Genomic DNA, 72,089 nt, shown 5'->3' on the forward strand with positions numbered 1-72,089 from the left:
TTATTTCTGAAACAGGTAAATAAAACTACTAATTATGAATGCATGGAAAAAACATTCCAAATCCCAGGGAGAACATAATACAGTGAACATAAAAGCAGTATCCTGGTAGCTTTAAACATCTTTCAAGAGTGAAATTCCTGCATTCCCCTTTTTAGACCAATACAGATTAAGTTTCTGTAAAACTGTGATCATGATTTGGTACACAGTGCAACAGTAAATGCAACACTATGTAAAAAAAGAAAAAAAAGTGGCCAAATATTTAAATATCCCAATGCCTAAAAAGTTCAACTTAATAAAAATCAAAATTTCAAGTATAACTCAAGAAGCTGAAATACAAAAAAGGCTTTTATACACTGTTTTGTGTGGCCCTCTGTTTTATATAGCTTGTTACCACTAGGAAGGATTGATGGTTAATTTAAAGTATGTAACTGTAAGAGGTTGAATTACAAAAGTGTATTTTAAAAGTAAAACAGAAAAACATCTGTAAAATAATTTATTCATCAAAGATGAAAACAGAAAAACCTGAAATAACAATCCTACGACCAGACTAGATCCAAAAATGTTATCAGATGAATAAATACTTAATCAAATACTAACTCAATCACACACCATCAGTTCTTATATTAGAAACAGAAGTAGGCTTTTAAAATTAATTGGCCCAGATCAATCATTTCTGCTAAAATATGCAAAAAATGGGAGGGTGGCAATCAGGGTTCTTATAGTACCCAAACATAAAGCATCATTTTATGTCCAGTAATTCTTAAGAACACAAACTGGCATCCAGACAAAAATGAAGTACAACAGGTAAGTGTCAATCTTTACCAATTTATTTTATACAAAACAGTAGCAATGTAGAATATGGAATATCTTCCGCTGCCACACACATAAGTTGTGAACATTCCAAGCCAATGTATACAGTTGGAGGGGAAGGCTAACGATAGCATCAACCATGCTACTGAACATAGGAATTTTTTTATTTAAAAAGATTAAAAATTAGATAGCAATGTCTTCTTAATATTGCTCTCATCATTGAAGACCGAAGAAAAATAAAAAGTGACTTTTTAAGATTAAAAAAAGAGGGAAAGGGAGAAACAAAGAGGCTGCTACAACACTGCCATACTGTCAAACCATCATACTTCAATATTTGCATACTTGATAGCAGCATTATTTTTACTGAACCGTGTGCAACTACATTTAGAAACACATCAAAGCAAAATATCATGGCAGTCATCAATCAAGATCCAAAAGAAAACAAACAAAAAATAACTCTAGGATGAACACACTATAAGTAGATGAACATTTATGGAGAATGAATCAATATCTACATTCTTGGACTGTTCCATTCTGCTCCTTTAATAAAAGTGTCAACTCAAATTGTCAACTGTGCATTTTTGGAGGATTTGAGTTTTTCCAGTTCGTATTATACTGCATGCTTGGAACAAAAAGGGATATAATAAACCCTTCTACACAATGAACTTTAAGTAGACCGCTGAAAATAAATTTACTACTTGTAAACACACACAAAAAAAAAAAAATACAAGATTTTCTTTATCTTTAAACAATCAGTGCTTCCAAAAGCGCATTATCTTCTATATCGACCTCTCTCCCCTCGGTCTCTGTCCCGGTCACACAATCGCTCTCTTTCTCTCTCTCTATCACGTCCTCTATCTCGTTCTCTGTCTCTTCTGTTATCTCTAGGGCGGTCTCGCTCCCGCTCCCGATCTCTTTCACGGGGTCTACTTCTCCGACCACTGACAACAGCTTGTGTGCGACGAAGGAAATCATCCACTCTCATGTCATAATCATGCTAGAAAATAAGAAATGGATTAGGTATGTCAAAAATCAAACGGAACTTATGAGTCCCCATACTGTAATTACTGTATAGTATGGAGAAACAATTTACAGAAATGTACTAATGCATTAATTCACAGAATGTAATTTTGACACTGCTTAGAAAAAGATTGTGACACCTAACTAGTCACCCACAACAGTGATTATTCAAACCTTGTTGCAACAACTCACTTCAGGAAGTTTCTTATACAACTCTAATGACTTTTCTAGCCAATTCTTTTTACTAAGATTTAAGCCAAAATAATCACCTAGTGATGACGATCAACTATCATGGATGCAAGCCTGATGCCAACTATGCTAAATATCATCCATGTTTTTCTCCAACAGGTGAACCCTACTTTTTTTCCTCCTTTGACTCTACAACCTGAACCAAGTCTGCCCTCTTATGGTAAAACTAGGAGTTGTTACATTCCAGATTTTCTTTCAAACTAAACCATTGTTAATGACAAGCAAGTTTCGAAATTTGATAGACTTTTAAGAGAAGAGGGACATCTGGGTGGCTCAGTTGGTTAAGCATCCGACTCCTGATTTCAGCTCAGGTCATGATCTCACTGTTGTGGGATCGAGCGCCACATCGGGCTCCATGCTGGGTATGGAGTCCTCTGCCCCTCTCCGGCCAGCTCTCTCTCAAAAAATACAAAAAAATTTTTATTTAAAAAAATTAGAATTTTAAGAAAGTATGTACTTTAGTAAGATTGTGAGGTGTACTCCACATAGATCTAAATATACATGAAAGGCTGGGGAGAACAAGAGAGGGTAAGATGAGCAACTGTCTAAGTGAGGCGCAAGGTGTCATTGTGACTACTTCTAAGCTTAATCCCTGCTCTAGCTTTCTACTCTTAGTTCTCAACTCACCTTTACTTACTGAACTTGGTCTTTTTCCAAAAGTCAGCTTAAATATTCAGATTATTGTGTTCAAAAACACAATTCCACCCTCACATACCTTGAATACATGAATATTATACTAGCATAAAATATATACACTAACCAAAAAATTACAAACAGATGCATAAAACTTAAAAGGACAATAATACCTTTTCGTAAAAGAATCTTAGAAAGAACTCCTATTTTGAAAATTATGTAATCATTTATAAAAAGTACCACAAACCATCTAGCCAACTAAGTTTTCATCATACATAAGCCATATATTTCTTCCTGTATTACTGAAAAAAAAAACTACTAACATCTATTAGTCAGTTAGGATTCTCAGATTGTTTCACTGAATATTAAAGATCCTAATAGGATTTGATTTTGAAAAGTTACTGTCTTTATGAGAATAAGAAAATAAATAACAGACAAAAAGTTATCTCAAAAACAGGCTAGGCCACTACTGCTCTGACTGGCCCTCTCAAATATGCATGCTCTTCATCTAAGTGGGAAGATAATGTTTATTTGGCTCAGCCAAAAGACTCATCACCTCAAATTGGTTGGGGGGGGGGGGGGGGGATGACAGAGGGTTGAAGAAGGTGTCCAAACTGTACATCTTACTTTAACAACCTAACTACGTAAGACTACCAAACTTATATACAAAGGAATTATGCTAACAAGTGCCAGGAGACAATTTCAGTTTAAAAAATGAAAGTATTATTAGGGAAAGGAAGAAAAAAAAAAAAAAAGGAATATCAACCATTTAATAAACAAACTCAACCCAACTAGTATAATGGAAAAAAAATCCCATAAATCTCAAACTAGAACTGTCTTTCATTCACTGTTTTGAAGAGATCAAAAAATGCTTTTCATATCAACCATATCAAATTATTAGAACCAGTAATTACTAAAGGAAAATTATCCATCTGCCTTTCTTAACATCTGTTGGTTATTTGTTAGCATTCTCTTAAGAGTCAGACAGAAGAGGTGAATTGACAAAATTTATCAGAGAAACAACTAAATAAGACCAGAGACGATCGGTTAACTAACTTAATACATACCATCCGATCTATGAAAATTGAGTCAGAATATACAGAAAGCTTAAAAATACCTATTTACAATAAAAATTACACAATTATTTATAACTGAAGACCCCAGTACAGAAAGAAAATCTAATTCACCATATCCCTAGGACACTATTACCTAAGAGTTATATGTAGAAGTTGCCTCCACTTGAGCAGTTTGTTTGATCAGTGAAAGAAATATGTCTATTTAAATAATCCAAAGGAATTAGCCATTCTTAATAAAAACAAGTTGTGAATTACTCCAAAACAGTATGGAGTAAGAATATCCCCACATTTAAATTATCTACAGAATTGAAGGTAGTTCCTTCACACTTTTGCCTTCTCGTGCACTTACTACTCGTTTATCTCTGTATCTTGCTTCATGTGGTACTGGGTGATGTCCTGAGTAAGGGGGATGAGCTTGAGGAGGTGGAGCATGGTGCTGATAGTAAGGATGGTGTGGAGGTTGTTCCATTCCAGGATAAGGAGCCTAAGAAAAGAAACCACTTCCATAAGCATCTACCAAATATCCGTGTAAATAAACCATTTTTAGAATTCCACTATCCAAACAAATAATTTAATAATCTGTACTACCCATTTACTTCCACAGAATTAGGGTTTGTCAGAATACCCTCTTGTTGTGCTTGTTGGAAATATGTGCATAACAAACTAATTACACATCCTTGAAGATTTAACATGTTTGGGGCTCCTGGATGGCTCAGTCGGTTAATCGTCTGACTCTTCATTTCCACTCAGGTCATGATCTCCCGGTCTGTCAGTGCAAGCCCTGCCTCAGGGTTCCATGCTCACAGTGTGGTGCCTGCTTGTGATTCTCTCTCCCCCTCCCCTGCTGGTGCACGCACCATGCACCCACCGTGCACTCTTCTCTCCCTCTCTCTCAAAATAAATACACCAACTTAAAAAAAGAAGATTTAATATGTTTACACTTTCATGTCGTGTCATTTAAATACTAATAGAACACAGTAAACCCTTAATCAGTGCTTACAATGAGCCAGGCACTGTCCTAAGCACTGAGGGAGGCACCAACAACTGGTTAAGTAACTTAAGATCACACTGCTAGTAAAAAGGTGGAGCTGGACACCATAATCAGGCATCCTGGATCTAGAATCAATCATCTTAATCTTAACATCTACCCTTAAAAAAAAAAAAAAACAAAAACAAAAACAAAATCTCCAGAACCTAAGGAACTTTTAAATGCCATTATAAAATGTGTAAGAGCAAATCAAAGGTTACTTTCCTAGTTAGTGCCAAGAGACTATTTTGACATTTAAAAATTTTCACAGAATCTAAGAAAAGCAATCTTATTAATCCATCTATCTTGTACACAGTACCTTAAGTGCAACAAGTCAGATGAAGAAGCCACATTACAGGCAGCATTAAAAAAAAAAAAAAAAAAAAGATAAGAACTATTTAAACTTCTAAGTTTTTTATTTCTTGGGAATTAATTCTTCAGCTATCCTCAATACCTTAAAAGATACTCTTAAGAAGAATATTCAGCTTTCTTACAGGAAAAAGAATTTAACAGTTATGAACAGCATTTAATTAACCTTATTTTACAGAAAAAAAATTAATGAGTGTTGGGATCAAGCACTTTACTAAACTTCACATGTATTTTATAAATTATTTGACAATCCCATAGAGTAAACACTGATATTCATTAAATTTCAAGCCACAAAAGGACAGGCACAATGTCGATTTCATTCACCAACCAAGCCTAACGCAGAGTGCCTTGCACAGAATGAGTACATTAATTTGATGAGCCAAAGAATGGACAAATACCCTCTGAGTTTTACCGATAAAGAAAACTAACAAAGAAACCTATTATGAAACTTGCCCAAGATCACAGAGTTAAGAAGGGAAGGTATCTGAACCCAGGCAGTTTGCAGTACTAGCTACTACAAAAATAAACTATAACACTTACTAATTAAACTTGTACTACTAACACAAATCAAATTACTCACTAGTTTTTAGTTGTAAAAATAGATTCCAACAATTTATTTAATGGGTAACTGTAACAGTCATCTTCCAAATAAGCATTCAAAATATATGAAACTGCAAATGAAGTGAAATAATTTGCAAAAAAAAAAAAAAAAAAATACAAACCATTCCTTGCCAAGGTGGTGGTGGTCCCATGTTATGAAATTCCCTCACATAATCATTGTAGGACTAAAATGAAAAATAACAATGTCAATAATAATAAAAATCAAACCCAGAACTATAAAATAAATCAGATCCTGGTTTTATGAACATTAAATGTATAAAATGAAATGCTTACCCCATTTAAAAACACATCTCGGCGAACTCCTGAAAATCGTCTGTTGGGAATAAGATTTGTGAAACTAAATTCAGGTAATTCATAAACTAGTTCTAAGAATGTAATTTGAAACTAAGCAAGAGTGAACCCAACTTACCTGTCTACTTCCTGGTATCGTGGATCCTTTAAATACCCTGTTCAAACATCAAGCATTTTAGTAAATCAAATTTATATTTTTTATTACGGCATTATAATTAAACCTTCCTTACCACTCATTTCAATTCTTTCCATGAAATATAGTGATGCTATTAAGTGATGCTATTATTGTATTATTCCATTTTCAGATTTTCTTCTTAGATTACAAGATAATCTAGAAAGTAACTAATAACTTACTGATACCACAGAATTATAAACTGCTAGAGAGGTTTTCATATGAATCTTCTAAATCCACACCCCAATTCTCGCTAGATAGAAAATTTCTTCATTCTGCTCCATAAGAAAAGTAAGGGCAGAGGAATTATCTTGAGGACACTGTAATAGGACTTCCTTAAAAACAAACGTTTACTTTCCACCTTAGGTATTCACAAGCTCTGCTAAGTCAACCACAGACAGTTTTTAAAAATGCAAACTTAAGGGGGAGAAAAACAAGTCCCAAAAATGAAGATGTATACATTTTAAGTGAAAGAACCATGACAAAAAAAGAAATATTCTTTCTCCCCATCTTAAAAGATGGAAGGACTCAGCAAATTAAAATGTAAAAACATTTGAGTGCTCATGTTTCTGAGGAAAAACTAATTTCACTCTCAGGAACATCCATTTTGGAGAAGAATGAGGTTTATCAAGCCAAAAAATGCTGTAATGTTCACTAATACCAACTTCCAAATTGCCTAATTTTTGTAAGTGTATTATAAGTACCATCTCTTAAACTCTGCCTTTTTAAATTCTGATAAGACTAGCTGAAAGCTGCCTTCTAGATTATAAACCAAATATTTCTCATTCCTCTCTAAAAACATGTGAAAGATTTTTATTTAAAAAAAACATAGCATAACTTCAGTTTCCAAATAAAGCTATATACCACATGAAATACTAAGTATTATAGAAAATGAAAAACATAATAAAGTGTAAGATGGCTGCTTTCCCTAATCATCTTTAATCTTAAAACACATGTGCAGTTTCCATTTGTGAAATAATTGTAAATTAGCAACATCAGGTAATTAACAGATGATGAGTCACACTAAAATAGATAACCTTCACGAAGTAGAATTTAAGTGACAACTATTGATAATTTCCTATGATTTAAGCAGTCATGTCCTAAGGTTTTCTCACTTTTAGAACTACAGGATTACAATAAATGTTTTTGTGTCGTTGTTGTTGTTTTTGTTGTTGTTTCATAATTTTAAGTCAAATATCTGCAGGATTATAAAATATTAACCTGGTCTCTGGTGAAACTCAGGGGCATAGTCAATCCTTGGTTTCTTTCTGCTGTTATGAATATCATAATCTTCTGGTCGACGCCTACACAAATTAGACACATTAGAAATTAAACCAAAAACTGCTGGGAGAACAAACAGCAATGCAAGAGTTTCTGACAGAAATAAGTACAAAGAATAGCCCATTATTTCCTTTAAAATAACATCCTAATTTCTGGTGAGCAAATCTTAAAATTTCTAAATTTTAATTCCTCTAATTACTATATAAATCAATCCTTGAATGTATTGCTGGAAGTAGATATGCTCTATAATCTCATGCTATTATGAAAAACTTGGAAAGAGCGGTCTGCTCAAAATATGTAAATCACATTTTAGTATTCTAAACAAAAGTAAATGAGCTGCTCTCAAACTAACGTAAACATCCAATTTAACACTTTCCCAAATAAAGTCTCCATTCACGTGAAAAAACAAAGAAAAAAAAAAACTATCACCATTACACAATAGGTAACTCTAAAATCTATATATTCAAACTTATTAATACCATCTTAGAAGACGTCTACACAGAATTAATTATTTCTTGCTTCTTTTGCTTTGCACAAAATTATGCTTTTCACATGATCATACAGAAAATTTGATACTTATTCCAAGTGACTTTACAGGAAAGTTTTGATAATCTTAATACTTGGAAAAACTAATTTCTATAGTTAATAACATTTAAAAACTAAGGGAATTTTTTCCAGAGACAATGCCTTAAAATAAAACTGGAAAGTAATGGAGCAATTTAACAGAGTTCATAAAACGAGTTCAAAGTATATATTCTTTAGAAAGTGAAATTTTACTGTCTGCAGAGGGCTGCTCTTTATGGTCTCCCATAAATCTCAATGGCTAATGTAATACATCATTAAGTACACTTCACTTTATTTAGCATTTAATAAAGAGCTACACAAAATAAAAACAAGAATTCCAAGTTTTTTTGGCAATAAATGTATCTTTTTACCCTTACTGTCAAATAAAAAGTCTATATAATAACCTGGCATCACTAGTTTTCCAGCTGTTTCTTTGAGTTATCAACTGCTTTCATTAACTTTTCCAAGACAAGTTCACTCAAACTGCAAAGTGCAATTACCCCAAGCCCCCGCCCTCCCCAACAAAATAAAAACAGTTGCATCTACAATAAATAAGACTAAGAAAATTAAAAGCTGGTTTAAAAAATAAACATACCGCTTTCTTGTAGTTTGGGGAGTGCATTTACGACCGGTATAAAACATGATAGAAACAGTTCATATAGTAGTCCAACTACTGACTTTAAGCTGTAAGCCATACATATATGGAGGCCCTGGCAGGCTTGAGAGAAGGTGTAGTGGTGTAATAAGTATAGTTTGCAGTCCATTGCAAAACTGAGGTAAAAACTTCACTTGTATATATTGTATTGCACTGGAAACCTCTTAGCTTAAACTTCAAAAGACATCTTGGTGTTCAGTCCTTTAAGGCCAAAAGTAAGGGGGCTCTGCCAGGTGTCCTCCTACCTACTTGACAGTGTCCTTTTTAAGCTCAAAGAAATGGGGACTCTTGTTGGATTATCTGTACCTACCACAGGATGTTTCCACCAAAAGGAAACTTAACCAAAGGTTTCATCCCATCAACCATACATCCAACAGTCTTTAGCAGAATATTTTAGATTTAGCTGTATGCAAATCTACACAGGGGAAGGTGTTGGGTAGAAGGGCTTAAATCAGTCCTTTGCAAAGACTTCTCCAATTCTGTAACAAGTTAAACCCCCTTTTCCTGGAAAATGCTGCTTAGTTCATAAAGTAGTGATCAATAACCATGACGATCCTCTAAAAAACATTTTAAGTCCACAGGTACTGCCAGCATCTGGAAAAGTTGTAAACAGACACAGCAACAGCCCTTCTTTTCGGTTTGTTGCCGGGTCTCCCAGGGCCACTTGATCCCCTTTGGAAAGAACCTATTGTTTTCAGAAGCTCAGCAAGATGTGTGAATTCACTGGGTACATGTTAGAGAATATTTGGCAATGGGGTTAACACATCACGGTGATAAAATTTGAAACAGTCCCAATAATGCTCCTCTTGAATATCAAAATAACTTAAAATATTTTATCCTCTAAATGAGGCGTCATCTTCTGAAAAAACATTAGTGATCCTTTATAAAAGTCCCATATCTGATAAGGCTTATCCAGAGACACACCTGAAAGAAAAGGCTTTTTACAAAATATTAACAATTTTTGCAAATAAAGACTTCCTTCTCTCTTCCTCCTTTCTAGCCTGTTCTGAGCAACAAAGGCCTACCTCATTGCAATTGTATACATTGTATTATCAGAAAACTATCTAATTTAAACTGGTAATCACTCTTTAGCAAATAATTTTTTTCTGCATAAGGAAAGATCCCCATTTTCCTCTTGAAAAATGACTGAGACCAAGGTGACCATGTGAAATCCTCAATGAAGCCACAAACTAGTCCATGCAGCTTGATTTGAGGATTTTCTCTTTCTTCTTTACCGCAGGACAAACTTTTGACGAATCACATTCCTCCATCATGTTATTCTGATACATGTGCCTATTATCAGTCCAAAGAACGTTTCTAACCTTCCCACATCCCGGACTGGTTCTCGACGGGATGGACGTCCTCTTGATCGGGGCTGAGAATGCATTCTTCTCTTGTGACGCATTTTATGAATGACCTGATACAAGTCAATACTTTCATCGGGGGGAAATAGAAGACAAAGCTGGGTTCCACATTCAAGTTCAATTTCCTAGAACAGGAAAGTAGTAATTTACAAGACGAAAACAGGAGAAATTTTCAATAGACTTCTTGTATTTTCCTGAAGTACAAGAACAAAAACCGACTTGAAGACTTCCTTCTCAAAGCTGATGATCATACAGGATTCCAATAAACTTCCTTGAAAGGTTTTAAAAAACCTTTCAAAAGTGTTTTTTATATACAGGTAAAAACTAAAAGTATATAATCTGCAAAGTTAAATACACAAATGCAGTTGCTTAAAACTCTATGACAATCATCCTCTGCAAACAAAGGAATGTTTCTTTGTGCAAAATACAAAAATATCAGAACAAGGTTATCTACCTTAACTCAGCGGAGGAAAAACATGTTAGTGTGCCAAAATACATTACAAAACTACATTACAAAAACTACATTACAAAAACTACAAAGGGAGACTAATGTATGGCTTTTTAAAATGAAGATTTATTTTCAACCACCAGCAATTTCATTTATGAGTAATGAAAGCACACCGCTTCTGGTTCAAAGTTACATGTAGAAGATTCGGGTTTAAATCACTACACTTATAATTTCATTTGCAGACTTGAAAACCTGGGTACATATACTTTTCATATAGCTTCCTTCTGATTAGAAAACTTCAGCAAAGATGTTAAATGGCATTTCTAAAATTATACAAAGTGCAGTAAATAACATAATGAAAAACAATTTAAAATCAGGACCAGAATTTCTCATCAAAAACTTTTCTTTCAATTGTACTAAGTACCATATAAAGCTACCTATCTTTCAACATTTATGGAGGTCTTACTAATTGGTCAAAACCACAGTGATTGTGAATTCCAAATAAGAATATTTTCCCTTAATCTTTCACACGAATTCTTTCAAAAATGGCTTAAAAATGTCCTTCAATAAAATTCTCTAGAAGGAATGATTAAATGTATGTGTTTTAAATAATGAAGTAAGACAACAAACCTGTCCATCACGTCCAATCTTTACTGGCTTATGTTCATTCCAAGGATTGGTGAGATGAGCTGACTTAGTGAAGGGTAATTCACGCCTAAATACAAAGTAATACCAATTATATTCTTTTGCAGAATCCTTTAGGGACCTTATATTACTTCAGCAGTTAATCCTGAGTTAAACGTGACTAAAATTTAAAGAATTACTTAGGCTAGAAGCATTCATTTCCCAGAGAGGGAGCACCTTTAAGAGAAGGGTTCTTTCCACATTCTCCAGTGTTCTCAAAAATAAGCTAAATAATACAGTGTGTAAGAACATGAGCTTGGAAACCAAGACAGTTTGGGTTTAAACCCCAGCGCGTGCTCGCTCGTTCTCACGCGCTCGCTCTCTCCCTCCTCTGAGCCTGAGCTGAATTCTTCAGCTTATAAACAACAGTATCACCACCTACACTTCATACCTGTTTTTAATAGTGTGCAAATGGAACGACATATAACATGTTTAGTTAGCTCGTTTCTGTGTAAACAAACCGCATTTTTTATTAACTAATCAACAAAGAGCTGAACCTTCATCAGATAGTTAATACCAAATGAAAGTAAGTGTCCCCTATCCTTCGTTCAGAACTGCTCTCCTAGATTCCAATGTCCTCTCCTTTTCAGGAAGACAATAGTTCCCTATCACCCATGGAATGGCTCTTGACAATACAAATGTTTATATGTACAAATTCGTATGTCTGCACATATGAATTATGCCCTCCACTTAGGTGAGTACTTATATAACTTAAAGAAACTCAGGCTCTAAACTCTGAGCCACAGGGCAAAATGGTCTCACCAACTTAAAAGAGACAGCCTGTATTTTTATATTCTTTATCAACCTAGCATAATGCTAAATGCAATTCATTCCTATTAACTGTCAAGGAATAATCAAGTTAACAGCACTTAACAAGGCTTTATCTATGTGTGTGCAAAGTAATGCCAAATTAAATAAATGCGTTAATTATTTATTGTATCTACAATACACATGAAACTGCTCAGCCCAAAGACATACAAAGATGAGTAAGATAAAGAGCTGCTTGCATTCGTAAATTTCTTCCACAGCTATCAAAGAAGAATAAACGAGCACATGAAAGTTTTGCTGGTCACATCTATTTTGGAGAGAAAGAAAATAATCAAAAAATGCTTCCTGGAAGAAGTAGCATATGGAATATGCCTGAAAGAAAAGTGACCCAGGAAAAGCCAAATGTAAAGAGCTAAGGAAGGGTTACGTTTGAAGCAATGAGAGAGCTTGAGCAAAGGTATAATGGAGAAGAAAAAACACAAACAACCTGGTCTAGTGGATAAGCTATATAGGCATTTGTTCTACTCTTACACCAATTTTCTTAAAGATGAATATAGGATGCTGAAATTTTATAACTTCTTTAAACTTTGGGGAAGAGTAAAGTGTATCTAAAGTTAACACAGTGGCATGCTCTGTGGTGGTGATCATGTGAATATATGGGGGAAGTGGGCTATGAATGATGGGAATACCCACTAGGTATTACCAAAAAGCTTGAATTCTTAGTGTAATAATATACATCTTACTTCACACACCAAAAGTGGCTCAAGAATGTATACCTATATGTATACAAAATATATATACACACTTTTTTTTTTTTTTTTAACTTTTCAGCTCTCAGAAGTTAAAAGAAACAAGTCTATACCAAAGCCTAGGGTATCCAGGAGGAAATCTCTAGTAACAATTCTTTGTACTTTAATACTTTCTTAGATTTTCCCTCTAAATTGCCAGTTAAAAAACAGTTACAGGAGAGGAATAAATAACCTATAAGCCACCAAAATATAGGAAGTTACAAATTGTTCCTGCAGAAAGTTACCACTGTTATTTAAATATTAGCAATGAAATACTGAAGGACCAACATAAAACCACACACTGAGTTGGGTTGAGTCACTTGGGATTAAGCTTCTCGATGACATTGGTTCTAACTAGATTCTACAGATATTTTTTTGTGTGTGTTGACAAATACATACCTACCAGAGTATCACCAAGAACTATGAGGCCCTAAGCAAAACAGGACTCAGAATGTATTTAGAGAAACTACAGGACCACAGTCATCGTAGTTATAGAATAAACATCCTAAAAGTTACCTTTTAAACTGACGTGTAATGAAGACAACTACAGATGACCAGCTTATTGTGAGTAATCCAAAGAACATGGAAGTAACTCGCTGATTTAAGGGGTTTGGTTAAGTGGGACAAATTTAACAAAAGAACATACAACTGTACAAAGGCTCTTATGTACTATATAGAGGTTTGGCTACTAAAGTTAAAAGAAATAATGGAGAAATTCTAAAAGAAAAGAGAAAATGGGCTAATTGGAATGAACATGGAAGGGGTGAGTATAAAATAGCATCAGTAGATGCTAATTTAATTCTGGACAAATGACATTTTATAGAGTATAGCCTTATTTAGAGGTAATTCCCAGTGATAACTTAAGTCACTTTTTATGGCTCCTCTCCTATCTGCTAACACGCACCATGTGATCTTAAACTTCAGTGTGCCTACAAAATACATGAGCCATCAGAAATTCAAGAGGTTCGAGGTGTGTCTTAAGATTCTGCATTTTGGGGCGCCTGGGTGGCGCAGTCGGTTAAGCGTCCGACTTCAGCCAGGTCACGATCTCGCGGTCCGTGAGTTCGAGCCCCGCATCAGGCTCTGGGCTGATGGCTCGGAGCCTGGAGCCTGTTTCCGATTCTGTGTTTCCCTCTCTCTCTGCCCCTCGCCCGTTCATGCTCTGTCTCTCTCTGTCCCAAAAATAAATAAAAAAAAAAAAGTTGAAAAAAAAAAAAGAAAAAAAAAATTTAAAAAAAAAAAAAAAGATTCTGCATTTTAACGATCAGATACTACTGACACAAGTGGTCGAGAGACCACACCTAAATAAACTTAAGTCTAGTTATTATTAAATCCAAAGGGTGCTTAAATAAGTCTATCAAAACTATCATATCTGAAAAGAAAAAATATTGATAACAATTACTATTACTGATAGAAAGCCTTCAGCATTTATATTTAAAGTTTGATCCTCTTAACTGAACCAAATGTAATTCTCATTTTATACACAAAACTTAAGAATACAATAGACTTACCCAAGGAAATACCAACATAATATTACATGCCCCTCAGAATTCTTCATTATAAAACTACTCTTGAACTAAGTGATGAGTATTTTAAAAATTAAAGTTGTAGTTTTTCTTTAAGAATATTCTTGAGGATACAGGAGTACTGATGCATAGGGGCACTTATACCCCAATGTTTATAGCAGCACTCTCAACAATAGCCAAATTATGGAAAGAGCCTAAATGTCCATCAACTGATGAATGGATAAAGAAATTGTGGTTTATATACACAATGGAGTACTACGTGACAATGAGAAAGAATGAAATATGGCCTTTTGTAGCAATGTGGTTGGAACTGGAGAGGGTTATGCTAAGTGAAATAAATCATATAGAGAAAGACAGATACCATATGTTTTCACTTTTATGTGGATCCTGAGAAACTTAACAAGAACCCATGGGGGAGGGGAAGGGAAAAAAAAAAAAAAGAGAGAGGTTAGAGTGGGAGAGAGCCAAAGCATAAGAGACTCTTAAAAAATGAGAACAAACTGAGGGCTGATGGGGGGTGGATGATGGGTATTGAAGAGGGCATCTTTTGGGATGAGCACTGGGTGTTGTATGGAAACCAATTTGAGGATAAATTTCATATATTTAAATAAATAAATAAGTAAATAAATAAATCCTCAATAAAGAGAAAAAAAAAGAATATTCTTGAGGTACATTCTTGAGGTACGTGGGTGGTTTAGTCAGTTAAGTGTCTGACTCTTGAATCCAGCTCAGGTCATGCATGATCTCATGGTTTGTGGGAATGAGCCCTGCATCAGCATCTGCGTTGGCATGGAGCCTGCTTAAGAGTCTCTCTCTCCCTTTCCCTTTGCCCCTCTCCCACTGGTGCACACTCGCTCGCTTTCTCCCTCTCTCTCAATAAATAAACATGAAAAAAAAAAAAGAAAAGAATATTCTTGGGGCACCTGGGTGGCTCAGGCAGTTAAGTATGCAACTCTTGATTTTGGCTCAGGTCATAATCTCACTGTCATGAGATCAAGCCCCACATGGGGCTCTGTGCTGGGCATGGTGTCTGCTTAAGATTCTCTCTCTCACTCTCCCTCTGCCCCTCCTGCACACATGCTCTCAAAAAGAAAAAGAGAAATAGAAAAAGAAAAAGAGAAAAGAGAAAAGAAAAGGAAAAAGAAAAAAGAAAAAGAAAATTCTTTCCAGGTCAACATAAACTTAAGTACAATAAAGAAACTTTACTACCCAAAATTCTGTACAAAACGTTAGTATTTTGGGTTTGTACCTCTTGTTAGTGAACACATATCAAACAAGTTGGTAAAATAGCCAATAAGTCAGTGAGGAAGGCAATACGTGAATAAATTAAGCTCACCTTCTGAAATTAAAAAACAAATTTCCTTATCAAGAATTGGGAAATGAAGGTTAATAGAACAAGTAACATTCAAAACAAAATTAGCTGCAACCAATTTAAAATGGGTAATTATTTTGTCTACTAATCCTAAGACAACATTATCTCCAAATACTTTCCAGTAACACCAATAATGTTTCTAGTCATAAAACCACAGACTAACAAACTTCTTTGGTTTTTATACAGTTATAGACATCCAAATAAATAAGTCTATCTCTGCTAAGAAATAGCAAGCACCTTGTTTTCCCAAAAAACTGCCACCAGATCTTTAAATTTTATAATCTTAATTTGATTATAATAGAAGTATAACTTAATTATAACCTTAATTTCTAAAGAGCCATAAATTTTTATTTAAAAATCCTGGGTATAATGGAGTAGGGGAATTATCACCGACACCCTCACCAACCTAACACTGCATTCCAACATTATAATTATGCAATTTTTCATTTGTTTTTTCCATGTTGTCACATGGATAATTACTTCTGTGTATTACATTTAAGCGACAAACCATAATTCACTTAACCAGTTTCCTATATGGAAGAATTTAGATTGCTTCCAATTTTTCCCTATAGAAAGTAATGATGGGATGAGAAGTAATGATGATATATTTTTATGCAGTTTTGCTACTCTATCAACAATCAACCTAATATACTATTTTCACTGTATTATTGCTTATGTATGTTCACAGTTCTTCACTTTCCCATACATAAAAGTTTAACTCCTTTGGCTGGCCCACATTACTGTTCATCTCTAGCTTTTATCATCTGTTTCATTAAAAAAAAAAAAAAAAAAAAGGACTCCCTACCCCACTCACATACCTTCCCCTCCCCACCCCCACCGCTTTACCATCTCCTAAGCCCCATGGCTTCTGCTTGTGTTTCCATGCTCTTCCTAGTCTGCCTTCCAGACCGGTATGAATAGCATTTTTCATTCTTATCCAATTCTTCCATCCTCATCAAAATCTGACACCTACGCTAATTTCAACTTATAAAAAATACATATGGTCTGTTTCAAGTAATATTTTTTTACTGAAATTAATTTTATAGGCAATAGATGTGTACATACCATATAAAGTTCACTCAAATACTTAGTTTTTTATGTTAAAATAACTTTCTAGGCCCAAGATGTAGCCACTCCTGCTGGATGTGTCATGTCAGCAAACAGAAGCTTAGGTCTAACTTTTGTGTCCCTGTAGGTGCTCAGCTTGACCAGAAATGCAGTATATCCAATCAGCCAATCCCCAAACACCAAGCCACCTTGAGTCTGGGCTTTCTCACCCCAAATGAGGTTGACAACGTAGCCCTAGCTAGTAAGACATTTTCTATTTGTCTCTCTCTTGTTCTTTATCCTATAAAAGCTTTCTGGGATGCCTGGGTGGCTCAGTTAAGTGTCCCACTTTGGCTCAAGTCATGCATGATCTCAAGATTCTTCAGTTTGAGCTCTGCATGGGGCTCTCTGCTGACAGCTCAGAGCCTGGAGCCTGCTTCAGATTCTATATTTCTCCCTCTCTCTGCCCCTCCTCTGCTTGCACTCTGCCTCCCTCTCAAAAATAAACATTAAAAAAAATTAAAAGCTTTCTGCCTTCTGCCCCATTTTGCAGCTCTCCACAGGAAAGTGTCCATTTCATGAAGTGTTAAAGTTTGCATCACCTAAATTTACTTCTTTTATCACTTTCTAACAATGCATATTCAGTAAGAACATAACAATAGTTGTAATAACTCAGTTATTTCTAATAAACCTATTTAAATCTTAATTACCATTTTCAAAATATAATACCAACTAAACATGTTTTGCTATTTCCTTAAGAAAAAGTACTTGTTCACAACTAAATTAGTTACCTCCAAAATATGAGCCAAGTTAAACAGTGGCTATTTTCCTATACCAGTTACTAAATAACACGTTAAATCACTAAAATCACATAGATCTATCCAGGTAACATTCCAAGCAATTGTCTAATTCATGACAAACTTACTGCTATATTACTAATACAGAGTACAAATAAACTACATAAAACTCCTGACTACATAAACCTTTGCCTTTACATCCTATAGGAGATATAAAGACAGTGAACAAGATAAGCAAAACGTATTGATGTTTAACTTTAACACTGTTAATTTTTTTGGATCCAAATCAGCCTAGGAATGAGTCCGAAAAGAGTGTAATCATCAGAGAAAATAAATTAAAGCTAAAAAACTGTGGAGTTTTAACATTAGTCCCAATTGGCAGCCATTTAGTGCAGATTTAATTATCTACACTAGAATGTATAATTTACCTGCAAATCCAGTCAATTTTAAAAACTCCTCCCAACATTTTAGCGTTCATTCCTGCTGGAAGCACCCAATGTATAGGAGATCCTCCATGATGTGACTCTGAAGAAAGTCTTGCAAATCCTAAGGGGATCAAATCACAATAAATAGGTGCCTAATATAAATGATGTTTTTATATATCCAAATTATTTTTATCCTTACCTTGAAATTTTCCACTCTCTCTGACAGAAAATATTAAGATAACACTCCTTGCAGATCTGAATGCAGCATTTAATTTCTTCTCATTTACTGGCAGCGTGGACCAAACACCCTACACAAATAACATAAAGATCACAGACTGAAATTAATGCAAATCTTTCACCACTGCAATTGTATCTGCAAAAGACCAAGGCTACTGATACTGCTGTATTTTAAATTTAAGTAAGCTATAATTAAGAAAGGTCTTACTTATCAGCTGTCAAAATAATGTGCTAATTTATTAAAAACTCAAGAAAAATATGGAGAAAATTCCCAACCTTAACAAAATCATTAAAGATTTTGGGGGAAGGATGTCAAATCTTATGAGATAGAATTCTACAAAATAGAAACAATCACCTAGAATTATTTTAATTATCACAATGATTTACTGTGGGTAAAAACATGTTTGAAGGTGAATCACAGCATGTACATTTTTCTCCTTAAACTGCTTAATCAAAATAATTAAAAATACTATATTGGTAAATTATAAGTGGAAAATTTCTGTCTGGTTTCTAGCATTTCTCATTTTTCCTATTTAAGTTCAAATTTTTAGACATTAATAGTTTGACTAAAAAAAGCCTCCGTTGTACACAGAGCAAGAACAAAGCTACTAATTTCTAAAGCATTGTAATCTATTACTTGTTCGTGAAAAGATCAAAAGAAATAGCATGGTAAGGTAAGGCAGAAGCTCTAATTCAGTCAGTCTAGTCTTACAAACTAGATCTCATTCACACTAAGTGCTTAATTACTTCTGCCTAAATTCACTCTAGCAGAGAAACAGAATAAACTTCCACGGGATAGCTATTTGGTATATTATTCCATCTAGTTTGATGAATAATGACAAATATAAGACAGTAATACTGACAAAATATGGTTTGAAAAATTATTAATTTTCTAAAAATCAGTAGAGGCTATAATGATTCATTTTAAATCAAGAAAAGGAAAATTTTGTAACAGTGTAACAAATATAGGTATTTTAAAAGAAAATTCATATCTTACAACATCCTAACAGCAACTGGACATATCCTTTTTATAAAGCCTTGCTTGGGTGGGCCTTTTAGCTAACTCTTTCTCTTTTCTTCTAAATCCAAGTGATATAAAATAAATAAATAAAATAAGTCCAAGTGATGTCACTTCTAAAAATAAAAGAAACTCCCCATAAAAGAATGATTTCTTTTCAACGACATCAAGGTGTAAAACCAGCATCAATATAAAACAAAAAATGGTTGTAGAAACTTTTAAAACGTTACTTCAGTAAGTTAGCATTTGAAAACAGAAACACAAAAATCCAAAAAAATACTCTTTTACAGTACGAAGTATAAAACATACAAATTCTTCAATATCAAATATTCTGACTTCTAAAATCACCTTCAAGACTGAAAAGAAAACTCAAATTACTATTAGGTCGCTTACATGGCCACAAAGCAGACCTTAAGTGGCAAGTGGGCTGTGGATCTTTAAAGCTCTAATGAAAATCACAGTATACCACTCAAGATACTCAAGTCTACCTTCACACTTAAAATTTTCAAGACTGGGATAGTTTCAACAGAACTGATGCTAATACCTTAGCTTTGGCAAGAGAGACATTCTCATGGTTGTTACTCTTTATGAGAAAAAATCTTGCATCCTGTAGGACATATTTGAGTTTACTGGTTTGATCTGAAAAAAAGAAACCCAAACTGATTAACCAGAAGCCATTATCACAGACGTGTAAGCTGTACTAACTGAAATTAGCCCTCTACAACCCAGCTAAACTTTTAAAATTCATAATCACCCATTCAACCTGGAAAGCTAAGCCACAACACATAATAGAGCAAAGCTAAGAAAAGACACCAGCATTCTGCAAGAAGTTAAACCTAATCTAGTGATGTTCCGATATATCAGATTCATATTTAAGTATGAAAATGGCTACAAATTTTATAGATTTCTTTTCCAAAATCATTCATTTAAATAGACGATTATGCTATTAAAAACATATATACTATCCACGGTGTCCAAAACCATAAAATATCCTGAGATTTTTGTTACTGTTCTAAAAGGTATGCAGTAAGAAGTAAATGTGGAGCTGTCTCTATGTAAAACTACATCATTAATTTTTTCTTTAATGCAATATATCAGAACATTACTACATTAAAACCAACTATTAATGGAGAACTAATAAGGCAAAATAATGACTTTATGCAGCATGCAATGAAAACAATTTCAAATTTAAATGATACCTTTTCGGACAGCACGAACGGAAGATGATAATTTCTCATGCTTCTTTTCTGAACCTGTATTTAGCCAAAGTACATTTGTTCAGATTGAGCTTTAATAGAGATAAGACAAAATTTCTACAGTCTTGTCACATAAAGTTCTCATTCAAGACAAATTATTCTTCCTGGCGCACCCACACACACAAAAAAATACTTCTCAATGTGTACGAGTGTTTTGTTTTTTGGGTTGTTTGGATTTTTTAAAAATAATGTATATTTGAACAGTTTCCCACTCAGAAAACTAGTCACTGAATCATCATCTTCCAAGAAAAAAAAAAAGTGAAATTCCACTTAAGCAGTAACAGAACAGGATTAAAATAATAAGAAAAAGCTTAGTTTTCTCTAGAATTATTACACTGAACATGCCAAAAATCAATACTAATGAACATCAACAAGTTCACACTAAACTACAGCCTCCACACTTTCTACAGCAAATTACATCAGAATCAGTCAGATATGACCACAAATGAAAGTAAAATGAGGATACCTGCATAGGACTCTGATGCAGAGCTTCCACTTCTATCAAAAACAATTGGAGAGATGCCTCTAGCTCTCTTCCTTTCCTTCTTTTTCTCATCTAAAAAGAATTCAAATGAGATTTTTAAAAACATTACAAGACAGGTACTCAAACAAGAACGTATCACGTGCCTGGTTTCTGCACAATCTCTAATAGTCATTGCTAATCTCTCCCCTGATCCCTCAATTTCCTCAGAAAGTGTTCCATTTCAAAGGTATTGTTCAAACACAGAAACATGTTTCTCCCACGAACTTAAATTAAAAAACACATGGCCATAACTGAGAATGACTTATCCTATATATAAAGGTAGTCCTTTGAATAAAGTTTTCCAAGAGGGGGGGGAAATCTGCAAATACAACTTTTGTTTCAGTAAAATATACTGTTTCTTTCTACATATCAGGTACCACTGTTCCAAGTCTCTCTCTAAAAAGTATACTATCATTCTTCATTACAATTCCAACTCTGATTCTTAGGTGTCTGATGAGCCCTAGAACCCAAAGGTTTTCAATGTAAAAAAAAAATTAATAATAATACACTAGAGTAAGTTGGTGATTGCTTTTCTGGTTGCCACTGCTTGCTCATGTGTCTTCGAGTTCATTCTTCTTGTCCACTTCCTTCTTGGATTACTGGTCTTTTCTTCAAATTCAATTTAAAGTTTATTCCTAAAATCTTACTGATAGCCTATGTATTTCTACTAAAAAGCTAGGAATCTTCAGTGGATCCAAAAAGTTTACATTACCGGTCAGTTAAGAACCATTTTAATTTGGAACTTCATTAAGCTTAAAAACAAAGACCTAAAATGGATTAGGCTCTCCTGTCTCTGTTTATTGGTATTTTAATTATACCATTATAAGCTCTTTTACTTTTCAGCTAGGAAATAAGAAGGAATAAATATGGAGAGAAAATGCACGAATTTATTTGTATAAAAACAGCAGAAAAATGATCAATGATCCCGCATAAAATTTTATATTATAGAATGACTATAAAGAGTTACCTACTTAAAAAGATTTAGCTAAATTATCTCCTTAATCCTCATAACAAACTCATGCAACACTTAAAGCCATTATTTGCATTTATTGAAAAGGAAACAGAAAAGAGGAGTGGTTAAGCAACATGGCCAGGGTCCCAGTTTCTGGGTGCAGAACCTAGTTCAAATGCAAGTCCTCTTTAAGCCCTGAGCTCTCTTCTTAGGAGCAAACAGAAAAAGTATTTTACTACTGAATGGGGCTTCCAGATCTAACTAGTCTGGAGATGGAAAATCCCAAAGACATTCTAAATTCCTTTTCTTTTAGTTTAAGCATCTTTCCCTTTTTTTATGTTCTGAGGCCTCTCCAAATAGACATAACAATAAGCTTGTAAGTGAGGCTGGTTTTCCTACTGGAGGGCTGAAAGAGAAGAGCAAAGCAGCACATATAAGCACAATTACAAAGCCAAGCCCATTTAAAGCTAGCATCCCTCGGGGGCATAATCGTATCTCAAATAACCAGCTATAGATAAAAGCATTTGTTTCCAGGCTTGCCTGCTTTAAATGATACCCAACTTTCACAAGTTTTAAGAATCCTTTCCCTCAGGGCAAACTAGAAGACTTCAACTGAACAGACTGAAGCTTTTTAGTATAAAATGGCTGAAAATCTCACCCAAATAGATGAGAGTCAGGAGGTTCAAATCCTAAATCTCTCTCATACATGTCTGTTTTGTTCACTGACTACACATTCCTACATAGTGCCTGGCACTCAGGAGAAACCCAATTCGGTGACTCAATGAATAGGAAATTCACAGAGATTAAAAGTAAAACCTTGTTAAATTTTTATTTAAAAAGTCTAGCATGTTTTATCATTTTTTTCTCTTTGAATATGTAGGAGTCTAATAAGCATTATGAACTGATCACTAATGATAATACACCTCTTGCTGCTGCTTAAAAACAATACTTTATGGTTCAATCTCACTAACATGATACAGGAAAAAAGAAAAAAGAGAAGCAGAGTTAAGACCCTGCCCAACTGTTATTTTTTTTTAAGAGAAAGCTTCTGGGGCGCCTGGGTGGCGCAGTCGGTTAAGCGTCCGACTTCAGCCAGGTCACGATCTCGCGGTCCGGGAGTTCGAGCCCCGCGTCAGGCTCTGGGCTGATGGCTCAGAGCCTGGAGCCTGTTTCCGATTCTGTGTCTCCCTCTCTCTCTGCCCCTCCCCCGTTCATGCTCTGTCTCTCTCTGTCCCAAAAATAAATTAAAAAAAAGTTGAAAAAAAAATTGTTAAGAGAAAGCTTCTAAACTTTTAAAATAAATACCATTAGAAATAACTCCCACTGATCTTAAGAGTTTATGATCGCCTCTTCCAACTACTATTTTCAGATCAAAAGAACAATGAAAGTCATCTAACAAATAAACCTTTAATGACCACCAAATGTCACTTTTATAAAGAAGTTACCAAAGATTCTGAGAAAAAAATAAGGTAAAATAAACTAGAATCTAGAAAATTCATGACACAGAAACTAAACTGTGATCCCCCATGTTTAAAAATAGACATCTCCTAACTAGGGAGTTCCAAATCCACCCCCATTTTTCTTTCACACATTATGATGAGAAACTACTCCATGATAAAGAATAACTTCCTGCCCACAATACAGTCTCTGAAACATGTCCCACATAAGGGATCTTCCAAAGACAATAGTTCCCTTTAATAAGGAAAGTAAGAATTCCAGGTATCTCTTTTATAATAATAAATCTCTTCTATAAATAGTTTTGATATCAAGGTTCATGAAACTATTGGTTACCACTGAATTTGAAATGTCTTATCCACAAAAATATGAAGTATTATTAAGCACCTTGATACAGTATCAGCAGCATCTAAGAGCTTATTAAAACTGCAGATTGTTTCAAGTCCTACCCAATTTAAATAAGTCACCTTTGTTTGACTTAAATAAGACATACAAGAAATATTGTTCATAACATGGATACCAAAGATGGCTATAATAAAATATCCTCTACCCCACAGATGTTTCTTACAGTCGTCACAATAAATGAACAAACATTCATTCATATTGTCAATGCAGTTTTTGTTTTCCATCCATTATTATAAATTACAAAAAATACATCATCTCATCAGTTTGCAAAAAGTGTAACGGGAGAACAGAATTAAAGATTCTACAAATTTTGGGGCCCCTGGGTGGCTCAGTGGGTTAAGTGTCTGACTTCAGCTCAGGTCATGACCTCACAGTTTGTGAGTTTGAGCCCAGAGTTGGGCTCTGTGCTGACAGCTTAGAGCCTGGAGAGCCTGCTTCAGATTCTGTGCCTCCCTCTCTCTGTTCCTCCCCCACTCACACTCTAAGTCTCCAAAAAATAAATAAACCTTAAAAAAAAAAAAAAAAAAACAGATTCTGCAAATTTTTATATCAAACTTAACTTCCCATCAATTCAGTTTAACTCTTTAAATCTCTTAAAATCCTGTCTAAACTCTGAAACCTAGAACTCCAGTAAGCAAAAGGTTGAAAGCACTTCAGTTGCCAATCACTAGAAAATAGCTGGCCATTTGCTCTATCACCTATACAATTTTAAGAATGTGACTTACTAACAATGTACTATCAAAATGATAAAACTCTATTAATAATGAAATTGTAACTATTCTGTAATAACAAAAGAATAGAATTGTTCTTATATTCCAAAGTTTAGTTCATTTAGTATATATAGCAGATCTGGCTGCATTTTGACATAAGACAGTCATGACAGTATGTGTAACCATCATATAATGGCAAGGGTTCTTTTAAGTACCCTGACCTCTCCTTGTTGTACTCTGAATTTTCCCCCAAAAGATGGTCCCCTCTTAGCCTCATGACTGCAACTACCTACCATTCCTATATTTACATCTCACTGATCAGACAGGGATAAAGTGGTAGGACATGTAGTATTGAAGGAATAACCCAAGACAACTCTTAACCAATCTCCCCACAAGAATCTTACACTCTTACTTTCCACCTCTTGTACTTTTACACCAGCCTTTGGGAGACCCTGCAAGTCTGTCAATCCACAGGTACAGAATTGGAAAAACAGTGTGTGTTCCCAAGAGAAAAAGAAAGTTGTTTTGATTTCTATTGCCAAATGACAGAAATCTACAGGTATCAGATATAGAAATACTGTAATGCCAACCAGACAGGTTCCATGTCAGTATCAAGTAGATCAGGTATCAGTGTTTAAACAAACTGCTGACAGGTATGAAAACCCAAGAATTTATAACCTTAAAACCTGAAATACATTTCCATAGAGAAACAATCAGACTTGCATTCATTTAGAATACAATATGAAGTTGGGAAACACATTTACTAAGATATGTAAACCTTACTCAAATGTATTTCTAATACTCAAAGGCATATAATTGTAAAAAAAATCATGAGACAGTCTTATTAACATCCCACATCTCTAAATATTTTATAATTCAATTTAAGTATGTTCAAAAATAAAATCAGGTCATTTTTTTTTCTTAAGAGAAACTTATACATACAAAGAGTAGTACCTGATCCATCTGTGCCTGAACCAGATCTGACAGATCCATCTGTGAAGGAAACGGATTCAGAATCAGAGTCGCTAGCTTCACTTCGAGTGTCATAATCATTTCCCTCTTCCTTCTGGTCTCTCTCATCCTGTTCATATTCTTCTTCTTCCTCCTCCTCCTCCTCTTCTTCCTCCTCCTCTTCCTCCTCCTCCTCCTCCTCCTCTTCTCCATCTTCGTCCACTTCTTCATCTTCCTCCGCATCTTCTTCTACCTCTTCATCTTCTTCCACATCTTCCACCCCTTCCTCCTCATTCTCAGTGTTGTTGCCTTGCTCATCAGAAGAACCACTGCTGCCAGTCTCATGGTCAGAGCCATATTCTTCAGAGTTAACTTCTTCCTTAGAAGATTGGCTGGATCTGCTTGCACGTCTATCCACTTCAAGCCCAATTCTCTGATGTTTAAAGAAAAAGGGAATCAGCAGTCATATAACAGATAAAGTCAGACTGAATAAATAGTTCTAATGCCTCAAAAAGAATTGCTTTCTGTTTTATATCTGCAATAACATTTACTACCTCAGAACCATCTGGTGTAGGGGATTTGGTCCTCCTTTCGGGATCCCTTTTCCGGAGACAAGTTTTTTCAGGCTGACTCTTATAAGGTTCTCTAGAAGCACTGCTTGACAAACGAATCTTCCGATCAGCTTCTAGACGCTTGCTTCTTTCAGATCTTTGATATTCCTCATTTTTATACTCTGCAACTGACTTTCCCTTGGTACTAACTATTCTTTTGTTATTGCTGACAGATGAGCTCAGTGGCTTAGAAATCAACTGTCTTGAATGAAGAGAAGGCTTTTGCCGCTTGATGTCAGTAGATTCCATTCGGTCACTTTTTCTTTTTGATCCTTAAAAATACAATTTAAAGAACACATGTAAGTGTTTTATGTCTTCTATTTATTTCACCAAAGATTAACAGAGAGTATGTATCAGAGAGAAAAAAAAGCTCTTATCTTTAAAATGTCTTCTGAAATATTTTTACTGCAAAGTTAATCATAAAGAAACCATAGTTTGCAAATACTGGAATAAATTCATGTATTTGAGAAATTTCACACGTTTGAAAAGAAATAGATTACTTTTATTCATATTGAACTGGGTACCACAGTTTGTAATGATTGCACACTTTTGGTGTTAACTGACCCCAGGAACAAGAGCAAAAGCAAAGTCACTTTCTTAATAAATTAAATCTCTATTTAAACTTTTTAGGGACACCGGGGCAGCTCAGTTGGGTAAGCATCTGACTCTTGATTTTGGCTCAGGGCACGATCTCACAGTTCATGAGTCTGAGACCATGTCAGGCTCTGAGCAGACAACACTGAACCTGCTTGGATCCTTCTCTCTTCCTCTCTCTCTCTCTCTCTGCCCCTTCCTGGCTCACTCCCTCCCTCTCTCTCAAAATAAATAAAACATTTTTTTTAAATTTTAATAAAAAAAAAAAAACCTTATTTTAACAAAAAAATTTAAAATATTACATACCCTTTTTCTCGTTTTTATCTTGTTCACTCTCTGGATTATACAGTTCATCATCCTGTTCTGGTACTTCAGTCAAAATGTCATCTAGAACATTAAGTTCTCCATCTGAAAGCAGGAAATTAAAAATAGGGAAAAATCATTACCATTAAGCATTTATCTTTGACTATGTTGGGTCTACGTAAATATGGAAACATAACCGTCAAAGATCTTTTATTTCAGGATCAAGACACGACAGTAATTCTATAAAACCATACAAGATAAAGGACATGATACAGAACTCTGGACTACAAAGCCAGGAGTAGTGTACACCCACTCCATAGGGTATGAAAGGACATAGTGGAGTACAAGAGAAAATGTTAAAAACTTCTATATCTGTACTTCAACCTCTAATTTCTCATTTTTGTAACTGCTTTAAAATGTGCATAAAAAATTAGAACAGAAATACTTGTGTGTAACATAAACACACACCTACCAAGGATGGTGAGTACTCCTCACAACCTACTTATTGATTACCAAGAAAAAAATAATTTTACAGTGGAGAAACCTGGCAGATTCTAACTTAACCAAGTAATCAAAATTAACATCACCAGCAGTATGTCAAATCAGTATTACAGACTTGGCATGATGCACTAAGAATAAAACAATTCTGTGATATTCCCAGCCAAAATGCAAACTCTGGGGGTGCCTGGGTGGCTCAGTCGGTTAAGCATCCGACTTCGACTCAGGTCACAATCTTGAGGTCCATGGGTTTTGAGCAGCACATCGGGCTCTGTGCAGACAGCTCAGAGCCTAGATCCTGCATCTCCCTCTCTTTCTGCCCCTCCCCCTCTCACGCTCTTTCTCTCTCAAAAAAAAAAATTTAATTAATTAATTAAAAAATGCAAAAAAAACGCAAACTCTGAACCTATACTTAAGGAAACATCAAACTGAAACAAAGGGTCATGAAATAATACCAATCCGCTAATACCAATCCACTAAGAAACTACTCCAGATTAAAAGACTTAAGAGACACAATAACTGAACAAGGCACACGACTGGGAAACTAGTGAAATTTAAGTAAGGTCTGTAGAGTATGGTACCACTCTGTTAATTTCCTGATTTTGATACTACTATAGTTAAATTAAAGAAAATCCTATTTCTTAGGAAATACACACTCAAGTATTAGGGACCAAGAAGCACCGTGTCTAAAACTGGCAAACAGTTCAGGAAAAAAGTGTGTCTGCATATGCATATATCCACATATATACACAGAAAGAGAGAAGAGAGAATGAATTCAAGAAAAACGATGTGGTAAAAAGTTAACATTTGTGGAATATAATTCAAAGATAAAAAAAATTTTTGTACTATTCATTTATCTATTCTGTCCAAAATATGTCAAAATAACATTAAAAGTAAAAAAAAGTATTGATGTGCTACACAATCAAAAACGTTTGAAACTGCTGGTATCAACTCTGAAAAGTGTAACTTGTTCAGTCAAGAGAACTACTGACTACAATTAACATGCTGAATGATCATGAAAGCCTACAACTCAGTTTTGTCACTGCATTCCCACGTATACAACAGGACAAAGTAAGTTCTAAGAAATACATGCAAATATTTACCACCTTAAATTGATTTTTTTTAAATAATACACTAAAATTAATGGTAAATGCTTTGAACACAAGTATTCTGGTGTCAAAAATATCTTTCCAAATTCAAGGTGTGGTAAAGAGAAATGTGAACTCATAAACGTTGATGGCTTAGGACAATTACATTTATGGTTCAAACCAAAAAGCAAAGCCCGTTCAAAAGTATAGCAGGCATGGAGCCACCTGGATGGCTGAATTGGTTAAGCGTCCAACTTCCTCTCAGGTCATAATCTCACAGCTCGAGCCCCACATCGGGCTCTCTGTCAGCACAGATTCCCCCCTTTGGATCCTCTGTCCCCTTCTCTCTCTGCCCCTCCCCCGCACACATGTGTGTGCACACACACTCTAAAATAAACATTTTTTTTAATTAAAAAAAAAGTATAGCTAGGGTTACTTTTTTATATATATAGCAAGGGTTATTAACCTGACCTGAGGTCTATAAACAATTAAATCAGACTAAAATATCTCCAAAGGGAGACAGAAATCAGTGACTGAAGAGAACTAAAACACAATGTAGGCATGATAGGAAAGTAAGCAAGGTTACTTACATAGGATACAGGAAAAAGTAACATCTCAGTATTTGGAGTCAAACACAGTTTCTGTGTAAGAACATCAAAAGTGACACTGCCTGGAATGGCATAGCAATTCCTTTCTTTGGGTGGTTAAGAGTATACTTTACTGTTTTTCTAAAATATATACATCATATGAATTTTTATTTACTTCTAGCTCTCTGATCAGTAAAACACTGGATCCAACAGATGTTCACAGAATTAACTATATTTCTGAACAACAATTATCACAACGAAATAAGCAATTAAGTAAACATAGTGCTACACACATCTTTTCATGAAATCACTAATTCCATTAGTAGAAAGAACAACCCAAAAGCCTGAACATTCACCTTAAATTATATACTTTACATGTGCTAAACCTAACACAGAATGAACTGTACAGGTTAATTTAAATCAATATAAATTTCAAGCATGAAATTAGATCATGGTTTCCCTATTTAAAAAAAGGTCATTATTGTTTTAAAAAGCCTTAACAAATAAGTGTATTAATCAAATGCAGAGACTGGTTGCAGTTTTAATAAGCAGCTACAAGGGCACCTGTGTGGCTCAGTCAGTTGAGCATCCCGCCTCGGCTCAGATCACGAACTCACAGACTGCGACTTTGAGCCCTGCATTGGGCTCTGTGCTGACAGCTCAGAGCCTGGAGTCTGCTTCAGATTCTGTGTCTCCCTCTCTCTCTGCCCCTCCCCTGCTCATGCTGTCTCTCTCTGTCTCAAAAAATAAATAAAAACATTAAAAAAAAATTTTTTTTAAGTAGCTACAAATTTTTAACACAACAAATATTAACCAATGCTTCCTTTTTTTTCCTTTTAACATTTTACCACTTTTACATATATCCTATATACATAAATGAATCACCTAAGGTATGTTTTATCATCCATTACTTCAGATAGAGAAAAGGAAGCTCAAAAGTGCCAGGTGACCAAATTCACTTGTCCAGAAACAGTTGGGGGTACAAGCCTCCAGTTCAGGTTTTCTAAAATCTATAGTTAAATTAGAAGGGAAGTAGTAGTAAAATCTTTAAACAAAGTATAAGGGCACAAAAAAAAAATGCAAAATATTATTAAAAAGTAATGTGCACCAGATTAATTTCAATTAATGCACCAGAAAGCCCTGTATGAGTGACACTGTAACATCTTGAAATTTACTTTAGGATCAAACACTACATTCTCACTTGATGGTCTACAAATTTTTATGTATTATACTCCGTGACATCAATAATCTAACTGTGGTTTTATCACAGTATTGGCAAACTAAGGCCTGCAGAACAAATTCAGCCTATGGCTTGCTTTTTTTAACCAGTAAGGTAAAAATAAGAATGGTTTCTGCATCTTAAAGGTTGTGTTTTAAAAGGGGCGGGGGGGGGGGGGACAGACACACACAAAAAAATATGTGACAAACCCTTCTGTGGCCCACAAAGCCTAAAATGTCATTTATTATATAATCCTTTACAAAATGTTTGCCAACCCCTAATATAAATGACATTTTTTTAATGTTTTTTTGAGAGAGAGAGAGAGAGAGAAAGAGAGAGAGCACGTGTGCGCTCACGCACGTGAGGAAGGGCAGAGGAAAAGGGAGAGAGAGAATCCCAAGCAGGTCCCATGCTGTCAGCACAGAGCCCAACACAGGGCTTGAGCTCTCAAACCATGAGTTCATGACGTAAGCCAAAACCAAGAGTTGGACGCTTAACTGACTGAGCCACACGGGCGTCCCTAAAATGAACTAATTATAAAGAAAATGAAGATTATTTAAATATTCTCAGAAACTACCACTGCTGAATACTAATCATCACTGCCATATCCTTTTTGGAAAAAAAAATAGTTCTAACATAAAATAACACCCACTAGTTCTCTAGCATGACCTTTAAACTACCTTAACAAATTTAATTTTTATTTTAATTTTTTAAATAAACCTTTAATAAAGAGTTTTAAATCACTCTTTGCCCTCAAATTATACATTAATATACTGTATAAATATTCATATACATTCAATTCCTTCATAGTAGCTTGACAGCACCCAACCTAAGAATATTAATACTAAAATGAACAAAGATTAGTAAATGTCATTAAGAGTTCCATGAACATACAATTCATATACTACAAAAATAACTCATAGAAGTATATACTTCTATGAGATAAAGCACTTCACAATGTTTTTTGAAAAATCTACATAAAGAATACGGTATTTTTTTTAGAGCTATTTTAAAAACTCAAAAACTGTTCAAGGTTTCACAACAGAATGAATTTTGTCACAATGAATTAGCTCAAACGAAACAAAATTACTCATTAAACAGTATTTCTATTTACAGCTAAAACTCAAATCCTTCCAAAGTTATACCCTAACAACTTGCATGAATCTAGCTCTTGGACACTGTTTTGAAAACTTTAAGGATTTAATATAAAAATCCAGACCTTGCATTTTTTGAACGGACTATTTGGTCATTAGGGATCCAGATTCTCACCTGAAAGCAACCAGCTGGAGCAGTCCTGATAGTCTTCTGTTAAGACACAGAGAGGTAGTAACATGTCAAGGCTTTGCAAGAGACAATCTGGGTTTATGCCGGATGAATACGTGCATTTACAAATACTGCTTGCACACAGACCGTGCTTGCTCTTTTCCTTTTGTTTAACCTAATACCTACCATTAACTATTAAAGAAGTACTTTATCTGCTGGACCCTAGTATGCATAAAAGCCTGCAACTCATGAATAACAATGTTAAATAACTGCAAATAAACTTAATATGCATGATACTTTGTGAAAGAGTAGAAACAGTAAGGAGGACAATCGTACTCAACTCTAGGTGATTAACTGCCTTGACAAAATTCAAGCACCATGTTATCAGATCTTCCAAATTTTCAAGGATTCCCAAACTCAGATTTTCATGTGGACTTAAATGATAGACTTAAACATTGTCTCAAAAACAACACAAAGCGGCTTGCTGCTAGCTTGACTCCTCTGTAGAAGTGCAATCATCTGTGAATGTTTTGCATTCACAATATATGATGTATATGAACCTCATTATCATCACTGGTGCAAACTAGCACAATCTTAGTTACCATCACAATTACCAAACTGAGTTTTCCAGGGATACAGGAGGCAAAAGAAAATAAAAACAATCATTGTTTTAAAGCTTGTTCAAAAATTTTCAAGATGTTAGGACTAACAAAACTTCTTTTTTATTGTTTTATTGGGGGATTTTTTTTTATTTATTTTGAGAGTGCATGAGTGAGGATGCGCATGAGTGAGTACACGCAGGCGTGCATGGGTTGGAGAGAGGGAGACCGAGAATCCCAAGCAAGCTCCACACTGTCACACAGAGCCCACTGAAAGAGATCGTGACCCAAGCCGAAATCAAGAACCAGAAACCCAACTGACGCAGCCACCGAGGTACCCCAGTTTGTTTTACATAATCATGGGAAAATGGAAATCTAACTGGCTTTCAAAGTACTTTAACCACCAGAAGGTTAGGTATATAACAAGAATTCCAGAATGCAGCCCACAGAACTGAAGTGACATAACAAAAATCTCACAACTATGCATACAAATGTAGTGCTCTTTCCATTATACCAGAATTACACTTTAATCTTGCAATTCCTGGCCCAGGAAGGCCACAAGCCTTAACTCCAGGGATATCAGTGTAGAAAATTAACCTTTATCTGAGAAAGCAGCCCATTGTTTTGGACCTGGAAACTTCTGGGTCAGGAGATACAAAGTGCTATTTATGTGAGGGTCGGGAACAAAGACCTAGAGTATTTAAAGAAAACTGGCCAGTTAAGTATACTACACATTTGTTTTACGTCACAGAACACCGAAGTAGATTATATCTTTTAATTCATTTAATATAGTTTTAGTCGGCTTTGACAATGAAGCAAAATTTCCTGGAACCTACCCTTCTGTTACATTTTACATTAGACCAGTCTCAGTTACTTTGTCATTCAAAACTGTCATTCCTCTAAATGAAGTGTAGAGACTTGCATTTCCCATCACATCCAAATTTTCTGCTCTAAGCATAGTAAGCATACAATCTGAAGTTTAAGGAGAGTATTTTAAATTTTTTTATCCTATTTCTATTTGGGTAAAACAAATACATTGGGTTATCAAATACATACTCTATGCTTTCTAAAGCCCTAACTAAAGTGAACCAAGAAAGTCAATCTTTTTCTAAGGACTCACTATATAAACAGGGCTGAAGTATGTTCATAAAATATGTGTATGTATATATGACTGTGTGTACATATTTATGTGCTCTTGCCTGTGTGACTGTGTGTATACATACACAATTTAAACTGACAAAATCCTTGGCTTTGGATAGCAGAGGCAAATGTCTCATGGTCAGTTATGAACCAAGTCCAACCTTGCAAGTCATTTCTTCAAGGCACTGAGTCATGATTACTGTACGTCAGGAACCTGGTGAGTAAGATAGACCTACTCTTAGCCCTCATGGAGCTTTCCGTTCACTAATGTAGAAAAACATGTTACTTATGAAAGTGGTAAATCACTTTCCACATTTTGGATAAACTTTTACACTGTTTTTCAGAGAGAACTTCGTAAGACCTTAAGAAATAAAACACATACAAGGTATTTAAAATAGAAAAGATTTGTATTCCTCATAAAGTATTAGTATCATTCAAATCTATTTTTTGGACAAATAATCACCACAGGAGTCAGAGGGAGTTGGCAATTTGTCCAGTTATATAGGCTTCAGGTTCTAAATATGAGTATTATAGAAGTATAATAGAAGTTAATGTCTATTTATTACATAGCCAATGTAGAAAGCCCAATAATCCAACGACTCTATAACCAAGTCTTTTAACTGTTCTGTGACCAACAGCAAACGTCTGCAATTTAAATTCATTTCTCATCAAGATTTTACATCATTCATGAAATCATTTAAGGCCTGTGAGAAGTCTAAGATTCTTAGAGGGCTTAAGTTTATAATTTCATAATGTTTTGCATAAGGTAACTACTGACAAATACTTCATTTCCCACTTTTTCTTGCAGAAGTATAAGGAAGAGTGAATTAGGTATTCTAATTCTGGCTATTTTTCTGGCTGTGTAACAATGACAAATAAAGTTAGGTGAGACACCCTGGAACTCAGTTTCTTTATTTGCAAAATGAATTATGCTGGAAATCTTCCCATTACAAAATTAAATAAGCAATTCCAATAGGTTTTATATTTGCTAGCTTTCCCACTAGAGACCATCTTTGAGCTAATCTATAAAGACAAGCACTAATATCAAAGATTTAAGAGATATAAACTCCACTATGGGAATTAACTTTTTGTAAAAACTACAAAAATGTGAGTTCTTTCAAAAGTTGGATGACTACCCTAAGTATTGCTAACAGGTGGCATTACATGTTCTTAAGAACTTTCATCACTAAATCCATCTCTAAAACAATTTTTAAAACATCACCTACTTTCAGGGCGTCTGGGTGGCTCAGTTGGTTAAGTGTCCAACTCTTGATTTTGGATCGGGTCATGATCTCACGGTTCGTGAGATACATGGGCACTTTGGGCTCTGCGTTGAATGACAGTGCAAAGCCTGTTTGGGATTCTCTCTCTCTCTCTCTCTCTCTCTCTCTCTCTCTCTCTCTGTCTCTGTCTCTCAAAATAAATAAACTTAAAAATGACTCTTCTTCCAAAATGCACTTTACTGTATCTACTCTATTACTAATTTAACAACTGTGTTCATTTTAACAATGAATCCTTGAGAAGTACAAACTTTTACTCATTTTGTATTTGGTTTACCTTACCGATCACAACCAGCACTCACTCCAACACAGAGCTCACAGATTACATTCTGATGCAATCAAATGTCGACTGAATGAATTCTTATTGATTGAAATGATCTATTGTAATAACTAAATTTACTACTAATTAAAAGCAGTCCCTTTTTTGTCACTAACATCTTGCAACCCGACCTCCACATTCTTTTCGTGCTTCTCAAAGGGGTGCATTTTTTAAAACATAGGTCAAACTACAACAACCTAATCACTGAATTGGTTTAAGATAGCCCCAATTTCTTAAAGATACTTCCACACACTCCAGGCTCCAAGTTTGTCCCTATCCTAGAGCAGTTTAATGAAGCATGAAGACTCATCTTTCTCTTAAGGAGAAAAACTAAAGAGATCGTGGGCCTAGTGCAACTTGACTCTAGAATCCATTCAACAAATCCCCACCCCAAGTTGGTTAGCCACACTGAAGAGGAGATCTGTGAGGTATATACAGGGCAGCAGCAGCACCATATTTTTGTTAACTATAACCTTCCCAAAACAATCATGATAATCTTAAGGTTAGAAAAGACCCTAAAAGCAGCATCTAAACTAGACCACTCTCCAGACAGGTATTGATCCAGGATATACATAAACATCTGTAGCACTTGGGAGGTCGGTTTTTCAAAAGACATGACATCCCTTTCTACCAACATCAGTTTTTCCTATATTTACTGTAACTGTATTACTCCTTCAGCTCTCTATAAATTACACCCATTTGTTCCTGGTTGTACCTTCTGGGAGCTAACACAACGTGTTTCTATCAAAATAGTGGCTAGGATTTTTTTTTTTTTTTTTTTTTTTGCCATGTCTAAGTCATATAATTATTGCTTCAAACATCATGTTTTCCAAAATAAGTGTTCGAGGAACCAGAGGGGCAATTCTTGCCACTTTGCCTATTTAACAGGAAGAGCCACAAATTACTTGTAGATATTTCTCGAGATTACTAATCCACCTGTACCACTTCTTAAAAATGCTCACTTACTAGACTACCAGCTTTGGCCGTGGCATTAAGGATTTTCGAAATTTTGCCTAAAAGAAAGGGTCGTTCTGAAAATACGCATTACACCCGCATAATCCTACCAGGAAATAAACCCAAGGGCCTGCCACTAAGAACAGGCCCTCTCAGCCGCGCCCAGGACTGCAGAACGGAAAAAGAAGAGAATTAGGATCAAAACAAAACAAAACAAAAAAACCCAGGAGAGATGAAGTGCTAGGTGGTTCGGAGATCGAGGACGCAAGAGCAGGCCTAGTCTCTTCCAGCGGGTGCAAGTGTCTCGGTTGGGACGGATCGGCTCCGCGCGGGGCAGGCTAACCTCCCCAACCCCCACCCCGCAACGACAACCACGGCTCCATCGACCGACTCCCGAGTGTCGCCTCCGCCCGTCACCTTTCTCCGCACTAACCTTTCTCCTCCCGGCTGTCGGCCGCCATTGCTCCCCTCCTGTTTCCGCTGCTGCTGCTGCTGCTGCCGCCGCCGCCGCCGCTTCGACGCGACCCGCGCGGGCGCCGCAGCCGCGGCAGCCGTAGCACGGGCACGTCCGTCAGTCCGTCCGCTGGGCTGCGCGCTTCCCACCTTGGCCTCTACCGCTCACCTTTCTCAACTCACCCTTTTTCTCCTCGCTTCTTCCCTTTCTCCCTTTTCTCCTTTCACTCCAGCCTCTGGCGCCCTAGGCCCGGCCTTCCCGTTGGGGCTTGGGTACGGGAGGGGGTAGGGGGAGGGAAGGGAAACAGATGGCGACGGCGGGCGGCGCTAAAATGGAGCCTGCTTCCTGCTTGAAACAATCCCGCTCCCGAAATGCCCTGCGCTGTTTACGCTTCGTTCCTCCCTGGGACCGTCACAGTGCGGAGAGGGGCGGGAGAAACGCGGGGCGGGCAAGGGAAACGTGATAACGTCAGCACGTCGCTTCGTCTCCCACAGCCCGGATGTCCACGGATTGAGTCTTTTTTTCAGCGATTAGATCGCCGAAATTACGGTTTATTGAGCACCCCGTAGCGATGCGTACACCCTGGTGGCGCTGTTTTCTCACCTGAAAAGCCTACTGACGGACCTTCCCGAGGACAAAAGATGCTTCTGGCTGTTACGCGGATCTCCTAATTCTGGAAATCGGAGATTTAGGATAAATCTGGGCGGGTCCCTTTGCCGCCGCCACTTTGTACTCTTAGTGCCAAATAGACTTTAATAGTTGGTGCCCTAGGATTAGCCAAAGGCAGCGCAGGATGCAACCCGCTCACTTGTCACAAAAGCCTACTAGTTTTGCTGTTAATTGGGGAAATTAATTCTATTGTACTTTAGTATAGCTTTGTAATTCATGTAATAACATTTGATTTAGGTATTTATTGAGGCGCTGGGGTACACAGTTGATTTACACAGAGTATTGAGAAATTGAAACTACTGAAGTGACCAAAAATTACTCAACTACATAATGTGGTAAAATCTGCAAGGAAACTTGCATAAAGTTTATGGTCCAAAGGACTGAAAATGTCATTTTGCTTCACTGCTCGGTAAAGTTTACGCGGGAAGGAAATTTGGAGGGAAAAGAAAGTAACATTGTTATATAAAAACAAATAGCATGTTCAAAGACAAATAATCTAGAGTCTTGGCTCTTGATGGCCATTGTAACAAATTGAGAAAAATCAATGGGAAGAATTTAAAGAGGGCTTGTAGAAAAAAAACGAAAGAAAAACAGTAAATATAAAACTAAGCTATGTATCATCAGATGCATAGGAATCAAGGGTAAACAGGACAGTATTTCTGCCTTTAAGGAATTTTCAGTATAATATATGGAAGAAATAAGTTAGCAAGAAATTACACTCTAACGATAATTGCTGAAAATTGTGTTTTCCTACTGTGCGCCAGGTATTGTTCTGAGAATTTGACCTACACAATCTGATTTCATCTTCCAAAACCCCAATTAGATTATATTACCTTATTTTACATACAGGGAAAGTGAAGTAAGAAATTGAAGTGTCCAAGGTCACCAGTAGCAGTAATTAATATGGCTCAAGTTCAGGAGATTTACCTCCAGCCCTCCAATTGATAATACTCCCTCAAGTAAACTCAGAATGTTACTGTAACCTTCAGGGGCATGTTACTCAGACTGGTGGGGGTGCAGAATAGAGTCAAGGAAAGCTTCCTGGAGAAGGAATTAAGCCTACTTGAAAACTAAAAGACTATTAATAGTCTAGGTGAGGAGAGAAAGGGCAAAGGTGATAAAAGGATGTTTTTTTTGTTTTGTTTTTTTTTAAATTTTTTTTTCAACGTTTTTTATTTATTTTTGGGACAGAGAGAAACAGAGCATGAACGGGGGAGGGGCAGAGAGAGAGGGAGACACAGCATCGGAAACAGGCTCCAGGCTCCGAGCCATCAGCCCAGAGCCTGACGCGGGGCTCGAACTCACGGACCGCGAGATCGTGACCTGGCTGAAGTCGGACGCTTAACCGACTGCACCACCCAGGCGTCCCTAAAAGGATGTTTTTATGGAAAAAAGGTCCTACGTAACAGAGCTACCAATGGTTTGGTTCAGGTTGATATTAAATAGGTAAGAAAAGGCTGAATCAAGAAAAGTGTTATAGGGGTGCCTGTGTGATTCCGTCAGTTAAGCATCCGACTCTTAATTTCAGCTCAGGTCATGATCTTGGGGTTTGTGAATTCAAGCCCTGCATCAGGCTCTGCACTGACAGTGCGGAGCCTGCTTGGGATTCTCTCTTCTCTCCAATCTCTCTCTCTCTGTCCCTCCCCCATTCTCATGTGCTCTCTTTTTATAAATAAATAAATAAATAAATAAATAAATAAATAAATAAATAAGTTATATAACGTCCTACTCAATTATTAATTCAGTCAACTAGTATTCATTAAAATGCTACTCAGTCCCAAATATTGTTACAGACTCTGGTATTAAGAAATATATTTAGTATAAAATCTTGTTTCTCTCTTCAAGAAGTTGGACTCTACATTCTAGTTAGGGAGACAAAGCATAAGTAAACAAATTAAAAAACGTGATGAATTCCATGCAAGAAACAAGTAAGAGGCTATTATGGTGAGGCCAGCTTGGGGAGGAGAGCTTTCTATAAGAAAAACTAGAAAGGCCTTGGTGAGGAGTTGAATTTGAAACTGATACCTAGTAAGAGGTGGAGGTAAGAGGTCTTCCAGGCAGAGAACAGCACATACAAAGGCTCTGAGGGAGAAAGAAGCCATGTTATGGTCAAGGATCCAAAGAAAACACCAATGAGCTGGAGTCCAGATAATGGATAATGAGAAGACAAGTGACTGAGATATTGTTTGAGGGACAGGCCACATCTTAGGAGTAAAAGCCTAATCGGGACCTAGCCTAAAACAAAAGCAGTACAAGATTTGAGAAGAGAGAATTTCGAGGTTGAGCCCACGAGAGGGTAGGAATGAAAACACCTTGGGCTGTCTAAAAATTCACACCTGCAAAATGTAAAACCAAGCATACATAATTTCAAAGTGATCAACACTTTCAGAGGAAGACAATAAAATCTAGGGTCTCTGAGACATATTTTTCACAATATTCAACATTAAATCAGGCCAAGTCTAGGTCCTATAACGCAGGTTACAAATTGGTGCTTGCTGATCTAAGACTTTCCTTGAACCAACACAGTGTTTGTATGGTTTTGTTGAAGTGTAATGCTTTCAATCAGACACTTTTCAATTAGACATGACCTCCACCACCACTCTCAGTTGCCTTACCCCTGTCCAATATTACTGATTGAAGTGTCTATGTATTAAGTGTGTGGACTCAGGGGCGGGGTGGAGGGGGATGGAGGCAGTTTGATTCTTTTGCTCTGGGAAGGTTATATAGAGTGAGGAGTAAGGTCCCAAGTCTTAAAGAATACGGATCTAGAGATGGCAAATGTACAATATGAACCTGCGACATCTTGCTATACCGGAAAGCAGTAATCAAAGAATTCTAGGATCCTGTCAAAATGACTCAGAAGAGTTGCTAACTAAAGTGGCTCCCCCTGGCCAATAGGCCAATGGCCAAGTATGAGCCATTTTGAGCATAGGTGAAGATAATACTGCATTGAAATATGTTTCAATCTTGGGGCGCCTGGGTGGCGCAGTCGGTTAAGCGTCCGAATTCAGCCAGGTCACGATCTCGCGGTCCGTGAGTTCGAGCTCCGCATCAGGCTCTGGGCTGATGGCTCAGAGCCTGGAGCCTGTTTCCGATTCTGTGTCTCCCTCTCTCTCTGCCCCTCCCCCGTTCATGCTCTGTCTCTCTCTGTCCCCAAAATAAATAAACGTTGAAAAAAAAAATTTAAAAAAAGAAATATGTTTCAATCCATAAATTCCCTAATAGTTCCAAAAAACCCCTCAGTCCTCTTCAGATAATGCTAGGGAACAAGTTCATTATTTTGAAAACTGGTAAACAAAGAGAAATCTTCATCGATCTTGTTTCCAATTAGAACTGTATCTTGGGGTTACCAATCAAATAATTGATGAAGGAAAGTTTCTCTGTGGAAGAATTACAGCTAATACATGGTCAGAGTAAAAAATCACAGAACTAGGACATTAGAATTTTACAACCATTAATGAAGTACAGATCAAGGCAATGATTATTAAAGGCTACTAATTTACATAACAAAGACAATCAGATCTTATGTGCCTCTTGATGGAAACACATTATCTATGAAATAATCTTGCCAAAAAACGAAACCCAGGAGAATGTCTGTCAGCATTTTTCAACCAGGGATGATTCTGCCCCCATGGGATATTTGGCAATTTTTGAAAAAAAATTATGGTTGTCACAACAGAGGTGTGACACACTATTAGCGTGTAATGGGTAGAGGCCGAGGATGCTGTTAAACATCCTATAAGGCTCACAAACCTATAAAACTCCCACACACACCCCTACCCACTAACAAAGAACTATCTTACCCAAATGCCAATAGTGCTCATGCTGAAAAATCATGCTCCAGAGAATAGGCAAAGCACAGGTGAATATTTTAAGCCATCCCATGCAAATACCATGAGCAATAAGAAACTCTACAGGAGTGGGGCGCCTGGGTGGCTCAGTCGGTTGAGCGACCAACTTTGGCTCAGGTCGTGATCTCACGGTCCGTGAGTTCGAGCCCTGCATCGGGCTCTGTGCTGACAGCTCAGAGCCTGGAGCCTGTTTCGGATTCTGTGTCTCCCTCTCTCTGACCCTCCCCCATTCATTCTCTGTATCAAAAATAAATAAGCGTTAAAAAAAAAAAAAAGAAACTCTACAGGAGTATTATAAGAAATGTTAAAAATATAAAACAATTATAATTCATAAAATATAAAACAATATATAATTAGAATTATAATTCTATGATTATAATTCATTATAGGTTGAATTGTGTCCCCCAAAATAATATTTTGAAGATCTAACCTGAAGTACCTCAGAATGCAAACTTATTTTGATATAGGGTTGTTTCATATGTAATTCATTAAAATAAGGTAATAGTAAAGTGGAATGCGCCCTTCACCCAATATGACTGGTGTTCATATAAAAGGAAAAGAGACACTGTAATAGAGACACACAAGGAAACATGTGACAACAGAGACAGAGATTGGGTGATGCGGCCAAGGAACTTCAAGGGTAACAGGCAAAAACCAGAAGCTATGAGCCAAAGAATGATTCTCCCCTACAGGTTTCAGAAGGAGCATAAATAACCCTGTCCACTCCTGGATTCAGACTTCTAGCCTCCAGATCTGTGAGAATAAATTTCTATTGTCTTAAGCCACCCAGTTTCTCATACTTTATTACAGCAGCTCTATGAAACTAATACCTTGGACCTTATTTAGGGACTAATTTGAATACATGAGTACACACACATACATATACTCATACTCACATGTACCTATCAACAAGCTTTGAAAACTTTGAATTATAATTTTAAAAACTTGCTGTTAATTTTTTTAGCTATAAGTTATGTTGAAAAAATACTTCTTTCAATTTCATGACACATACTAAAATATTTGCAGATGAAATGATATGGTATCTAGAATTTGCTACAAAATACACTATATAAGAGCAGGGGTTATAGATGGGGGTCATATATAAAACAAGTCTGCTCATGGGCTGAAGATGGGTGACGGACAGACATACTCTCCTCTCTACTTTTTAAAAAATATATTTGAGATTTTCTGTAATAATTTTAAAGAAAGAGCAAGAGAAACAGCCAAAAAAATTGAGGTTATATCAAAATGCCATTTTCCCTAATCCATAATTATCCTATCAGAGCTAAATAGTAATTGAAAATAATCTTCACTTATGCCTTGTAAGTTTGTCTTTTTATAAAATAACACAATCAAGAAGTTTAGCATAACAGAACACAATATTAGCAGGAGAGCTAAAAACATTCAGTAACAAGATGAATAAGTTCAGGGAATCTAATATACAGGATGGTGATTATAGTTAATAGCACTTTATTGTAGGGGCACCTGGATGGCTCAGTCGGTTAAGCAACTCTCTTGATTTCAGCTTAGGCCATCATCTCATGGTTTGTGAGTTTGAGCCCCGAGTCAGGCTCTGTGCCTGCTTGGGATTCTCTCTCTCCCTCTCATAAGCATGCACTCTCCCCCCACTCATAAGCATGCACTCTCTTACTCTCTTTCAAAATCAACAAATATTTTAAAAAACAGTACTTTATTGTATACTTGAAATTTGCTAAGAGACTTGATCTTAAGTTTTCTTACCACACCCAAACAAACAAACACAGCATAACTGTGTGAGGTGATGGATGTGTATATATTAACTTGATTATGATAACCATTTATAATATATACGTATATCCCATTGTACACCTTAAGTATATACAAGTTTTATTTGTCAATTATACTTCAACAAAGCTGGGGAAAAACAAAGTTAAAAAAAAAAAAAAAAAAAAAAAGGCCTTTCAAGGGAAAATGGGTCTCTCTGGCCTGACCAGAAAAAGGAAAGGCCAAAGGACTTGAAAATCCTCAGGAGGAGAGCAGAAAGCTAGAAAAGAGAATCAGAAGCAAAGCTTTAGAGAGGGAATGTCCTGAACCCATCCAAAGTAGTAGTATAAAAATTCAAAGATAGCTTGATGGGAATCATTAAATATATTTAAATATGTGTTCTGCACCCCCTTCTAGAATTTGACTGAATTTATATCTGGTTCCTAGTAAGACTAGGTCTTTTCTGGTAAAGAATTGCTTGAAGGCTCTTCTGGAACTGCCAAAGAATGAAAAAGGATCACCTTAACTATACCACAGTAAATGCTGCTGAGCTATTGAATGTATGCAGCAGAGTTCTTGGTGTAGCACTAAGCTCTCGCCGGCACAATCCAGCATATTATAGAGTCTTAAAATAACGCTTGACTAGCATTTACTTAGAACTCACCTTTCACATGTATTATGTCATTTAAACTTCACAACCAGCTTGTGAATCAGATTCAATAAACATTTTTAATAAGAGCAAAATTATATTTTTAAATAGAAAAAACTCGATAAAAATAAGAATACTATTTAAATATTGAGGGCATTTTACATTTTGAAATGTATTAATCTTCTGATTTGGAACCAGGTACCTGAACACTTTTTCCTGCATCCATATGTCAACATCAAGTTTCTTTTAGTTTTTATGCATCCCACAGAAGGCAGCCTTGCCTCCTTTAACAGAAATTATATTGATTTAATTCTCACAATAGGAAACAGATTTTCAAAATATAAGTATTAAAAAAAAACACAAAGTTTTGCACAGCTTTAAAAAAATAATTATCTACTCCTTGGATGTTTAAAGAAATCTGGGCTTCCAAAACTGTTCTGCTTACTTCTCAATAATATTGGTAGCTCACATTATTGAGTACTGACTCTGTGCTGGTCAGTTCTGAATGCTGGCTATATTTTACCTCAATTCATCTAACCCCAGAGGCATTACTGTTTTCTTTATTTTACTGAGAAGGTAAGTTTCTTTTAAGTAATGTTTTGTCTTTAGGGTTTTTGCTTTTTTCCCTTTTTTCCTTCTCTTTTCTTCATAGCATCTTGGTACAGGGATGTGCTGTATATCTCTGGTTTTTTCCTTCTCTTTTCTTCATAGCATCTTGGTACAGGGATGTGCTGTATATCTCTGGCTGTCCTAACCCATTTTTCACACTCTCCACCCTACTTTGTACCTTCGAAACCTGATCCATATGGACTGCCCATTTGGTTCCCTTCCTTGGTTTTGGTTGATTTCAAACAATGGAAGGCACAAGCATGAGATCTGAAAATAGGAGGAAAGTAAGAAATGAACTGTTGATTTTCATGACTCCCTTCATGTAGGGTTACCAGAGGTCATCTCTGTCCCCGTATCTACAGCACCAATTCCTAGCAGTCAATACTATCCTATCTGGGTTCTGGTAACCCCATCCTCAATTTGCTCATTCTAGTGTAGGGTCATGCTATGGACTGAATTGTGTTCCCCAAAACTCCTATGTTGAAGCTCAAATGCTCCAACGTGTGTACTTGGACATAGGGCCCATAGAACCCAGGGACAGCCCCTGAATACCAGTGTCTCTGCTTCAGTGTCATTCATTCTCAGTATTTTGCTTGTTTTGGGGAGCTATAATAGGAATCCAGGCTGACAGAGCTGGAGCGAGTTGGGGAGCTGGAACTCGGGAGTTCTACAAAACCAGTAGCCAGTGCTGTGAAAGGCACAAGACTAAAAGTAAAAGGGACTTAAGGTACTAAGACCCTCTCATGACACTCTTGGACTAGCCCAGAGAAAAAGAAAAACCTAGAAACCCATGGTTCTACAGAATTAAATCTGTGAAGCAGAAAAGACCCAGGGTTTGAGCCCAGCTCAGTTCTCCAGCTCTGAGGTTGCCCAGGTCTGGGAAATTCAAGGACTGTACCTGATGGTGTTCTACTTTTCAGTTCTTTTTTAAAAATGCTGCTTTTTCCCCCCTTCTTTCCCTTTGAATGGGTACAAATTTAGGTCTCTTTAGCTGAAAGACAGTCCTCCTACACTTTCCCCCTCTTAGCCAGAGATAGCACCCACAGGTGGTGCTTGGTCACTCAGGTACTGGGGACAGCTGGATCACTGCTTGGACTCTGTTTCAAGGAGGGATGGTAAATATGTAGCCTCCCCTGCCCCATCCTATTCCCTTGCCAGCTTCTTTCGTCGTTACAGAGTTTCATTGAGCCCAGCTGCAGCTGCCTGGCCGTGTGGACATTGTCCTCTGGATAGCCATAAGATACACCTGGGGCTGGAGCCTGTTTTTTCTCCTCTGCCCAACAGGATGTCATCATGGGAAATAGGGAAGAGAATGTGGGGAGCCAATCCTTATGTCCCTCTCCACCTACCACTCTCCTACATTCCCCATCTGTGTCTCTTTTGCTCAAAAGGAGAGGAAGAAGCAATAAGGAAGGAGACTTTGTATTACTTATCCATTTCTAAATAAACATTTGTTACTTTTAAAAAACAGATAAACAAAAAAGCAGGGAACGGGTAGTCTCTTTAACATATGCTGCTAGGAAAACTAGATGTCCACTTGCCAAAGAATGAAATTGGGCACCTATCTTATACCATACACAAACATCAACTCAGAATGGATTAAAGGCTTGAATGTAAGACCTGAACCATAAAACTCCTAGAAGAAAACATAGGGGTAAGCTCCTTGACATTGGTCTTGGCAATAACTTTTTGGATTTAGCAACAAAAACAAAAATAAGTGAGTGGGACTACACCAAACTAAAAAAGCTTCTGTACAGTAAAGGAAATTATCAACAAAATGAAAACGTAACCTATGAAATGGGAAAATCATATATCTCATAAGGAGTTAACATTAAAAATATATTTTAAAAAATGCATACAATTCAATAGAAGGAGAAGCAGAAGCAGAAGCAGAAAAAGAAGCAGAAGAAGAAGAAGAAGAAGAAGAAGAAGAAGAAGAAGAAAGAAGAAAAAAGAAAAAAAAAACCAGTCCAACTGAAAATGGGCAGTGGAACTGAAAAAAACATTTCTCCAAAAGAAATAGCCAACAGGTACATGGAAAAGTGCTCAACATCACTGATCATTAGGGAAATGCAAATCAAAATCACAATGAGGTTTCACCTCACACCTCATAATAGAATAGTTATTATCAAAAAGACAAGAAATAACAAATGTTGGGTAGATATAGAGAAAAGGGAACATTTATGCATTGTTGGTGGGAATGTAAATTGGTGCAGCTACCATGGAAAACAGTATGGAGTTTCCTCAAAAAATTAAAAATAATACTACCATACGATCCAGCAATTCTGCCTCTAGGTATTTAACTGAAGGAAATGAAAACATTATCTTGAAAACATATCTGCACCTCCATGTTCACTGCAGCATTATTTACTAAAGCCAAGATGGAGAAGCAATCAAAGGGTCCATGGATTAATGAATGGATAAATAAAATATGGGGTATAAGTGTGTGTGTGTACACAATAGAATATTATTCAGCTATATAAAAAAAGAAGAAAATCCTACTATTTACAACAACATGGATGGACCTTTGAGACACTATGCTATTAAAATAAATAAAATACGGGCCACTGGGTGGCTCAGTTAAGTGTCCAACTTCGGCTCAGGTTATGATCTCACAGTTCGTGAGTTTGAGCACCATGTCAGGCTCTGTGCTGACAGCTCAGAGCCTGAAACCTACTTCAGATTCTGTGTTTCCCTCTTTCTCTGCCCCTCCCCAACTCGTACTCTGTCTCTGTCTCTCAATAATAAATATACATTGAAAAAAATAAAAAATAAATAAAATAAAATAAGTCAGGCAAAGAAAGACAAATACTGTATGATATCATTTATATGTGGAATCTAAAAAAAAAGCTGAACTTATAAATACAGAGCACAGATTAATGGTTACCAGATGCAAGGAATGAGAGGGTAGGAAAAATAAGGACAGGTGGTCAAAACGTACAAACTTCCAGTCCAGTTGGAAGACAAAAAAGTCTTAAGGATGTAATGTACATCATGGTGACTATATGTAATAATACTGTATTGCATATTTAAAAATTGCCAAGAGAGTAAAGCTTAAAAGTTCTCATCACAATAAAAAAAGTGTGTAACTATGTGTGGTGATAGACATTAACTAAATTTATCGTGGTTATAATTTCACAGTATATACATATATCAAATCATTAGATTGTACACCTAAAATGAATATAGTGTTATATATCAATTATCTCTCAAAAAAAAAAAAAAACAACAACAAACAGTAAAGTATGCAGAAGCACAGAAAAAGTGATAGATAAGCCAAAGACCATGAATAAAAAAATCTCCAGGGTCAAGAATGGAAGACAAAAGTGCTTTTAGTGGCATAAAGAGTAGTCAAAGTTAAAAAAAAAAAAAATGAAACAACACTAACTCACCATAATGATGGATTGATTCTAGGAGAAGGAAATGAGAAATTTCCACCTCTGAGAGATATTTGCTAGAGATTAAGTCAGTAACTGATTTGCTACTGATTAAGTCAGTGACACTTATGAAGCAATCAGAGCTATTTCTTATATCCAAATTATGTTCCAGTTGTTTATTTTTTGTGTTTGTGGCATTTGCCTAAAAGGCTGTGTGTTGGGCACCTCATTGCTCCTTGTAAGGATTCCAACATGCCTCCTAACCATGACATCTTCTTTCTACCTTTCTTTTATTGACTTCAATTTTACTCAGTGTTCTATAAGTATGTATATTTGTAGAAAGGAAAACTATTTATGTATTTTTTTTTGAGATATCACCCAGTTTGTCTCATGTGACCACTGCCTGTTCTGTTGTCCCATGACACTTGGGTGTTCCTTGTGTCCAAACTCATAGCCATCTCTTGGTAAACAGTAACTCACCTTTAAAACCGCCATCCTATTTTTTTAACCCAATTGGAATGCATACAATTTGAGTGACAAAATGGTACAATTCTTTATAAAGTGTTTATGAAAACAAATGATAAACAATTTTTAAAATCTTTTGAAAAATTAGAAATGTCTGGTCCCTATACTATCTATAGCTTTATCCTCCCATTGTATTAAACAAGGAGCTATTCAACCAATATTTGTTGAGTATAAACATGAAAACGAAATCAAAAATACTTACTTTTTTCAGTATATATTTGAGATTCTAACTTGAAAATCTAAATTGAGGACAGGCCCATTATATCAAGGCTATAGGCTGTACATGGGTGAGAGTTTTATACATATATATGCGTGTTGGGACAGTTAGGGAAACTACAGATGAAGGCTGTCCTTCATTCAAGATGATACTTGGACAATAATGTCCCAAGGTAGCTATTCAATATTTACTGAGTAATGATAAAAGCACTATAAAAAATGCTTTATGTGCATTTGCATTTAACCCTCATTTGACAGATTACTAGATACAAGTTCATAGCTAATAAATTGCAGAACTAGAGTCTGAACCTGCCTTTTTTGATTCTAGGATCTGTGCACTTCACCTCTATCCTTATTGACACTGATAATAAGATTAGAAAAATGGTGGAAGTCAATCATTTGAAGAACGAATTCTACCATAAGTAATATATTTGTATGTGGGTGTCTTTGAAGCTTCATAAACAATCAAATTCTAATCATGCTATGAATATCACAATTCATAGAAGAAACTATTATATTGGAATCAATTCTGTCATACCAGTTTGAAGGAATTTATCTTCTAGTACAGTAGAAGTAGTAGACAGTAAGGTAAGGGGGGATCTTGACTCCTTTAACCAGGGGTGAGCTGGCAAATATTTAACAACTGGCTCTCCAGAACAGAAACCTTCTTTCTAGTGTTTGTCAACTTCTGTGGCATAAATACTTCCACTATCACCTATTTCAAGCTACCAATGAGACATCACATCATTGAATACATAGTTGAGAAGTATGCAGTAATACCATTATATATTATTTCCACTCTGCAGAAGCAATGGTTGTAAACATAAATAACCTCAAGAACATAGGTAATACTAAATTTTAATTGAAAAATTAGGAAATAGTGAGTTTTGGAATTTGTTACTTTTGTTTTTAATATAATATACTTAACTATCCCTTTATATAATCTAACTTTTAATAATCCCTGTGCTAAACAACCAGCTTGCAGAATTTCTGAGAATTCTAAAAATCTAACAGTTACAAGACAGCTCCAGCACCCTACTGCCCTTAACTGCCCCTCAGATAAACAGCTCTTGGTACCCATTTTTGTATGTTATAGTTACCTCTTGGCCACAGCTAAGGAAAATGAAGTAGGAATAGGAACAAGTCCAAAGTCACTTCTCTCAGGATTTGGAATTCAGGAATAAGAGTGGGAATCATTTTCTCTGCGTGACTGAAGTTATAACATGAATGTTTAAAGCTAAACATTTCTTGACCATAATGTGGACTGAATAGCAGATAAGACCAAAACATTATGTCCCAAAACCTTTGTGATACAGCAAAAGCAATCATAAGAGGGAAGTATATAGCAATATAGGTCGACCTCAAGAAGGAAGAAAAATCTCAAACATGCAACCTAACCTTACACCTAAACGTGCTAGAAAAAGAGCAACAAATGAAGCTTAATGCCAGCAGAAGAGAAATAATAAAGATTAGAGCAGAAATAAATGAAATAAATGATATAGAAGCAAACAAACAAAAATCCAGTAGAACAGATCAATGAAACCAGGATCTGGTTCTTTGAAAAAATTAATAAAACTGATATACCCCTAGCTAGACTTATCCAAAAGAAAAGAGAAAGGACACAAATAAGTAAAATCACAAATGAAAGAAGAGGGATCACAACTAACACCACAGAAATACAAACAGTAATTAGAGAATACTATGAAAAATTATATGCCAACAAACTGGGCAATCTGGAAGAAATGGATAAATTCCTAGAGACATATCAACTAACAAAATTGAAACAGGAAGAAATAGAAAACTTGAATAGACTAATAACCAGCAAAAAAATTGAATCAGTAATCAAAAATCTCCCAACAAACAAAAGTCCAAGGCCAGATGGCTTCCCAAGGGAATTCTACCAAACATTTAAATAAGAATTAATACCTATTCTTCCTCAAACTGTTCCAAAAAATAGAAACGGAAGGAAAACTTCCAGACTTATTCTACAAGGGCAGCATTACGTTCATTCCAAAACCAGACTATTACCATACTAAAAAAGAGAATTACCGGCCAATATCCCTGATGAACATGGATGCAAAAATTCTTGACAAAATACTAGCAAGTCAAATCCAACAGTACATTAAAAGAATTAGTCACCACAATCATGTGGGATTTATTCCTGACTTACAAGCGTGGTTCTATATTCACAAGTCAATCAACATGATACACTACATCAATAAAAGAAAGGATAAGAGTCGTATGATCCTCTCAATAGATGCAGAAGAAGCAAAGACAAAGAAGAGCATCCATTCTTGATTAAAACCCTCAACAAAATAGGGATAGAAGGAACATACCTCAACATCATAAAGGCCATTTACGAAAGACCCACAGTGAATATCATCCTCAATGGAGGAAAACTGAGTTTCTTCTCTATGGTCAGGAACAAGACAGAGTTGTTCACTTTCACTGCTGTTATTTAACATAGTACTTGAAGTCCTAGCCTCAACAATCAGACATCAAAAAGAAATAAAAGGTATCTAAATCGGCAAGGAAGAGATCAAACTTTTACTATGTGCAGATTACATGATACTCTATGTAGAAAACCCAAAAGACTCCACCAAAAAATTGCTAGAACTGATACACAAATTCAGTAAAGTTGCAGGATACAAAATCAATGTACAGAAATCAGGTGCATTTCTATACACCAATAATGAAGCAGCAGAAAAAGAAATCAAGGAATTGATCCCATTTACAATTGCACCGAAACCGTAAGATACCTAGGAATAAACCTAACCAAAGAGGTAAAAGGTCTGTACTCTGAAAACTATAGAAAACTTATGAAAGACATAGAAACTTATAGAAACCTATGAAAGATGACACAAAGAAATAGAAAAACTTCCCATGCTCATGGATTGGAAAACCAAATATTCTTAAAATGTCTATACTACCCAAAGCAATCTACACATTTAATGCAATCCCAGCATTTTTCACAGAACTAGAACAAACAATATTAAAATTTATATGGAACCACAAAAGACACTGAATAGCCAAAGCAATTTTGAAAAAGCCAAGCAAAGCTGGACACATCACAATTCTGGACTTCGAGTTATACTACAAAGCTGTAGTTATCAAGACAGTATAGTACTGGCACAAAAGCAGATACATGGATCAATAGAACAGAAGAGAAAACCCAGAAATGGACCCACAGCTGTATGGTCAACTAATCTTCAACAAAGCAGAGAAGAATATCCAATGGAAAAAAGACAATCTCTTCAGCAACTTGTGCTGGGAAAACTGGACAGCAACATGCAACAGAATGAAACTGGACCACTTTCTTACACCATACACAAAAATAAAGTTAAAATGGGTCAAAGACCTAAATGTAAGACAGGAAACCATCAAAATCCTACAGGAGAACACAGGCAGTAGCCTCTTTGACATTGGTTATAGCAACTTCTTACTAGATACATCTCTGGAGGCAACGGAAACAAAAGCAAAAATAAACTATTGGGACTTCGTCAAGATAAAAATCTTCTGCACAGTGAAGGAAACAATGAGCAAAACTAAAAGGCAATCTTTCAGATGGGAGAAGATATTTACAAGTGACATATCTAATAATGGGTTAGTATCCAAAATATATCTTAAAAACTTAGGAAACTCAACATCCAAAAAACAAATAATCCAGTTAAAAAATGGGCAAAGACATGAATAGACATTTTCCAAAGAAGAAATCCAAATGACCAAGACACGTGAAAAGATGCTCAACATGACTCAACATCAGGGAAATGCAAATCAAAACCACAATGAGATATCACCTCACACCTGTCGGAATGGCTAACATTGACAACACAGGAAACAACAGATGTTGGTGAGGATGCTGAGAAAGGGGAACCCTCTTACCCTATTCGTGGGAATGCAAACTGATGCAGCCACTCTGGCAAGCAGTATGGAGGTTCCTCAAAGAGTTAAAAGTGGAACTATCCTACAACCCAGCAACTGTTCTATTAGGTTATCCTCATTTACCCACAGGATACAAAAATACTGATCTGAAGGGATACATGCACCCTGAATTTTATAGCAGCATTATCAACAATAGCCAAAGTAGAGAAAGAGCCCAAATGTCCAATGATCGATCAATGGATAAAGAGGTGGTATATCAGATATAGGTAGATATAGATATAGATATAGATATATAATGGAATATTACTCTCCATCTCTATACACATTTATATTATACAATTATAGAATATTACTCAGCATCCCTCTCTCTCTCTCAAAATAAATAAACAACAACAACAAAAACAGAACAAATGCAAAGAGAAAAGCAGAAATGGGAAAACACACATCTTGTTAGACCTATAGTAATCTAGTTTTCAATTGGAGTTCTTCCTGAGGCCTGGCTGCATTTTACCCTTGGACGTGGATAGAGAACCTCGTCTTCTGTTAAATTAATCAAACAGGGAGGCTATTAAACTGAGGCACCGCGATCACCATGGAGGCTTTCATAAGCAAATCAAAACCTAAGCCTGTAAACGCTTCAAGCCTTTCAAATCAAAACCTTAGGACAACCAATCACAAACAACCAACTAGTCTTTAAGCTATAGCCAATCAAACAACTTCCTTTCTTTGCTTCCACGCTTTCTCTACGTGTCTTTCCCCTAGCTTCTATCAGTGGAGGTCTCTTAGTCACTTTCTGATTTGGCACTGCCCTCTTTGAATTCATTTTTGCTCAAAAAACTCTTACATTTTTTAATATGCCTCAGTTTATCTTTTTAACACTGGTAACAATGCAAGGTTGTACAGCCACTTTGAAAGGTAGTTTGGCGATTTCCTACAAAACTAAAAACATACTTTTACTGTATGATCCAGCAATCATGCTCCTTGGTATTTACCCAAAGGAGCTGAGAACTTATGTCCAGACAAAAATCCGCACATAGAGGTTTATAGCAGCTTTATTCATAATTGCCAAAATTTGGAAGCAATCAAGATGTCATTCAGTAGTTGAATGGATAAATAAACTGTGGTACATCCAAACAATGGAATACCCATTGACACTACAAAGACATGAGCTATTAAACCATGAAAAAACATGGAGGAAACTTGAATGCATATTGCTGACTGAAAGAATCCAATCTGAAGAGGCTACAAACTATATGATTCCAAATATATGACACCTGTAAAAAGCAAAACTATTAAGACAGTAAAAAATCAGTGGTTGCCGGGGGAGGGGGGGAGGGAGAAGGATAAATAGGTGAAGCACAGAGGATTTCTAAGGCAGTGAAACTACTCCACATGATACTATAATGATAAATACATTTGTTCACACCTGTAGAATGTAGTGAAAAGTGAACCCTGATGTAAACAATGGACTCTGAGTGATAACAATGTGTCAACGTAGATTCATCACTTGTAACAAATGTGCCACTCTGGTAGGGGATGTTGATGAGGGAGGCTACCCATGTGTGGAGGCAGGGGGTACATGGGAAATCTCTGTAACTTTCTATTTTACTGTGAGTCTAAAACTGCTCTTAAAAATATCATTAGGAGACTTCTTACTTGGGTAAGTTTGGATTTCAATTGTGCCAGGCTTTCTGAAGTAGCATTCAGGCCACACTTTCAGGAACATTTAAAAAAATTTGCGGGCTAACTGGAACGTGCAGCCACTACTTTTGTGCATGTGTGGCTGTGTATGCCTATGAAGGACCTCAACACAAGCTGTAAATTAATGCTTCCATCTAAAGGGATTTGACCAGAACAAGCGTTCTTATGCCAATGTAAGCAGAGAAAGGTATAATAAAGAGAAGGAAAGAAAAAAAAGCATTAAAAACCTAAGTAGTTAGGGGTGCCCGGGTGGCTAGTTGGCTGAGCGCCAGGTTTCAGCTCAGGTCTTGATTTCATGGTGCCTGAGTTCAAGCCCCACATTGGGCTCACTGCTGTAGGCCTGCCAGTTTAGGATGCTCAGTCCCCCTCTCTCTGCCCCTCCCCCACTTGCATTCTCCCAAAAGAAATAAAATAAGTGAAATAAAACAAAAGGTAAATAGTCAAATTGATACTTAGTTAATCATTGCATTTGTTTTTCCAGGGCTATGTTACCTTTTGGAGAAAGAAAAACAAGGTGGAAGGCAGAATGAAGGTTAGAATTAACACGGGCAGGCAGAATTTCTATAGGGTATCTAGTCTATTCTCCTTATTTCTGTCTTAAGCCTTAATTTTATCTAAAGTTTAAGCAGCCAGTCCTACCTTCTCCACTTCCTCCTCTCTCTGCCTCCTTGTTTTGTTTTTATTTTTTTCACAAGTATTTATTGAACGTTCATTTTGTGGCAGGCACTGCTCAAGACATTGGCTTTTGCGACAAAATACAAAGTTTGAACTTGATCCTCTTGATTTGGAGTTTCCAAAGTCAAATCTTGTACTGTGCATAAGATCCATAAGGAAACTTTATTGAAAATGCAGCTTCTTAGTCTTAGAGATCATGTTCAGGGGCTTGACATAGGCCTGATAATCTGCCATTTTAGCTAGCATCTCAAGTGATTCAAAAGAACGGCATTGTTCGGATTTACATTTTAAAATAAGTCTATTGGCTTCCGTGTATCTAGTAATTTGGTTTGTGGGCAACCCAACTCTGCAAATTTTGACCTCTTTAAGGCTCTGGAATCAGGCTCTCTATTGTAATCTAGACTCTGCCATTTAGGAGCTATTGACCAAATGAACCTGTTTCCACTCTGTGTCTTAATCTCTGAGGGTATGTGGGAATCAGAACACTTAGCTCAGAGAGTTACTGTGCAAGTGTCACAAGTAGAGCACGTGTGGTATCCGGCACACTGTAGCAAGTGCTCAAAAACCAGACATTATTGTTCTTATTATTGGTGGTGTTGTTCTTGCTGTTATTATTGGTGGTAGTTTTACCATGGCTTTGTTTTTTTAGAGGGAAGAGGAGTAGGACATAAAGTTTTGCCCACAATAAGTGGTCAGGCTTCTTGGGCCTGACTAGATATTTACTTGGGTGGAAAGAGAAAAGAGTTCACACTGCTTCTATTATCTAGAAATAAGGTGGAGATTTATTTTGTTATTACTAGTCATTTTATTTTAAACTTCCTTTGTATTTACTTATTAAATCCCTGTGTAACATGTCCTACCATTATTGCTGCTCTGAAATTTTCTTCCTGTTGCTTATTTTAGTTTATTTTAAATTTTTTTTAATGTTTATTTATTTTTGAGAGAGAGACAGAGCATAAGCAGTGGAGGGGCAGAGAGGGAGACACAGTACCTGAAGTGGGTTTCAGGCTCCGTGCTGTCAGCACAGAGCCCAACACGGGGCTGGAATTCATGAACTGTGAGATCATGATCTGAGCCGAAGTTAGAGGCTTTAAGGACTGAGCCACCCAGGCATCCCTCTTGTTGCTTATTTTAAAAGAACCAAAATTATATGTAGCTCAGAGAAGGAAATAATATCTGTTCTTGACAAGCATCTAAAAGATGTCATTAACAGAGATAATGATTATAAAAGAAGAATCAGGGGGCGCCTGGGTGGCGCAGTCGGTTAAGCGTCCGACTTCAGCCAGGTCACGATCTCGCGGTCCGTGAGTTCGAGCCCCGCGTCAGGCTCTGGGCTGATGGCTCGGAGCCTGGAGCCTGTTTCCGATTCTGTGTCTCCTTCTCTCTCTGCCCCTCCCCCGTTCATGCTCTGTCTCTCTCTGTCCCAAAAATAAATAAACGTTGAAAAAAAAAAAATTTAAAAAAAAAAAAAAAGAAGAAGAATCAGGATTGTAAGCAATATAAATTCAATTTGGGCCAAATTCTTCACCACTTACATACACCTAGGACCTTATTCCTTTTTTTTTTTTTCCTTTTTTAAGAGAGGGAGAGAGAGAGCATGAATAGGGGAGAGGGACAGAGGGAGAAAGAGAATCTTAAGTAGCCTCTATGCTCAGTGTGGACCCTGACATGGAGCGCAATGCCACAACCCTGGGATCATGACCTGACCCCAAACCAAGAGTTGGATGCTCAACAGACTGAGCCATCCAGGTGCCCTGGACCTTATACTCTTAAATGCTAAAATGGAATTGCATGCATTTTTTCACCGAATCCTTGTAATAACCATGTGAGGAAGGTATTCATATAATCTCATATTTAAAGATGAAGAAACTGAAACAGGTTAACTTATTTGGCCAAACAAAAGTATGTAGAAGAACTGAAACTTGAATCCAGAACTAACCAGTCTTAATCTCATGTTAGCCTGCATACCAAACTGCCTCCTAGTCATGGCAGCCTGGAAAGACCTGGTAGGGCCACAAAGTGGCTTACAGGATTAACTCTTACCTCTAGTCGTTTCTAGAGGTTGAAGAAAAAAAATAAGTGACATTTTTTAGAAAGTGCCTTGCAGTCCTTGTAGTCCATCCTCTGAATGACTGACCTTAGCTTTGATCTACATCGCATAGTCTTTTTTTTTTAAGGTTGATTTATTTTTGAGAGAGAGAGAGAGAGAGAGAAAGAGAGAGAGAGAGGCAGTGTGCAAGTGGGGGAGGGGCAGAGAGAGAGAGAGACTCAGAATCCGATGCAGGTTCTAGGATATGAGCTGTCAGCACAGAGCCCGATGCTTGGCTCAAACCCAGGAAGCACGGGATCATGACCTGGGCAGAAGTCAGACGCTCAACTGACTGAGCCACACAGGCGCCCCTACATTGCATAGCCTTTATCCCAAAGGTGTCTACAAATATATTCAGAACATACTGGTGTGGTCCCAGGTTTACAAAGTTTTCAAACGAAAATATGATGACTGAATTATCTTGTAGAACGGATACATTTTAGTAAACATTTTGAGTTTATTTGAGCAAAAATCAATTCAATTTGGGTAGTGCCAAGCCAAAAGTAGGTAGGGTGCTCCATCCATAGGAGCTGGGGAGAGATTTTATAGGGAAAAAGCGGAAGCAATGTAAGGAAATTATTGACTGTCTGTAGCTTAAAGCCTAATGAGTTGTTTGTGATTGGTTGTCTTTAGCTTTTGACCTAGTAACCTTGAGGCATTTACCAGTTTAGGGTTAGGTTTGCTTACCTGGGCCCACAGGGCATTTAGAGCCACCTCAGTCTAATGGCTTTCTTGTTTAATTCATTTGACACAGGCAAGTGTAATTTATATTAGAGGGAAAGGCATTTCTGTACTGTTCCCTTATCCTCCTATAAGGAATGGAAATAACAAGCAGAAGACCACTTGATTCACTGTTCAGGATTAACAAAAATGAAAAAAAAAAAAAAAAACAAAGCCACCCTCCCACCTTCCATTTCTTCCCAAGAATTCGCTGAACAATTGGAAGCAGGAGATATGCGGGTCTTGCACCGTTTATGTGGGTTTGAGCAAATCTGTCTTAAGATTGAAGGACAGGCTCCCTCAGATGATTACCCGCATTACTCCTAAAAACAAATGCTTTGGAGGGAAATTGGTTAGAATAGCAATAGTGGCTTAAGGTGAACAACAGAAAGGAAATCTTTTTAGTGCCCTGAGTTAGAAAATCATTTGTAATTTTCCCTAAAACCAGGTTGAACTTAATACACAAATTTAAATGTTTGCTCTTAAAGACATAGAGGCCCTTTAAGAAAACAGTTTTTGGCAAAGTAATGATAGATAAATCAGTGGAAAATAAATTGAGCCCCTTAAAAAAAAAGCTAGGCATTTACTCCTACCTCATTAAATCTTAATTTTGACAATGTTGATGAGGGATAGAAGCAGAAAAATGTTCACCTTTAGCACAGAAGGCTGACCTATAGCTTGCATAGATCCGATAAGGATCAAATATGTACTGGTTGCTACAGTCTTAAAGGGTCTCATGACTGTTTACGTAATCTCGTTGATAGTTAATATGGAACTGAATGATAAGCACCAGAGAAATCTTCCGAAAGTAGTTTTACGAGTAGAAATTTGAAGAAGACATTTAAGATCTAATACTCCCTGCATATCCCCTCCCCCTTGAACACTAAGCATATAAGCACTAGCTACATACAGCAAAAGTGCAGCTCTTTCTACCTGATGAAGGAGTGTGAGGCAAGCAGAGGGCAAAGTCCAGGCTAACGGCACCCCCTCCCAGGTGGGACATGTATGATATTCCTAGGACACTCCCAGCTACCCCAAAACAGGAAAGGACAAATAAACAAAGGTTAAACTATAGGAGTGTCCACCAGTTTACAAGAAAGAGGCAGTCCCATCTGTGGTCTGAAGTCCAGGAACTCCCTACTGTCTTAATGTTAATGCTTTGCTAGAGGGAAAAACAACCTTAGTTTGAAAGTAGGTAGGCCTCCGATAAGTCTTTAGCATGTGAAAGTCTCTTTGGAAACTCCCTCCAGACTTTATCTCCCCCGACTCCCTAAAACGGTTACCCCCCCAACACTTGCAGTGCACCCTTTTCTGCCCATGGATCCTGTCCCTGTGCTTTAATAAAATCGCCTTTTTGCACCAAAGATGTCTTCAAGAATTCTTTCTTGGCCTTTGGCTCCGGACCCCCCACCACCCCAAAACTTCATCACTACCCACAAGTCCTGCCCTGCGCTACTTAAATAAATTTACTAAATTGTACTGCAAAATGTCCAAAGATTTCTTTCTTGACCATCGTGCTCAACAATCTCACAACAATGAGATTTTTAAATTGATGTGTCATAATTGCACCGTATAATGAGTTGTTGGATATGGTTCACTTGCAGACTGTTCTACCTAAGTTAAGCAGAAATTTATTACTGGGTGTGCGATGGCTTAAACTCTTTGGAATGGCAGGAACTAAGTGAACTTCTTATAAGAACTTCCACTTGCCCGCTAATTCCTGATTCCCGAGGCAGCACTGACACCGGGAAGTCATCAAACTAAGAGGCAGAGACAGAATAATGCAGGCTCCTGTTGTGTTTGCAGCACCAAAAACAGCCCCTGCTGTGAGTCCTGTGTCTGTGGATCCAGTGTCCCTGACTGGTGGAACACAAACCCATCCACAGCCATAACAGTGAAGGCATCTGGGAAGTGTAGTTTTTACCTTCCAACCTCAAAGACACAGAAAGATTAGAAGTAGGTTCATATGAAGTAGAGCACTGAATCATAAATTATTCAACCATTCTTTGAATTTTGATTTTAGATTGATACATATTTTCAATTTTGTATACAATTTAAATATTGATACATATTTATCATATTGTGATAATTTAAATAAATTCCTAGAAGTGAAATTTCTACGTCAAACAGTATGAATTCTGTTGAAGTTTTTCATAATTATTGCAAAATTGCCCTCTTGGAAACTTATATCAGTTTATATTCTTTACAGCCAACTTTATCAATCATGATTAATGAGTTTGTACTTTTAAAAAGAAAAATGACACATCGATTAAAAACTAAGAATTTCAGAAGTGCCTGGCTGGTTCATTCAATGGAGCATGTGACTCTTAATCTCAGGGTCGAATGTGCAAGTCCCACATTGGGGATAGAGTTAAGCAAAAAACAAAGCTTAACTAAGAATTTCTTTTGCTAGTGAGTTTGAACATTTTAATTCTCACCATAAGTGAATTACAGTCACTCGTTGCCCTAGTATTTCTCAACAATGCATTTATTTATTATCTGAAGTAATGAGAAATGTAACATTTGTTTTGCTCATGCAAACAAATTTTGGATGTTTATTGTAACTTTAAGATCTAGTGACCACTTACTTTAGCCCTGTTATTGGTAGGTACACAATCCTTTGTCTGTCTCTCAAGTAAGTATTAAGGAAAGTTTCTTCTTTTACTGTTTCTAAAATTAAACTTCATTGAGCCTATAGGCTTTAACTTAAAAGTAAGAGTATGTGGGGCGCCTGGGTGGCGCAGTCGGTTAAGCGTCCGACTTCAGCCAGGTCACGATCTTGCGGTCCGTGAGTTCGAGCCCCGCGTCGGGCTCTGGGCTGATGGCTTGGAGCCTGGAGCCTGTTTCCGATTCCGTGTCTCCCTCTCTCTCTGCCCCTCCCCCGTTCACGCTCTGTCTCTCTCTGTCCCAACAATAAATAAAAAAAAAAACAAAAAAAAAACGTTGAAAAAAAAAAAAAGTAAGAGTATGTAACTTGATTATGATGCAGTCACCTCAATTTGGGTGGAAATGCTAGACTTGAATGGTAAGTGTCTGAATATCTATCAGTATATTTGATGAGGTCTGTGGTTTACTTGTGCATGAGTCCAGGCTCTGAATGTCTTGCCACTAACAGTAAGAGTTCTGAAAGGAGAGAAGTTCTGTAAGGAAGAGCTCTTTGATTCAGGAAGGCCTGAAAGGTCCAAACAGACAGCTGTCATTCCACCTGCTAGAATTGGCTGATGGAGTCACTATTCTTTCCTGATTAATGTGGCTGGATCAATTCTGGGGACCCCTTGGCCTGTCAGGACAACAGTTCACACATCTTTTTCTCCTAGCAGGCAGCATGTACAGCATCCAGACTGAAATATTAAGAGATTGATTGATCGATCCATCAATTGATTGATTACTTACTATTCCTGGGGCTAACAATTCTCCCTTTTCTTCCCACATAAATATAGGGTGATTTAGAGGAGGAATTAAAAAGAAGCCTTGTTTTATTCATATGTAGTGATTTAGAGGGGAAACAACTTGTTTTAAATCCACCCTTGAAACTAGAATATTAATTTTTTGCTAGATTGAAACAAGACTCCATACATATGCATTACCCCTAAATAGCTATCTTTAAGGCCGGCTAGTTACACAAGACTGTACAAAGGTCATCAGTCTCCATCTAGTGGCAAGATAGGCTAATTGAAAGCAAGTTCCTAAGAAGCAAAAGTCTGACACTTGAGTGTTAGAGCCAAATATTTTAAAAGAGAACAGTTAAGTGTTGTAGTGTCAAATAAAGCTCACCACTGTTTTGTTAAATTTTGACATAAATAAAAACTCTAGGGGCTCCTGGGTGGCTCAGTCCATTGAGCTTCTGACTCTTGATTTCGGCTCAGGTTATGACCCCAGGATCATGGGATTGAGCTCTGCATGGGGTTTAAGATTCTCTCTCTCCCTCTGCCCTTCTCCCCCTCTCCCCCCTCCCCCTCTCCCCCCCTTTCTCTCTCTCTCAACAAAACAAACAAACAAACAAACAATGTGAAATAATCCATGATTACAATTTTGACATTGGGTCAGGTCATCTAATTTGGAAATAAAAATAATACCCTTGCCGGATAATAAACAGAATATTCATAACTGCAGGCTTTTCTTGAAAGTGTTTTAACATCTTAAATGTTTTATGATCTTAAAAAATCTTGTTCATAATAAAATGTGAATAGAATTTTAATTATTGCAGGGAGAAGATTTCAAAAATATGCTACCAACCAACTTAGGACAAATCAACATCAGAATTAGGTCATTGGGCAGAGAGTTTTGGTACTTAACCAAGAATTTTGCAATCTGGAGATATTAATCAGCATATGATGGTATGTATAACTAGCAAAGGTAGCTGATAGTCCCACATTGGGCTAACATTCAGCATTGAGACTATATCAGGTAGTTACAGTGGGCATCTATCTCTTCCAATAAGTTCAATATTCTATTAGGATTAGTGTCCATGCTATCTGGTTATTAAATCATTGAGCTATTACTCCAGATCCTAAGGGACACAGGAAAAAAATAACAAAGTAGAAGGAATGAAAGTACTATGAAAAGAAAGTAAGCAAATGGATAAATCTTTAAAAGAGGAAACCAAATGAATGGATCAGACCAAATAAGAATTTTTAAAAAGCATAATAAATAATAGAGAACTAAAGGAAAACATTAGAAACATGAATCAGGAAAATCAATTATGAAGGACCAATTGAAGATATTGAATATGAAAAATCTGCTAGATGAAATAATACAGTAAAGGCACTATCAGATATACCTTGCTACTGTTTTGTGGATACTGTTTATCAGAATGAATGTTCTTGAAACAAATTAGTAAGCAGTGAGATCAGGTCAATGAAAATTTCCAGAAGGAAATTACAAAGGAAGTTACAAAGTTGTACTGAAAAACTAAGAGAAGTTAAGACAGTGACAGGGGTGCCTGTTTGGCTCAGTCAGTTAAGTGTCCCCCTTGGTTTCAACTCAGGTCATGATCTCACAGTTTGTGAGTCTGAGCCTTGCATGGGGCTCTGTGATGGCAGCACGAAGCCTGCTTGGGATTGCCTCTCTCACCCTCTCTCTGTCCCTCCCCCCATTTACACTGTCTCTGTCTGTCTCAAAATACATAAATAAACTAAATAATAATACTTAAAAAGGACATAGTGACAGAATTTTGAGAGATTAAAAAATAATAGGGGCACTTGGGCTGAGTAGGTTAAGCATCCGACTCCGACTCCGGCCATGATCTCATGGTTCCTGAGTTGGAGCCCTCATCCGGCTTTGTGCTGAGAGATCAGAGCCTGGAGCCTGTTTTGGATTCTGTGTCTCCCTCTCTCTCTCTCTGCCCCTCCCTCACTTGTGCTCTGTCTCTCAGTCTCTCAAAAAAAAAAATGAATAAACATTAAGAAAAAAGAATAATATCAGTTTGTAGATAGAAAGAGCACAGAGAAAGTGTTGAAATAAGAGAACTTGGAAGCTAGAACTTTTTATCCAATTAATTATATGTAAGGCTGAATAAGTTATTGTAAGATACACAAGACCTCAGAAGGCTGACACACAAAGATACTATTTGAAAACACCGTAGGAGGAGGTGTTTGATCAAGAAAAGGAATGAATTCAGATGGTAACTAGGAGTGGAAAGGAAGAAAGAAGCAAAGCTTTGCATTGTGTTTGGAAGAGAAACTGCCAGAGGCATCTTTAATACAAACAACTTTAGGGAAAAGCAAGACTGGACTGTTTTCTTTACCCCAGAGATTCCAGAGAGTAAGCATACGTGTCATACTTGTCATATGTATATGTGTGTATTTATCGGAGGAACAAAGGCCAAAAACACCTACCATGAATTTATTTACAATTCAAGTTGTACATGTGAATATGCACTATATCCTACCAATCGGAGGTGATATTTAAAATATATAATAAGTAGGGGCACCTGGGTGGCTCAGTTGGTGAAGAGTTAGACTTTTTTTGTTTTTAATGTTTATTTTGGGGGGGGTGGGCAGAGAGAGGAGATAGAGGATCCAAAGCAGGCTCTGTGCTGACAGCAGATGTGGGGCTCCAACTCACCAACTGCGAGATCGTGACCTGAGCTGAAGTTGGATGCTTTACTGATTGAGCCACCCAGGTACCCTGAGCATTGGACTCTTGATTTTGGCTCAGGTCATGATCCCAGGGTTTTGAGATCAAGCCCAATGTTGGGCTCTATGCTGCTTAGTCTTCTCCAGCTCTCCCTCTCTATTTGCCCCTCCCCCCACTCTCTCTCTTTCTCTCTCTCAAAATAAATAAATAAACATTTGAAAAATAAAATAATATTTAGACAGTATAGCACAGTGCACTGACCAATCAGTGCAGACACCAGCCGAAGTGCTGCAGCACGTCCTGGGAGGGGGCTGTGCTTTTTCACCTGGGGATTATGAGTATATTTGGGTCAGGCTGGGGCAGTGGAGAGGCAGTGGGGAGGGACTCAGGGTAGAGCCAATTTACCAATGGAGTTGTGTCAAAATGTTACCAACTGGTATGGTCGTGCATACTGGCAGAATAGCGATATGCCTTCACATTTGATGACTTGCATACAAATGCCTGAAACATGCTTTACTTGTTTTCTCTTTTTATAACAAACCTTGGGTAGATGTTATATTCCTAGAGATTAAGACAGTCTGTAGTAAAACAATTTGGCATATTGGAGAGTCTTCTTTACTTAAAAAAATTTTTTTAATGTTTATTTATTTTTGAGAGAGAGAGAGAAAGAAAAAGAGAGAGAGAGTGGGGGAGGGGCAGCAAGGGAGGAGACACAGAATCTGAAGCAAGCTCCAGGCTCTGAGCTGTCAGCACTGAGACTTGAACTCACGCACCATGAGATCACAACCTGAGCCGAAGTTGGATGCTTAACCGGCTGAACCACCCAGGCACCCCTGGAGAGTCTTCTTTACATTGGAAGTCAGAATATGTAAGTAGGGAATATTAAGTTGTAATAAAAAAAATCAATTATGATCTTATTCAAGATATTTTCTTGACAAGGAAGCCTGCAAGGTTTTTTGTTAGGCTTCCTGGGTTGTAAATGTTCTGTACTATGTCTTATACTTTAAAGAAAGGCAATTTAAAACGTGGAACCTATTAAGCAACATATTTTTAAAATCTAAAGGAGAGTTTCTCCTCATCACCAACCTCAACCGAACTGCAGGCTGGAGCCGAGCCCAGTAGATCTCAGCAGAGCCACAGTGTACAGCAGACCAGTCTGCACACCCATGAGAGGAATAAACATTTGTTCTTGGGCCATTGAGTTCTGCAGCTGTTTATTATGTAGCAAAAGACATTCATTTGTCATGTGTTCACTTACTCATCATTCATTCAATATGTATTGAACATCCATGTGCCAGGCATTGCTGTAAAAATCCAGAGCTAGTTTGGGGCGCCTGGGTGGCGCAGTCGGTTAAGCGTCCGATTCAGCCAGGTCACGATCTCGCGGTCCGTGAGTTCGAGCCCCGCGTCGGGCTCTGGGCTGATGGCTCAGAGCCTGGAGCCTGTTTCCGATTCTGTGTCTCCCTCTCTCTCTACCCCTTCCCCGTTCATGTTCTGTCTCTCTCTGTCCCAAAAATAAATAAACGTTGAAAAAAAAAATTAAAAAAAAAAAAAATCCAGAGCTAGTTTTTCTTTAAAAAGATTAATTAGATAAGTTTCTAATAAAACCAAACAGGAAAGAAGATGAAGTCAATAATAGCACCGATAAAGTTTGCATTCTACTGTCAAAAGAGAAAACACATAAATAAATAGAGAAACCCAGAGGGCTAATAAGCACCTGAAGAGTTATTTGCCCATACTACTAATCAAAAAATGCAAATTAGAATAGTAATTAGAAAGTCTAATAATATTAAGTCATGGTGAGGATGTTGGGAAATAAGAAACCTTCCACACAGCTTAAGGGAGAGTTATCTGGTGCAATCATTCCAGAGAGCAACCTGGAAGTACTTGGTAAATTAACCATACTTACATACTCTCTATGATGTAGTAGTTATATGCTAGGTCTTTTGCAACTGTCACTAAGAATACTTTTTATAGCAGTGTTTGTGGTAATAAGAATGGAGGGAGCCTAATGTCTATCAGGAAGTAAATGGGAAGTAAAGTGAGAGATAGACATATAATTAAGTTACACGCAGCACTAAGAATTAGTATTCTATATTAATATGTAGCTAGGTGTATATTTAAATATCATGACAAGTGGGAAAAAGGAAACTATGAGATTTATAAGAGAATATCTGTCAAGGAGATCAAATGCACACACCTAGAAAACAATACTACATTTATTTTTAAGGATATGCATGTATCTAAATAAGCAGAAATGACAGACTAGTAAGCACATATTAAATATACTAGAGTGGGAGAGAGATGAAGATGATAGATGAATGGAAAAAATAATAAAATAAAAGTAGCCAAGTAAGAAGAGAAAGGCATTGCACAGATACTGATAATGTGCAGTGAAATGGAGAGGGTGATTAATTCCATTTGTGAACTTGATAGTCTAAAATAACTTGATAGTAGAACCTGAGGTATGAGGACTAGGGTCATTTGAGAGAGAATATGGAAATCAGTGTTGAAAATGAGTGTATTTAATCCTTAAGCTTCTGATGATCCCCTGCTCTTAAATCCTTTCTAGGGTTAGAGGAAGGTAATAAATATCACAGTAGCTACATTTTAATTCTGGTTTTCGTTTGGCAAGTGATAATAATGGGACAAGCTATAAAACCCTAACTGATGCATCTGTATTAGTAAACATAAATGTAGAAAAAAGAAAATGATGTTCTATATTCATCAAAGTCCTTACCTTTTACCATGACAAATATGGTGATTTTTTTTCCATAGGAAAAAATAGGAATTTCCTTTGCAATTATCTTGTTAATTGGTATAAGTGAGGCTTAAACTGCATTAACAGACTTTAATGTGTTGTCATTAAGAATTATTTAAGTTGAAGCTATCATTTTATTTTTCTTTAATCATCATTAATGACCTTGGATGAGGATTCTCTTTGGAGTTCAGTGCCTCTCAAAATTATTTGTCTTGCACTTACCCTGTGCTCTGTATTCTTACTGTCTTGTTTCCTTTGGACAATCATAAAAGAAAGAAGGCAATTGAATATACAGCACAGCCTATTAGAGGAAATAGCTGAAATAACATTTTCTTAACTGTTGGATGTAAAAATCAAGAGGATATTGTGCTTCCATGTAGAATGTATAACTATATTCAATGTGTTTTAATATCACTGATTGCTCCTTAATTGATGGGATAGTGAATGTTTGTCATGGAGAAAAATGCCAAATTGCATCTGAGGGAATCTGAAGAATGTCTTCGGCTGCAGAGTAAAGTGCTTCAAAAGTTTAAAGAAAAGAATGTGCTTGTTTTGGGGGGTGAGGAAATATAGACATTACCATTTGAGAAAGAAAAAGCTTATTATATCACTTCATGATCATTATAATTTAGCTGTCAACTGTTTATTTCACCTTCTAACTAGTGAACAAGGTTAGGTTAGTTATTTCTTTGACCAGGTGGATTGAGAAGGAATAGATTCAGAAAGATTACCTAATGAAACTGATTAGTATTGTGAATTGATTTGCAGTCACTCTGTAAATGCTGCTGCCACTGCTGCTTTCTTAGTTTCGTTGTAATTATGTGTATTTTTTTCTGGTTATTTCATGTGAATTTTTATACATATTGCATTTCAAAATGATTTTGCGATTGCAAAAATGATTATTTTCACCCAAAGACAGATGAACAAGCTAACCCTTTTAGATCTGATCATGCTGGAACTAGAAGCTCCTGCTTATTTTTCTCAGCATTTGCCTTCTGGTTGCTGATTGTTGTTAGCTGTTCCTTATGATTTGTTTCCCAAAGAAGTAGGATTTGTGAGACTTGGTTCTACCTCCCATTTTGATCCATCTTTCTGGGGCAGGCTAAGTCACAAACTCCCTAGTTCGTTGCCATAATAGGCAAGGTAGCTGAGAATAACCGGTAGTACTTTCAGAAGCTCCTTCTTCTACTCACTGAATGTTAATTACTAATTTTGCTCTGGGAGAGGAACATTTCCTTTGCTCTCTGTCGGAAGAAATACTCTTCAGAGATCCACAGTTCTTTTATATCATAATGTAGGAAAACTACTATGTTCTTTAATGAAACATCTGAAATTCCAAAGTTTCTATTTACAATAGAAAACAAGCAACATTATTTTCTATTTCGTTCACCTTTTCTCCCTTAAGTTGTTCGACTTATAACTTATATGACTCATGTAAGTCATATGACTTATATGACTCCATATAAATATAGGCAATTCTTTTGCTACATTAGTGAAAGAGCGGAACTACGCCGGCCGACTCCATCTTGTTCTGTGTCCTCCACCTTGAGTGACTATGTCCCCGACATGGTCCCTTTCCGGGAAAATCGCAGAAACCTCAGACCACACCTCCTCCCCTTGAGTAACCTCCCACTCACCCGTTCAAACTTCCCGATCAAAACATGCCCGGCGACCTGCGTAATGGGACTCCGACCCTTCCCAAGCCAATCAGCTGAGGCCACTACCCTTCCCCAGCCAATTGGCTGAGGCCACGACCCTTCCCCAGCCAATCGGCTGAGGCCACAGCCATTACCTCACCAACTGCCCCTAGACCCCTATAAAACCTTTGTGCTTTTGAAACTCGCTGGCTCTCTCCGGCATCTCACCGCTGCGCGTCGTGCAGGTAGGGGATTGAGCTCGAGCTAGCTCGAATAAAGGCTCTTTGCTTTTGCATCAGACTCAGCTCCCTGGTGGTCTTTGGGGATCACGAATTCTGGGCATAACATTAGGAATTGCAGTTTCACTGGCTAAAGAGAAATAAGTCATAGAACTCATTCACATAGTGTATTTTTGTAACTTTGGAGTTGCTATTGGCTAACCTTTTTCAAAATCTATTAGTGTTCGCTTCAGCAGCACATATACTATAATTGAAATGACACAGAGAAGATTAGCATGGCCCCTGTGCAAGAATGACATTCAAATTCGTGAAGGGTTCCATATTTAAGAAAAAAAATCTGTTAGTTAAAAATAGTATTGTACATATGAAGTCAAATTTTGGAGGCTCTTATATGTTTGAATAAAGTAATGTTGAAATTAGATGGATACGTCAACATAAATCTTTAAAAATATCTTCAGAATCTATTAGTATAATCTTGATATTAAAATTATTACAATAACATCAGGATCTTCAGTTTCTGAGAGCTTTCAAATTCATAAAATACTTCCGTATACAGCTTTTTAGAGGCAGGAACTATTTCATTGGCTTTTATCCCTTGAACACAGAAATTGTCAGATATAGCTCAATAAGTGTCTTAAGTAAATATTTATCTTTTGTTGTTCTCTTTGCCCCAAGTGCAAATCCCCTTTTTATACTTGGGGAATTATTCACCGCATGCATCTTTGACAGAAGCCCTAAAGTCACGTGCTCTATATCCCACCTTCCTTTTCAGCTATGGCACAGGAGCATGTTGTGGGCTCAGCTAATTAGCTGTATCCTCTCAACTTTGCATCAGGAACTAGTGACACAAAAGGGCAGGAGTGGTGAAGAATCTACTGTGACATTGGCAGCAGCATCCTGTTCTATGGCATTGGTAGAAGTAGAGCCAGTGTGGCATATGGCATCCAGTGCCAAGAGGTGGGTGGCTGTGTGGGTGGTGGCATCCGATGTTCACCACCGGTGGGAATAGGATCCTCATGGCCCATAGGTCCCTGGTCTTACTTGTGCCTAGTATCCTTTGTACTTTCCCCCTTTCAGATTGTGGTGCTCTAGTTTTTCTGGCAATTCTCTTAGCTATATAAAATCCTTTCAATAAATTACTTTTTGCCAAGATTAGAGTCAGTTTCTGTTACTGGTATTAATAACCCTGACCAATAAAATATAGAATCAAATTACATATCCTTATGACCTTATAAAGATAGGTTTTCTTTTTTTAATTTTTTTAACGTTTATTTATTTTTGAGAGACTGAGAGAGACAGAGTGTGAATGGGGGAGGGGCAGAGAGAGAGAGACAGAGAGAGAGAGACAGAGAGAGGGAAAATCCAAAGCAGGCTCCAGGCTCCAAGCTGTCAGCACAGAGCCCAATGCAGGGCTCAAACCCACAAACTTCAAGATCATGACCTGAGCTGAAGTCAGACATTTAACTGACTGAACCCCTAAAGATATGTTTCCTGAATAGTATTTACATATTGGGAAACAAAGATTAAGAGACATTAATTAACTTGGCTAAGATCAAACATTTAGAAAGAACTAAGAGCCAGGATTCAAATATAACTGCTCTAAGTCCAGGGCTTTTTCTTTTTATCATAGTGTGGCTACATGCTAAGCAATACTTTTTCATTTTACTAAGCACACAGGAAGCTTACATTTCACAGCTTCTCTTGTCATTAATTGGGGCCAAGTGACCGATTTATGGACAATGAGTGAAGGTGATGCTTGCCCCTTCCAGTGTTGGCCACGAAACTGTCTCCTCAATCTTGTATGTACTCTCTAAAGGGAAAACCTTAGGTTTTTTTTCCCCCTATGTAATGAAAAACCCATTTCTTCCCTATTATATGCTTCTCTTTTATGACTCTCCTTTATTATTCATACAGAACAATTTACTTCTGACACTTCTGGTCATTAAATATGTGGAGGTTTTCCCAATATCAGGCAAATTCTCTGTGACACCAGATGAGTGTCTTACAATTTGTCAGTTCTGACTCTATGTATGTGGAGATAGCATCAGATTTCACAGGTAAAATCCTCAGTCCAAGACTGCTCCTCTACCTTCAGATACAGGTTGCAAGCCCAGGGTTATCACCTGTGATTCTGACCAACCAGCCATAGATCAGAAGTCCCAATACCTCTCTCCTTGGGTTTGATTAATTTGCTGGTACCATTCACAAAACTCAGAGAAACCCTTCCTTATGTTTACTAGTTTATTAAAGGATGTGATAAAGTGTATAAATAGTCAGATGAGATGCACAGAGTGAGGTGTGAGAATGTCTGAGCACAGGAGCTTCTATCCCCATGGAGTTGGGGTGTATCACTAACCCCACGTGGTTTTTGCCAGCCTGGAAACTTTCTGAACCCCACACTATAAAGATTTTATGGAGGCTTTCTCATATAAGCATGATCAATTATTAACTCCATTTCCAGCCCCTCTCCTCTCTCTAAAGAAGGCAGAGGGTGTGTGTGTGGGGGGGTGTGTGCAGTGAAAATTCTAAGCTTCTAATCATGGCTTGGTCATGACCACCATCCAGAAGCCATCTACAAGCCCACCCAGGGTTGCCTCACTGGAACAAAAAACGCTCCCAGTGTTCTTATCACTTTACGAGAGTTTTAGGAGTCTTGTGTCAGGGATAGGGTCAAAGATAAATATTAGAACAAGAGATGCACCTAGTGTTCTTATCACTTAGGAAATTACAAGGGTTTTAGGAGCTCTTTGCCAGGAATTGGGGGTGGAGTCCAATGTACGTATTTTTTATTACCTCACATTCTCTTTCTGTTCAAGTGGCTTAAAGTATGATTGAAGACCCTAAGCAAGAAAGGAATCCAAAACTGAGTCATTATTTGGAGTAGAGTTACCTGAAAGAGCTACCTGGGGCACATTATGAACTGGAGACCAATTTTTGTTGTGTTCTGCTCCTCTTATTTGAAGGTTTATTGTCAAAGAGGCAAGTTAACTCTTTTTTACAAAATTTTTTTCTTAATGATTTATTTATTTTTGAGCGACCGAGAGAGAGAGAGAGAGAGAGAGAGAGAGAGGAGAGAGAGAGAGCATGAGCAGGGGAAGGAGAGAGAGAGAGAAAGCGTGCACTCGCATGGGGGAGGGGCAGAGAGTGAGGGAGGCACAGAATCTGAAGCAGGCTCCAGGCTTTGAACTGTCAGCACAGAGCCTGATGTGGGGCTCGAACTTGTGAACTGTGAGATCATGACCTGAGCTGAAGTCAGATGCTTAGCCAACTGAGCCACCGAGGCACCCCTAGTTAACTCCTTTTAACACAGTAATTGGTAACAGAAGTGAGGTACTGCCATAACAGAACCCTAAAATATGTGACACTGATTCAGCTATTGGCTCTGGATAGTGAAGAAATAGTTACTGGGTAGCTACGTTATATGGTGGCAAAATTTTCAGTACATTTGTTACCTGCTTTTCCTTACAAGACAGACCATGTGCCAATTGGGCTTGGAAACTCTACAGGAAGAATTTGGAAAACCAAATGTTGGCAGTGTTTTGGGAGACTATTGGCTCATTTGGCAAAGTATAGTTAAAAAAAGAGATGATCCCAGGAGAAAATTGGCTAACTGATAAGTAGAAATGATAAGAAAGAAAGAGAAAGAGAGAATAGAAATTCAGGGCCTTAAAAGCTTGAAAGTCCTAATGTCTAAACCCTAAACAATCAGAGCTAGCCTTACTAAAAGTTGTGAATGAAAAAAGTTAAGTACAACTTGATGGTTGGATAAAGGGACTCATGGAAAAGATCAGATTATGAGTATGTCCTTAATTTGCTCAAGATAGATTCAAGGTGGCTGCCATTAAGTAAAAAGGAAATCATAGGGTGAAGCAACAACACAAGTCAGACTGCAAAATCATGTCTAGAAAAAACTATTGGTGTGGCTACCAGCACATGGAATTGATTGGAAAGAGATTGAAAAGTATTAAAATTTTTTTCAAGATTTATTTATTTTTGAGACAGGTAGACAGAGCTCAAGCCAGGGAGGGGCAGAGAGAGAGGGGGACACAGAATGTGCTGTCAGCACAGAGCCTGATGTGGGGCTTGAACTCACCAACCATGAGATCATGACCTGAGCTGAAGTCAGATGCTTAATTAACCAACTGAGCTATACAGAAGCCCCCAAAAGTATTAAATTTTTGAAGAAATTATTTGCCAATGAAACTAAAAAAGTACAATAAAAAACATTTCTGATATTAGGATTTAAAACAACTTGCAGATCCCCA

The 72,089-nt window shown here is 36.9% G+C and overlaps 1 protein-coding gene and 1 non-coding gene across 8 annotated transcripts; one reads left to right on the forward strand and one right to left on the reverse strand.

Annotated features, from left to right (window-relative positions):
* Positions 1 to 805: 805 nt before the first annotated feature.
* On the reverse strand, positions 806 to 36,775 carry YTHDC1 (YTH N6-methyladenosine RNA binding protein C1). 7 transcript variants are annotated; one of them, XM_086704906.1, is made up of 18 exons: positions 36,383 to 36,775; positions 31,664 to 31,699; positions 27,006 to 27,107; positions 26,049 to 26,377; positions 25,498 to 25,927; positions 20,965 to 21,054; positions 20,442 to 20,495; positions 19,787 to 19,881; positions 18,187 to 18,295; positions 17,991 to 18,108; positions 11,211 to 11,295; positions 10,091 to 10,257; positions 7,490 to 7,572; positions 6,215 to 6,251; positions 6,079 to 6,142; positions 5,907 to 5,969; positions 4,138 to 4,272; positions 806 to 1,807 (listed from the first exon to the last, which is right to left on the reverse strand). In XM_086704906.1, exons 1-18 carry the CDS (start codon positions 36,408 to 36,410, stop codon positions 1,583 to 1,585), a joined length of 2,250 nt encoding a protein of 749 aa, XP_086561032.1. In that variant the 5' UTR covers positions 36,411 to 36,775; the 3' UTR covers positions 806 to 1,582. The 7 variants fall into 7 exon arrangements, with proteins under 7 accessions (XP_086561032.1, XP_086561033.1, XP_086561034.1 ...); XM_086704907.1 differs by having other exon boundaries at positions 6,079 to 6,118; positions 36,383 to 36,774; XM_086704908.1 differs by lacking the exon at positions 20,442 to 20,495.
* Positions 36,776 to 68,044: 31,269 nt separating this feature from the next.
* Positions 68,045 to 68,151, forward strand: LOC112859117 (U6 spliceosomal RNA). The gene has a single exon (XR_003223436.1). It is a non-coding gene; the product is annotated as a U6 spliceosomal RNA (small nuclear RNA).
* The last annotated feature ends 3,938 nt before the right edge of the window (positions 68,152 to 72,089 follow it).

The sequence above is a fragment of the Puma concolor genome, chromosome B1, assembly GCF_028749965.1.
Source record: "Puma concolor isolate L17-30 chromosome B1, mPumCon1.1.hap2, whole genome shotgun sequence".
In the NCBI taxonomy this organism is placed as follows: Eukaryota; Metazoa; Chordata; class Mammalia; order Carnivora; family Felidae; genus Puma; species Puma concolor.

What these genes read in the sequence shown, in the direction of transcription:
- YTHDC1 (XM_086704906.1), bottom strand. Translation starts at nt 36,410, where the DNA reads ATGGCGGCCGACAGCCGGGAGGAGAAAG. An exon ending in CGATACCAGGAAGTAGACAG is followed by an intron (nt 6,143 to 6,214) that starts GTAAGTTGGGTT and finishes ACCTGAATTTAG; the next exon opens with TTTCACAAATCTTATTCCCA. An exon ending in CACCACCTTGGCAAGGAATG is followed by an intron (nt 4,273 to 5,906) that starts GTTTGTATTTTT and finishes TTCTTTTCTTAG; the next exon opens with GCTCCTTATCCTGGAATGGA.